The sequence below is a fragment of the Bidens hawaiensis genome, unplaced genomic scaffold (genome assembly GCF_021521415.1).
Source record: "Bidens hawaiensis isolate Kalapana, Puna unplaced genomic scaffold, B.hawaiensis_p1.1 tig00023350_1, whole genome shotgun sequence".
NCBI classification, from domain to species: Eukaryota; Viridiplantae; Streptophyta; class Magnoliopsida; order Asterales; family Asteraceae; genus Bidens; species Bidens hawaiensis.
In genome coordinates this window covers 1861-73949 of record NW_027493657.1, presented here as the reverse complement: position 1 = coordinate 73949, position 72089 = coordinate 1861, and the positions used below count along the sequence as shown (strand labels likewise).

The 72089-nt window shown below is 35.6% G+C and overlaps 1 protein-coding gene and 2 pseudogenes across 1 annotated transcript; 1 reads left to right on the top strand and 2 right to left on the bottom strand.

Annotated features, from left to right (window-relative positions):
• Positions 1–31499: 31499 nt before the first annotated feature.
• On the bottom strand, positions 31500–34596 carry LOC143567305 (uncharacterized). The gene is made up of 4 exons (XM_077053757.1): positions 34286–34596; positions 33469–34194; positions 33026–33356; positions 31500–32342 (listed from the first exon to the last, which is right to left on the bottom strand). The coding sequence occupies exons 1-4, from the start codon at positions 34594–34596 to the stop codon at positions 31500–31502; spliced, it is 2211 nt and encodes a 736-aa protein (XP_076909872.1).
• An 11676-nt stretch (positions 34597–46272) lies between these two features.
• Positions 46273–50252, top strand: LOC143567304 (pentatricopeptide repeat-containing protein At1g33350-like; annotated as a pseudogene).
• Positions 50253–61645: 11393 nt separating this feature from the next.
• On the bottom strand, positions 61646–62738 carry LOC143567302 (secreted RxLR effector protein 161 pseudogene; annotated as a pseudogene).
• Positions 62739–72089: the final 9351 nt, after the last annotated feature.

The following is a 72089-nucleotide window of genomic DNA, read 5'->3' as shown; positions in this document are numbered from 1 at the left end:
GAAACTATTTATTTTTAGGATAACCCTCCCCCTATATAAGACTGATTTTCTTTTGATAACTTTGAGTTTTAAGAACTCGAAAGAACTATGTAACATTTATTTTTTGAATTTTTTACATATATGTATTATACGTAGACTACATGTACGTAGAAAAATTACAACATTTTTACGTACCGAATCGACTTTTTACATGGGTGTAACGGACGTTTAAATTATTGTGATCACTGTACATCTTTATTATTTCTCCTACTTAATTTTTAATCAGATTTAATCTCAACCACATAATTTAACCTATTTAATTAAATGTGTGGTTAAGAATAAGGTTCTTAAAGTTCTTAAAACTCAACAAGGTTCTTAAATTATTCCTCCCCCCCCCCCACCCACACACATACTAGCTTTTATCCCCGTATTAGGTTGGTTGTTTTACGTTATGCGTTTCACAATATACTTTTGGATTTTATTTAATTTTATTCATATACTTTTTTGGATTTTAATTTTATTTATTGTAAGGTAATTAATAATATACTTAGGGTTTAATAATGAAAGGCTTTCACAAATAAATGAGATGTTATAACCCGGTTTAAAAGCTATCTGGGTTTGGTGAGACCCATGACCTGGTTATTTTTTTACTATAAAATTGTTTCTTAATTATAATAATATTTTTTTAAAAAATCATATATTAATTTTTAGTATATCTCTATTATATAGGATTTTCATATCAAATATTTAGCGTGATTAATTTTTATTTTAGTGAGTTGTTATAACCCGTTTAACGGTTATCTGGGTTTAGTGAGACCCATACCCGTGAATTCAGGTTAAATGCATGAGAAGCCTCCATTTACAAATACAATAATCTGGTGGCTTGAAAGAAATTAGGGAGCAACCAGAGAGCCTTTAACGGTTTCGTTTATATATATACTAGCTTTTAGCCCGCGTGTTATGCGGGTTTATTTAGATTTTTTTTTATATTACTGTGAATATATAATGTGTTTATGTTTCAATTTAAACATAAACTTTGAGTTGTAGATATTTTTATTAAATCAAAGGTTACACGAATGAGTAAATTATATTTTGTTTATAGTTGAAGTTTTAGTTTAGTATATGGATTTATAGTATGTTTGTATCATTGTATGGCTTGTTGTTGTGGGCTTGTTTTGAAGCTTGCATGAGTTTATATTTTGGTACGTTGGACTTATAGTATTGTTGTTATCATCTAAGAATTATGTAATAAGTTATACTTTTAACATGTTTAATGTTTGTTATTATTTTTAGACAATTAATTAAATTTTGTCCAGGATTATAATTTTTTTTTTGTTTTACTGTATTACATGGGTTTTTATGTTATTATTATTATTATTATGTATTTTTTGAATATAATGTAAGACGTGAATAATGTCGACTGGAAGGCCAATGTATTTTATCTGTCAAGTTTTCCAAAATCACCCAAAAGCCCAAACTATAGTTGATGTTCTTTTGCTTTTATTTATGCGTTTTTCATGTTACCTTTAGTCGATGTTCTTCATTTTTGATGACTTTTGATTCATTGATAATTTTTTATTTTCATAGAATTTTATGTGTTTAGATTTGAACTTCAACATAAACTTTAATATATTTAGTACAACTAAATAACGTGTTGTTTGGTTGTATTAAGTTTTTGAATTTTTTAAATGAAAGTTTTGAGATTGTACGTCATAAGATATGAATTTTTTAAATGAAAGTTTTGAGATTTGAGATTATACATCATAAGATATGAATTTTTTAAATGAAAGTTTTGAGATTATACGTCGACATAAAACTTTACTGTTTTAGAGGTAATTTATAAATTTATTATAACTAATGAAAAGCACTATGAATTGATACATCACATGTTCGAGTACTGCTTGAGATAAATCTAAGTGAATTCCCAGCATTGTTAAAGATTTCAAGATCTAAAGCAAAGCAACTTTCCTTCATTTGTAAACCAAACCTAAATGATATAATTATATGATCATTTTTAGTCAACAGTATATCAAACCATAATTTTGGCCAGTAAATAAGAAATCTAAACTTTGAAGTTATACACTTCCACCTTGTATTTTCATAGAAACTATGTCGTTCGAATTTGCAAACCAATTTCACATTGCGAGACCAGGCACTTGGGCCACATGCTTTTGTGGTGCCTAAATACAATCAAATAGTACATCATATTTAATCATTAAATTCAAAAAATGACTCATTTGGTGTTTGGGTGCGCGTTTTAACCTGAGTTGATGAAATCATGTGCACCTCATTACCACCATCCATGGTCCAAACAAAGGTTCTATGTGGCTCCATGTAGTAGTGTTCTTGACCTCCAATATGAACCTCACCCTCAATGATCTTCTGACATTTGTTTGACTGAAAACATGAGTCACATCCCCTTCACTGTAACACCGGTGAGAATTCGGATAATAACTTTTGAGCTTGACAACATCCTTTATGGATAATATTGCAGCAGAGTTTCATACTTAATGACCACTTTTGTTGTGGCAATCTTTGTGTTTTCGTTAGTGTCAGCAACAAGCATTCCTACAACCTGCAATACATAAGGATCATAAGGCATATATGATATATTATCAATGAACCCCGTTTAGACCTGTGAATTCTGAAAATAATTACCTCATCAACACAAATTGATCTCAGAAGCAAAAACTTGCTCATCTAAAACAACAGGGCCGATAAGATTATCACCCAGGATATCTTTGGCAAAAAAGCAGCAAATCTATGTGATGACCTGGCACCCGAGTCGAGCCATCGATAGAAAGTAAGCGTGCTATCCAAGTAGCATGTAAACCACATAGTTCATTGAACCTTCCAACTTGACTCCGTGGCTTGTGCTATCAAATGTTTAAATCACCACCTATGAAGAGTATAAAAATAGAAAGAATGAATGAATTAACAAAACTTAATGAACAAAAATAAAATTCAAGCAGCAAAAACCATTTACCTTTATGTTAAGTTGCAGTTCATCTAAGGCCTCTCAATATCAGCATCATCATAATCCAAGAGGAGCCAATTTTGACCAGGGGTCAAACGTCGCCTAAAGTAGGCTTCTAATGCGTCATAAACCTTCTAAATCATTTTGTTAAAAATAATAATTGGAGTTAATCTCTTTGAAATAATACAACTGACTAACTATTTGATGAAAATAAAAAAAAATTAGAAAAATATAACTTCATGGTTTCGGGTCAATTCGGTCCGTACACCAGCAACTATCGTCCCTCACAAACTTTACCGTCCTTTTAATTTGTGAAACCAACCATAACAAATATGTGCAGCTTTTGAACAAAAAAAAACAGATTATATATTGCTTTAATGTCCATTTCGTACCTCCTCATATGTGTTTTCAACCACAATTCTGTTTGAATCAGCTTTTTAGCCACCTCTTCTGCTACATGTTTAATGGATGAGCGTGTTATTTTAGAAGCAAGATCATTCATGTCCTCAGGGTCAGGGGCTGTAAAAGGGTGATAAATTGCATGAAAATTTTTATAATAATGAAAATTAATATTTAAGATAACACTTGAGTACTTGACCCAAACCCTACCAGAAGCACGGCATTTGTCGGTAGTACCGAATTACTGATTATAACTTACACTTAAAAATAATTGGTATATTGAAATTAAGGGTACACTGAAATGAAAGTTATTTGGGTTCGGTAGCATCATCCCTGTGAGAGTTATAATGAAGTCAAATGGTGAAGATAAACTTAAACATTAGACGTGAGAACTATGAACGTCTTGATTCGGGCCATGTTTAACGGCTCAAACTGGTAAACATGATTTAAAAGGTAGTGTATAACGAAACAGATCAAATGTTTAAAATCACAAAAATCATATTTGTCAAGATAAACCCTGTTAAAAATTACTAAATTTTGGATAAAGCTGTTTTCGGCCAACCCAACTAATCCGTTTTCTATTATGATTTTAAAAATGTTACAACAGAAAAATCTGGAAATGAACGAAGAATTTTTATATAAGGTATGATAAAAAAGAGCATACCCTTTGTGATGCCTGAGTTTAATTGTCTTTGCACTTCAGACTCGACCTAAAATTTTTAAATTGTAACATTATTTAAAAGCATGATACATTATAAAAATCTACAATTTTTGTGGAAATTTCATCCAAGAGGATGATAATATTATCTCTGATGAAGATTTTAAATAACATGTTATTTTTCTTGAATGCCAATTATAAAACTTCTAGAATGACTGGTGTTTTTGAACAGAACTACAACATAAACCCACACACAAAATTAAAGCATATCCGTCGTAACTATATATGAATATAGGAATTGATAGTAATTTCAACTAAACTCGTGCCTAGTTTGTACCCCAAATTTTGAACATCTAGATCTTTTACAGGTTGAAATATGATGCAGGCCCTTAAAATCCACAGCAATAAGGATCTCACTGAGATCTGCATCTATAAATGTAGCTGGAATATGAATAAACATACAAAGCGTATTGCTATAATTTCTATGAGAAATTAAAACCTATAGATCAGAAAAAAGAAAATAAAAAAAAATAAACTTTATGTTGCTTATCAGTACATGAAGCAAATATCTGAAGTATGCCACTCGAGTCCTGTGTGTACACACACACAAATGAAAGAAAAACAAACAAAATGGCAAGTAACCCTCTTTTCTATTCTACGATGAATTCTTAAAACCATATTACAACTTAAAATAGATTTGACTTACCTTTAGTTTTAAAGAATAGCCCCAACTCACAGACTGTATTTGAATGTCTGATGTAATTTCAATATTTTAAATTAAAATAAGGAAACAACTTATTCTATATCTGAAGCGTGACTCCTTTGTACACACACAAATGTTATAGAATTAAAAAGTAAACACTACCGAGATCCAAGTGCAGAATTTACCAAAGAATGTCAATACTCACATATATCTATCTTATAAGCGATATTGTTGCTCAATGCTCAAGAGTATCATAACCGAATGAACTTCACATCAGAATCCAATTTAATTAAATTGATTATTTGAAAAGATTAACAGAGACTTACCAAAATCACCAGAGATCTGAGACGGTTCAATCGAAATTCGCTTCAATTAAATTGAACCAAAAACCAACCGCCGATACCAGATTGCGTCATTGAAGAAACTAAATCACCAACTATGGGAGAGAGAGAAATAGACTGTGATGCGATTGATGAGGTGAATTGATTTAGGGTTCTGTATCCGAACGAGGGTGGTGGTGAAGGAATGAAAGAGTTAGGGTTTGAGTTTGACCCGATCCAAACCCGACCCAGGACCCGTGAATTTTAAAGTTTAAACGGGTCATTTACCAATGTAACAATCTGGTGGCTCCTATAAAAACGAGAACGACTACGTCGCGACACATAGAATTTTAGAGTTTTCTTTTATATATGTTATTATTATAGATATATATCTAGGGGAAGGATCAAGAAAGAAATCTTTGTTAGGAAGAGAACTAGATAACTCCTAAGTAGATGGTTATTTTTGTAAATTGCCCAAATAGATAACACCCTCTGTTGCTTCCCCTGTATGACCTTTTCTCTTTGTGATGGACTTTTCCCAAACACCTACTGACCTACACATCATGAATCAACTCAAGTTGATGATTATGAACCTTAAATCGTTGAATGTATTGTAAATCGATCCTTTGATCGTGCGCTGTTATGCATATACAGTCGCTAATTGTATCTCCGGCCTCGATTTCAACCATTGAACATTGCAATTCAAGGTATCTTTGATTTCAGACGTGTATCTTCCTTAATCGTGTGTTTTTTTTTACTAATTTTCATTGGTTTCCAATTAAATTGATTAGATATTGTTGTCTTTGCAAGTTTTGCAATCATTTATTATACTCTAATTCTATAATTTGGTGATTTTAGGTCAAAAATGGATAGTTATTGCATATTATAGTTCAAAAACGGCTATTACTCAAGGGAAAAAACATAATTTGTTTCTATCATGTATTGATTTGAAGTTTTAATTAATTAATCATGAATTAATAGATTATTAGGAGATACTTGAGTAGTAGAAATGAGTAATTAGGTGTCATACAAAGTATTGCGTATGTGTAATACTGTTAGTATTACATAACAAGTCTGTTTTGTTATGATATAATGCTTGTTTGTCGGTTACTTGGTATTTGTGTGTTTAAGCTTAATATGCTTGAATTATGTTTTAGGCATTTATCAATGGACCATAGGAGCCACACATGGCTGTTGAAACTTTGAAGTAAAGTTTTGGTGCTTCAATTGCATACTTTGTTAGATGGATAAGTTTCTAGGCTTCTTTAGCATTAATATACATATAAAAACTTACATAACTGAAAGAACCTTCATGTGCCAAAGCATTAACTCAATTAGACGATTGAACAAATCTTATATATTACTGTCCATTATACTATAAATGTAATTTTCCTAAATCACTTGCAGGTATAAGGAGCCATGATAGATAACCCCTCCAAGTCTCTATATCATCCAACCACTGTGACAAAAGAACCTGATGTGTCCATAGCTAAAGCAATGGAGCTGCTCAACAACTAGATCACGGTATGCACACAACATTTAATTACATTCACAACAGCCAGTTAATAAAGTGAACTACTTTGGATTCGCGTTAGACAAATAACCGACGTGACCCGTGATGTACCAGACCCGTTTCTAGTTTCCACCCATTGAAAAATGGTTTTTATATAGAGTGTTGATTTGGGTAGTTTGTTTCTTTTTTTTCAAGTTAAGTCAAATATAATCCACTTGTGAGTAATGTTAGAGTAAACTCAACGTTTTAACTAAATCATCAAACGAATTTTTCATTCTTAACTTTTACCTCAAATCACTCTGCATTTTATAGTATTTTGTTAAAATGATAGTAGTCTTTCAAATATTCATAGAATCAAATTTTTCAAGACTACTTGTGCTTTCAAAGAAATATGAAAGACATAATAAGCCAGGTGTATGAAATCGAGAAAACCAAACTAATACAATTAAACAATTCTGTCTAATTACAAGAACCATATCATAACCAACGTCACACACTTTCATTTTTATTTATGGTACAACGTGTCAATTGTTCTTGATTTATGGCTTTGATTCTAATCGTTAATATCATCATTTTGTTATTTGTTGTTTTTAACTATTATTAAGTGATAATGAATTTTAAAGGTGTTACTTTTGGTTCATTGATGCGCTGGAAAGATCTGGGTTTAAGTGTGTGGTTGTATATAATCTTAATAATCTTTTAATAGATTAGTTTAGCTTGTAGTATGTATTAACATATACTTTTGTGCAACTGTCAACTATCTAACCGCTCCTTTTAGCTTCCTTTTCTATTGTACCAATTTACGATAAACCACCAACTAAGTCTAATAATTCGTTGGTATTGAGTAAAATTTGTAGTCGTAAATATTTATATAATTCTTGTTAATCAGAGAGAAGATAAAAACATTTGAATTTTGGGCATTTTAGTAATAGTTAATATATAGTGTAATTTAGTATTGGCATATTCTTAAATTTAGGTTAGTTTTTAGTAAAATCAAAATGTATGCATGTTTTTTTGTTTGTAGATGCTATTTGAGAAAAAAAATAGCACTCATCGTTTAACTGATACAGAGATAACATGCCACCTGCATCGAAATAGAACAGAAGTAAATATGTTTGTATTTCATATATGTATTGTATGTTTGTATTAAGTGTATTGGTTGTTTTACTTGGAGTTTAAATACTATATACGTGCATTCCATAAATATACAACATTTGTTCAACATTATATATTTGTATTACAAATATGTAATGTATGTCTGTATCACATATGTGTTTTGTACGTTTGTATCACATACGTGTATTAGTTGTTTTACTTTCTTTTTAAACATCGTATAAGTGCACTCCATAATATACGAAATTCCTTCAACATTATTGCTTGTAATCCATATATGTAATGTATGGCTATATTGCATATATGCACTCTGTATTTGTATTAAATGCATTTAAAAAAATCTATATTGGCACGCCATAGACCATATTATATATAACATTTGTTTAACATTATATGTTTGTACTGTATGATTGTATTATATGTTTGCTTATATGTGATGTATGAATGCATTGCTTATATGCATCACTTGCATTTATGAAGATGTGATACAAGTTTTAACCATAACAGTCGGCTACAAAATTCATACATCAATTACAACATAAAGTAAGTATACTATAACATTCATATACAAATTCAATCACATGTTCTAACAACCGATTCAAAAATCTATCATACATAACAAAAATATAAACAATAAAAAGTACACCCTATTAACTAGTCCCACTGTTGGATTTTCAACTACAGTGTTTCTTGCATATCTATCACTCGTTGCTTGCATACGGTGACATCTGAAAGCAAAATACTCGCAACATACAATATTCTAAGAAGATTTAATTGTTCAGTCTTTCTAATATCTTATCAATGAAACAACACTCGTAAAATTCATTCTTACACTCGAAACATTCCATGAGCCTCATATCATACACACCTCATTATGTGAAAACGCCATTTACCTATAAAAATAAAGGTAATGCATATGTAATACATCGGACAATAGCATTGCATATATGTAATACAACAGTCTATATGTATTTAGTAGTTGATAACTGCATATATGCAATACAACTAGTTTTTTTACCCGGCGCAAAGTGCCGGGGCTGTTCAGTATTTGGTAAAACACAGGCGTTATTGCCACAAGTCGACGCGAATTCGATCGGCAACATACATGGAATCTTTTCCTTGATTCCACGTGCTAAGTGTTTACTAGCCTGCTATAACGTGTGAATATTTCTAATTAATAAACATATTATCAATGTAGCATTACCTAATTCATGATCCAAATAGGGGAAAACGTTTCATCTTTATCATAATCACAGTATTCACATCCATAAATTCAAGATTAATTTTTGAAGTGTAATTTCATATCTACCCAATGGAATAAAAACAAAATGCAAACATATAGAAGAATGCATGCAGCATGCAGGCTTGGCCAGAGAAACAACAGCAAATTATTTATTGAAAATAATCTCTCAACAAAAATGTTAACTAAAAACCAGCAGATTCCAGAATATTCAGTAACTACGTATCTTAAAGGGTAGGTCAGGATAACTAATAATGCAATACCTCACAATAATAGCTTATAGAAACACCAAAGATGAATTCCTGAATCTAATCCTTCGATAGTTCATCGACTGATTAACGATCAAATTAGCAATGCGAAGTTATTAATCAATCGATGCTCAACATTCATAAGCAATAACATCCTAACAAACCGTAGCCACAGTTTGTAAAAAAAGAAAAGAGTGATGGAAACGGCGTTGTGGTGGATGGTGGTGATTAAGAGTAAAAAATAATAAGGGCTCAAGTAAATATATTAGAAATACATCGGAACATTCCATATACCTCGTAGCAATCACACAACATTATGTGAAGGTATCATTTGCCTATTAAACAAAAGTAATGCATATATGTAATACATTAGACAATAGTGTTGCATTTATGTAATAGAACATAATTTATATGTATTTAATAGCTGATAAGTGCATATACGTAATATACTACCTTGAAACATTCCATATGCCTCTTAGCAAACACATCGCAATTTGTGAAGTTGTCAATTGCCTATTCAAATAAAAGTATAGATAGCTATTGCATGTATGTAATATAATAGACTACATATGCACGTAACAGAGAAGTGATGCATATATGTAATACAACATACCACATATAAATTTAATAGACACATACTATATACATGCATTACAATCGACTACATATGCATATAATATATAAGTGTTGCATATGTGTAATATAACCGACTATATATGTACTTGATAGATAAGTGACGAATCAATTATGCAATGTATATATGTAATACTTGAAAAATCATTTAAATATGATTAATCAATATTGATAATGCGTAAAATTTGATACGATCGGGTTCGTGTATATTGTCCAACGATGCACATTGAGGCCATGCATCAGTTCCAGAATCCGTTTCCGCTTTCTCACGAGAAATTCATCGAACACTTGGTGTGCAAACTTAAAAACATGAAAAACTTACTTAAACCAGGTTGTCCATAACCAGCCAACCCATTGTGTTTTGACAACATGTTAATAGTCATATTACTCAATAAATAGTTTTCATTTATAATCAGTGTACAAATTAATGTTCAACAATGCTATATTATTTTTTGATTAGAGAAAAGAAAACAGTAACAGAGCCTATCAAAGGTGATAGTCTCTATTGTGCTTTGATTGGTGTATAATACGACTAATCGACACTGTTAATATGCGAAATCAACAATTTTAATCACTTACCTTTTAGTGTTCTTCAGATTCGCGCATGATTTTGACTTGATTTGGATGAACTAGACGATCGATTGACGAAAAGTGAAACCCTAGATGAGTGATGAAAGACTGAGTGAACAAGGAGATGAAAGAATGAACGAATGTATTTCTTTTTCAATTCCAATATTACCCTTTCACATTAAAAAAACCCAGCATTTTTATTTTTTTATTGCTTTTTTTTTTAGCCTTTGATCTAATAGAGTATACTGTGTTAAAAGGAGTTTTCTAGTTCCCTATTAATCCCACCCCTATGTATCTATATATATATATATATATAAATAAGCGACCTTTCCCCTTCCACAACCTCTCTCCTTCCTTTAGCGCCTGAATATTCAATGCCCTCATTAATTCTCCGGCAAGTATCCAGCGTAATGTTGATCTCCATCGCATTCAAGACATTGTCGGTTACCAACAGGCGCATTCAAGCAAATTGGATTGCAATTGAAGATGGAAATTGAAGGGTTTTCAATTGCACGTAAGTGATAGGTTTTTGAATCACCCCTTATTCATTGCTAATCAATTATTGGAAACCCATCAATTAAATGTTGCAATAATTGGAAACTGATCAATTGAATTGTGGATCAATTACCCTTCAATGTTTGCAGTCATGGGTTTCAGCCTCCATCATCTCATCACGAACCAGGTACGCATGCATTCATCTTCTCTGGTTTTCTTTATGTATTCGGTGCTATTGGTTCTAGGGTTCAATTGATTCGGTACAAATGATTAGTATTTTCAATTAGACTGATAGAGATGTGATGTTCTTGAAATAAAAATTTCTTCCAGGTTTTGGTTATTGTTTTCAGAAACCCCGTTTAATTGATTTTCATTGTTCTATACTAAAAATATTGTTGAGTTACATTACCCCTCCTGATACTTGAGCTGCTTTGATTAGAAGAATCAGAGACATTATTCACATTCTATTGTTTATTAGTTAAATAGAGGTATTAGTGATCTAGGATTTTGGATTTTTTTTTTGCTATTTGGAGCTAAGCATCTGTGTTTTCTTTGATTTGCAAGTAAGTGTTAGTTTATAATGCACTCTTTTAAGTTTTTGTGAAAATGCCAAAATACATTAATCACGCAGTTGAAGATTTTTGAAGGCTAGAAAATTTGATATCAATAAGCCTGCCCAAATGTGGTAGATATGCTTAACTGGAGGAAAGAATATGGTGTGGATTCTATTTTAAAGGTATGACTATTTGGCTTTTATGTTAATAAGCAAATCTATCTGTGTTGTTAAGGTCTAATTCAAATGTTTCTAGAACATTAAATTTGCCATTGGAAAGATGTGAACATTATGTCTTTTGTAAAAAATATTACTTTTTCAAAGCCAACCTTGTTTCTTTAAATTTTTCACGGATTCCATTTCGGAACCTAGGAGGCGAGGGGTTGACATGTGGTGGTTTATTACTCTGGTGGCAGGAAAAATAAACGATGGCATGTGTCACTTCTTTCAACCTACTATTTGTCGCTTTGTTAACCGCGGTGTTACTTGATTACTGAAAGAATACGCTTTCTTTAATTTAGACCATATGCCCATTTTAAAAGTGGCTAATGTCTTGATGATTCATGCTTCGATGTAAAAATGCTTATCTAAAACATACATAAATTGCAACTTTGAAGATTGGTATCATTTTAAGATGGAATTAAAGTACTGAACCAATACAGTCACACTTTTTGATGTCATACGTTTAGTTTTAGTTTCATATTATTTGCTTTCTAATTGGTTATTTTTCAGTTGATGTGGCATTGTAGAATTTGCTGAGGTGGCGCCTGCCTATTGTCATCTGTGAATGTGTTCTATTGTTGGCCGGACGGTAATTGTTAATCGGTGTTTTGTCAGCGGCTCTACAGCCTCCTTTGAGTCGGTTTGGTTGATAAAGGTTATATGACCGTGTATCTGAGCTTATGATGATGATCGTTTATCATTCGGGTTCCGATTCGTGACCCTTGGTGGTGACTGAGTCGTATTGGCGTTTACCGAGTCTGATTCGGTGTTTTACCACCAACGAACAGGTCTACTTGGTTGATAACGGCTATGATGATCATGTACGTATATGAGTCGATGATTTGATACTAAAGGTACAGATGAAGAGTTCATAATTAGTGTAATGATGCAGATTTTTTTTTTGGTCCTTTTAATGGATTATGTTTGGTCAGTTAAATTGGCAGTTTACATGTTATCTTGTTTTTCTGCATGTTCATTCTTACAACAGGGTTGTCTTTTGTTCATGAATGTATGGAATTCAGAAATTATAAAATAAAACTGGCTGAATTACAAAAATAAATTAATTACTTACCTTAAATATTTATCTTATTTTAAAGACATTTGACCCACCTTAAATTATTATTTTAATAATACTATTAGAGAAGAAAAACGATTGTTAGTATCAAATACGAATGTTCTGTTATATAAGTAATGTTTAATGTCAACCCATTCCTATTTCTTAAGTAAACGGGCTGGAATTTTAACCTCGAGTTAAAACCTTTAAAAGTTTAAAATTTCCGTAGATTTTGGATTTTTTACTATTTGGAGCTAAACATCTGTGTTTTCTTTGATTTGCAACTAAGTGTAGTTTATAATGCACTCTTTTAAATGTTTGTGAGCATGGCAAAATTGATTATCTAGGCCAGTTGATGACTTTTCTTGCTTTTGTTCAGATGGAAAGATCAAGCAAAACTTCTGCACTGCCATCTACATTAATCACACGGTTGCAGATTTTTGAAGGCTAGAAAATTTGATATCGATAAGGCGGCCCAAATGTGGGTAGATATGCTTAACTGGAGGAAAGAATATGGTGTGGATTCTATTTTAAAGGTATTTGACTTTATTATGTTAACATGCAAATCTTTGTGTGTTGTTAAGGTCTAATTCAAATGTTTTTATAGCATTAAATTGACCATTGGAAAGATTTGAGCATTATGTCTTTTGTTAAAAAGATTACCTTTTCAAAGCCTACTTTGTTTCTTTAATTTTTTCATAAAAATTTGAAACCAAAGGTACAGATGAAGAATTCATAATTAGTGTAATGGTGCAGATTTTTTATTTTTTATTTTTTGGATCCATTTAATGGATTTATGTTTGGTCAGTTAAATTGGCAGTTTACATGTTATTTTATTTTTCTGCATGTTCATTCTTACAATAGGGTTGTCTTTTGTTCATGAATGTATGGAATTCAGAAATCATAAAATAAAACTGGCTGCATTAGAAAAATAAATTAATTATTTACCTTAAATATTTATCTTATTTTAAAGATATTTGACCCACCTTAAATTATTGTTTTAATAATACTATTAGGGAAGAAAAACAATTGTTAGTATCAAATGCTAATGTTCTATTATATCAGTAATGTTTAATGTCAACCCATTTCAATTTCTTAAGTAAACGGGCTGAAATTTTAACTCCGTGTTAAAACCTTTAAAAGTTTAAAATTTCCGTTGGTTCTTTTTTATGATTCAGCAGCGTATAACCTCAGTACATATATTTAGTTATAAAGGAAGCCTAATTAACATTTTCTTTAGAAGGTTTACAGCTTCATAATGCAACCATAGCCCTCAAGTAACCTTTTTAGTTATCTTTATTAATTATTAATATTTAATAAACACTTATTTTGTTTGTTATTTTGTGACTTAGGCATTGCAATTGGTAGACAAAAAACTTAATTCTAACTTCAGGGAATGCACATGATCTGATAGTTTATATTGGGTCTTCTCTCTTTTTTTTATGTGGGTATTAATATCATTGGTGTGTGGCCCGTATTCATACATGGTTCTGACCCGTATTTGCTCTAAATGTTGTGTTATTGTGACAGAGTTGCGATATGTAGTGATAATGTGTCACACCCCGACCAATGAAGGCGGAAACGTCGAGGCGCGACATGATTGCTCATTGCACAACGACACTATAAAGTTACAATATTTAAACAACTCATTTAAATCCATATCATCATAAATAACACAACAATTGTTCATACAAAATGCCAAATAGATAGATAAACAAATAACTTGTTCTTTCATTTTCTAATATCCTAAAGCCAAGATGATAAGTTTCTTCAAGTAATCCAATCAAGCTATCATCAAACCTGTAACATTGCATAAAATAGAGTTTGTCAACACAAAGGTTGGTGAGCAATTTTCATAGTTTTGGACAACAAGTATATAGTATGAAATCCACAACTAGTATATGAAAACAATAAATAATAGCAACAATTTAGATAATAAAACCGTCAATAAGAACACATTGACGAACCGTCAATAAGAATACATTGACGACAATAATGAAATCGTCAATAAGAATACATTGAAGACACCTTTCTATATGGGGATACCATATATACTCGGAATTAACGTATGATCATACTTTGATGAGGCTACCCGCCTTAGCATTCAAGAATTTGCACATAATCATGTAAAGCATTTAACACCAAATCGAGCATTTATTTAAGTAAATATATACAATAAGTGTTGTGGTTTAAGACTCAAGTATAAATCATTTGAATTTGAATAAGTATGCAATGCCACCCCTAAAACTAAAGATGGAAAACGGGGTATGAAAAAGTACTCACATTAACAAATAACTTGAAAGATAGTGTCGTGAATAATTGGAGAGATCGGTTTAACGAGCAAGACCTATGTTAAACGGGTCTTGTGTTAGTAGGTTATCACACCCCGACTAGCACAATGCGGAAGCGTAAAACAGGAATGTAACAGACACCTCTGGTATCAACACATTGTTTATAAAGAAACATTACAAACTAATTTACATTATATTACATTTCTTCGTTCTATCATTGTTTTACAGTCTAGGTGGTACAAACAAAACCAGTTCGTTAACTAAATGTTCTTACTACTAACGCCTTTGCTTCTATTCACATAGCATCAACCACACACTTCAGGCAAGTGACAGATCACCCAATCATTTCGATTTAGGTACACCTGAAAAGCAGTTTAAAACGGGTCAACTACTAGAGTTTGTGAGTTTCACGAGTTTCAAGAAAACAGTAATGAGTATTCACAAGTCAGCACTTGTAATCATGAGATAAGTATGTATGTATGTAAATGATGTATGTGATGTAATTATGCTAAGCTACAGTGAAGCCTGGACTGTTCGTGCTGCGTGCCTCCATTTCCCACACTCAATCAACCACTGTGGCCCCTTTCCGCCCACAACATGCCCCGGTAGCTATGCCTAACACTACATAGTTGGTTCGTAAAAAAAATTATGGACATGTGCAAACGGGATAATGTCTCAGCAACCGTGCTGGCCCCGCCTGGGTTTTTCAAACCAATAGTACTATTCACAAGCCACCGGCTCGAAGTTAATCACTGTGATCGTGGGGACTTTCGTGTGTTAGCACTTAGATAATTCACATCATCACATGTTTCAGATAAGTATATAGATATAATCAAACATGCTTTTCACCCCAAAAGTTCGTAAAACAGTTTAGAAGTGGGGTCATGAAACTCACGGTTTAGTAGATATTCAGTACTGTATCAGCTCGTGGTTTGATCGGTCTGCTATCAATAGTTTCTATAATCAATATTATAATAATATTAATATTTTAATATTATTATAATCTCAATACTAAACTGGGCTATATAACTAATCTGGGTGTAGCTGGAACGCCCAGAAAGTGGCAATAGGCTTAGGTTGTGATGTTGTTCAATGTCTAATACTCAAAACCGAACTTGGCTCAGATTCCCGTTTTCCCAGCTGGGCCAAGTTGCTCGTTTACGCGTTCAGAAAACAGTTATGGGAAAATAAGCTTGGGTAAATGTATCGGTTAACAAAATGATTAAGTTATAAAGAAGGATCACATACTGGGGTCCCGGATTAGCCACGAGGCCCGTTTCCGTTTATTCAGTTTGATTTAAGAAGAAACGGGCACAATCCATCCGGATTGTCCAGGTTTTTCATAGAAAAGTTTGTTTTTACTTAATTAGTTCAAAAATATGATTTTTGATCACTCTTGGTGTTTTGATATTCTCGTAGATTCGCTAGTCGCAAACTTGCCGGTTTTATAAAAACTGAATTTGTTTAATCTTCAATTTAGCATAATTAATTAACCGTTAATCATTAATTTATGAAAATTTAGCCACTTATAGTGCCTCCAGATCTTGAGTGCAAAAATAACCGCGCCTAGTTCCAAATCATGGGTGGTATAATTCTTCTAGTGCACCTTTAATCGTCGAGAAGCGTATGCTCTGACTTTGTTTCTTTGCATAAGTACGCACCCTAAACCTTTCCGGGACGCATCACAATAAACAACCAGATCATCAGTTCCCTCTGGAAGACTCAGTATCGGGGCTTGGCACAGTTTCTGTTTCAGCAATTGAAAAGCCGCTTCTTGTTCTTCTCCCCAAACGTAAGCACGATCTTTTTGAGTCGAAAGAGTTAAAGGTTGGGCTATGTTGGAAAAATTAGCAATAAAACGCCGATAATACCCAGCTAAACCCAAAAATTGACGAATTTCTTTTGGTGACTTTGGGGCTTGCCAATTTTTGATGTCTTCAATCTTACTCGGGTCTACATGGATACCGTGTCGGTTAACAACGTGTCCTAGAAATTGTACTTCTTGTAGCCAAAATTCACACTTTGACAGCTTGGCATACAACTTTTCCTGCCTCAATAGCTCCAAAATAGTTCGTAAATGCTGCTCGTGTTCCTCCTTGGTTTTCGAATATATCAGAATATCATCAATAAACACGATAACGAATCTGTCAAGGTACGGTTTACAAACTCGATTCATAAGATCCATGAAAACTGCGGGAGCATTAGTCAGTCCGAACGGCATAACTAGGAATTCGTAGTGGCCATAACGAGTTCGGAACGCCGTTTTAGACATATCTTCCTCTTGGATTTTAACTTAATGGTAACCTGATCGAAGGTCAATTTTCGAGAAATAATTTGCCCCTTGGAGTTGGTCAAACAAGTCATCTATTTGTGGAAGAGGGTATCGGTTCTTGATGGTAACTTTGTTTAATTCCCGGTAATCGATGCACATTCTAAAACTTCCATCTTTCTTCTTCACAAACAATACCGGTGCTCCACAAGGAGAATAACTGGGATGTATAAAACCCTTATCTAACAACTCCTGTAACTGGTTGGATAGTTCTTGCATTTCAGAGGGTGCCAGTCGATAAGGTGCCTTAGCAATAGGGGCTGATCCTGGGATTAAGTCAATACGGAATTCAACCTGTCGGCTCGGTGGTAATCCGGGTAAATCGTCAGGAAAGACATCAGGGTATTCACGTACAACGGGAATTTCTTCTATGCGTTTCTCATCAGGGTTCTTTATAGTTACGTTTGCCAATAATGCCATACAACCTTGGCGTAAACATTTCAACACTTTTAGATGAGACACGAGAGGTAACATCGAACCAGACTTCTCTCCTTGTACTACAATCAGTTCACCATTCGAAAAGGGAATTTTAACTGTCTTGTCGTTACACACAATCTCTGCCTTATATTTGGTTAGCCAGTCCATGCCGACAATAACATCAAAACTTCCTAACTTTTCGGGGAGTAGGTCAATAAGGAATGGATGGTCATTAAGAATAATGGAACAGTTTTAGATTATTTGGTTGACAGTTGTAGAGTTACCGTTAACGAGCTCTATAGTATAGGGATTTGTTAGTTCACTAACTGGCATATTACCCAGAGACATAAAACTAGTGGAAACAAAGCTTCTATCGGCACCAGTATCAAATAATACAGAAGCATATTGATCAGAAACAGCAAATGTACCTATTACTACATTCGGGTCTTGTCGTGCTTCTCCAGACCCGATAACATACGCGCGTCCCCGAGACGCACTTGAAGTCGATGCTTGGTTTCGACCGTTGACTGCTCCTCGATTCAGCTTGGGGCAGTCCCTTCTAAAGTGCTCCGTGCTTCCACATTCAAAACAAGCACGGCGATTCACTACAGTTGAGTTTTGCTGAGCTGGATGCTGACGAATTGGTTGTGGTCTTGGTAGTTGGGGATGACGGGGTTGGGTTGTCTGGGCTGGTCGGTTAACAATCTCCATACCGATTCGGCAATTAGGACCACCATTGTGTCCAGTCCTTCCACACCTTTGACATATTATCGGTCTACACTCGCCCACATGATGAAAACTACATTTATCACATTTTGGCCACGGTCCCTTGTACCTGTCTAGTTTCACCTCAGAACTACTCATGACATAATTTTGTATTGTTGGACGTGCACGTTTATTTGCTGGCCTTCCTTGTGATCCTGATCCATAATTGGTTCGCTTTATACCTGATGATTCCCCGGCCATTCTCAACACTCCGCTTCTTACCAAGTCGAAAGTTACGATGCCGGCCTGAGTCACGGCATTCTCGAACGAAGTGTGACCCACAGAGTTCACCAAACTCCTCACTTCCGGGGCTAAACCCCATATATAACATTCAACTCGTTTATTTTCAGGAGTTACTAACCATGGTACTATGCGTGATCAGTAAATGTAGAGGCAACATACTTCACAATGTTTTCGGGTGGACAATTGCTGATATTGAGGACAGATTCAGTCTTTTCGATCCATTTGATTAACCCGCTTGGCCCTTCAGTGCCCTTGAAATCAATCGGTTTACAGGCCATAAAGTTTTTGATCGAATATTCCCTTCGAGGGGGATTAGGGTTGTTATTGTTATTGTTTGGGTTCGGTGGGGGATTACTATTGTTGACATTATTTGCATCAGGTGGGGGATTATTTGCATTGGTAGGGGCATTTGTATTAGGTGGGGGATTGTTATTTGTAACTGTTTCATTGTTGGTTGGGGGAGCATTATTGATTCGATGCTGGTTTGTTTGCATATTTGCATTTACACCGGCAGTTACTTGTGTTACAATAAGCGGGATTACTGCCTGCATTTGCCGAGCAATCATCTCGGCTATTTCTGCCTCAGTCATAGGGTTTGCTTTCTTTGGGGCCATTCTATAATGATAAACAATATAAGCCCATTAATACTAATTTCACTATACGGCACTGTGTATTAATAATCACAATAAATGTTGTACAGGTAAACCAAATAACATACTGACATTTCACAAATTGTTCTGTACATTGATATCAAAAAGTACATAGACTTAGCCTGATAAAGGCCAGTGCTTGCATGTATACATCAAAATCTGTCACTAAGTGACTGTTAGACTTAACCCTATAAGGGTCAGTGCTTGTAATAATGTACAAAGTTGTGCTCCCCATTAACATAACATACTACTATATACATACATGGAGTATCAAAAGATCATTTATACATAATTGTAGTATTCTGCATCTATCCATACAGACGATAGGCTAACCACAAACATAAAAATAACAGCACCGTAATCACCCAGTGACAGTTCCACAGCCGAACTGTCACCCTATCTAAACAACAGTGGTGGTAGGCATCTGACTGCTGCAAGTTCAGTACTATCTGATGTAACGTCGATAAGTACTGGGTCACGTCCCTCCTCTCCTGGTTAATGTTAGCTATGGCTATCGAGTGGTCTATCACACGGTCAGTCAGGACAGCAATTCAAGAGTTGTTTCTTGCGTTTGGGAGGTCAGGGCGAGGGGTAGGTATACTCAATGAACGGGAAGATGAAGGATCTACCCTAGGGCGTGAAGGTCCTCCCCATTCGTGGGTAGATCTGAATGGAATCGAGGTAGGGTCAATCGGGGTTACCCGAATACAAGCAGTCTGCCGGACTTGAGCAGTAGCTGAAGTCGTCGGCGACAGGTGTATAGGTGGAGTGGGTAATTTGGCTACTCTAGCAGGTGAACGATACTGACTGTTAACTTCGTCTTGATCCCTGCGTGGTGACCTGGGTGGATAACTATCGCATCTGTAACCAGATAGATCAGGCACATTCCTGGGTAGCTCTCTACAGATAACTTCTTCTTCCACCTCTTCCTCTTCCTCTTCCTCCTCCGGCTCCTCTTCTGGGTCCTCTTCTTCTGGATCCTCCTCTGATTCTTCTTCGGGATCCTCCTCTACAGATATTACCAGTTCTTCTTCCGGTACGTAGTCGTTATTCCTTGACATGACTCTGCACAAAGGTTAGTTATAAGAATAATATCTATTGATATCGTTAACTATTGTCCAGGAGATTAATTAATTAAACCAATTTTAATATTAATTATATCAGAATATAATATTAGTTTTATTAAGATTTTAATTATTATTATTATTATTATTTAAATCAATATTGAATATAAATGAATATAATATTCATAGTAAAATTTACCGTCATCAACAGTATCGTACGTACACGTATTCATACACTTTGTTCCACGTAAGCACGTATGAGCGTTACATATATATATATACTTACACATTACCTTTTGTACACATATGTTGCCATTTTTACCTAACCACACGTTCCGCGACTTCTCCAGAATTCCCTCGTACAAGCAAGTCTGTTATTATGTTCCGGACCACAATAATTCACTTGCCCTACAAGTTCATCCTGACATCCATCAGTATATTATATTAATTTATTATTTAAATATTTCCCAGAGTTAATCGAGCCTACGGTTATATTTTAGGTACCCTAAGGGATAACCTAATCCTTTATAACCAATGGCTCTGATACCAACTTCTGTCACACGCCGACTAGCACAATGCGGAAGCGTAAAACGGGAATGTAACAGACACCTCTGGTATCAACACATTGTTTATAAAGAAACATTACAAACTAATTTACATTATATTACATTTCTTCGTTCTATCATTGTTTTACAGTCTAGGTGGTACAAACAAAACCAGTTCGTTAACTAAACGTTTTTACTACTAACGCATTTGCTTCTATTCACATAGCATCAACCACACACTTCAGGTAAGTGACAGATCACCCAATCATTCCGATTTAGGTACACCTGAAAAGCAGTTTAAAACGGGTCAAATACTAGAGTTGGTGAGTTTCACGAGTTTCAAGAAAACAGTAATGAGTATTCACAAGTCAGCACTTGTAATCATGAGATAAGTATGTATGTATGTAAATGATGTATGTGATGTAATTATGCTAAGCTACAGTGAAGCCTGGACTGTTCGTGCCGCGTGCCTCCATTTCCCACGCTCAATCAACCACTGTGGCCCCTTTCCGCCCACAACATGCCCCGGTAGCTATGCCTAACACTACATAGCAGGTTCGTAAAAAAAATTATGGACGTGTGCAAACGGGATAATGTCTCAGCAACCGTGCTGGCCCCGCCTGGGTTTGTCAAACCAATAGTACTATTCACAAGCCACCGGCTCGAAGTTAATCACTGTGATCGTGGGGACTTTCGTGTGTTAGCACTTAGATAATTCACATCATCACATGTTTCAGATAAGTATATAGATATAAGCAAACATGCTTTTCACCCCAAAAGTTCGTAAAACAGTTTAGAAGTGGGGTCATGAAACTCACGGTTTAGTAGATATTCAGTACTGTATCAGCTCGTGGTTTGACCGGTCTGCTATCAGTAGTTCCTATAATCAATATTATAATAATATTAATATTTTAATATTATTATAATCTCAATACTAAACTGGGCTATATAACTAATCTGGGTGTAGCTGGAACGCCCAGAAAGTGGCAATAGGCTTAGGTTGTGATGTTGTTCAATGTCTAATACTCAAAACCGAACTTGGCTCAGATTCCCGTTTTCCCAGCTGGGCCAAGTTGCTCGTTTACGCGTTCAGAAAACAGTTATGGGAAAATAAGCTTGGGTAAATGTATCGGTTAACAAAATGATTAAGTTATAAAGAAAGATCACATACTGGGGTCCCGGATTAGCCACGGGGCCAGTTTCCGTTTATTCAGTTTGATTTAAGAAGAAACGGGCACAATCCATCCGGATTGTCCAGGTTTTTCATACAAAAGTTTGTTTTTACTTAATTAGTTCAAAAATATGATTTTTGATCACTCTTGGTGTTTTGATATTCCCGCAGATTCGCTAGTCGCAAACTTGCCGGTTTTATAAAAACTGAATTTGTTTAATCTTCAATTTAGCATAATTAATTAACCGTTAATCATTAATTTATGAAAATTTAGCCACTTATCAATTAAAATATTTAGATTTTTAAAAAATATTTATGGAATTTATTTACTGATTTATTAATTTATAAAAATTCATTTTATCAGCTATATTTCGCCTGAAGATCGTCCGTTTACCCCAAACAATTTCCAAAAATTCCATAAAAATTCCTGAATGCTCAAATCATGTCCCAAAATAACCTGTATCAATTCCAGAATGTAAAATGCTCGTGCAATATTCTTTTCGGCCCAAATTCGGCTGTAAAAATTCACAAGAACGCAAATAAAAAAAACATCTTTAAACTTCTCCAAATGATTCCAAAATTCATATGTGATCAAAATACATCAAATCTGAGTTCCCAGAAAAATTTCATAATTTTTGAAGTATTGTAGTTATTTTTCCCAAACAAACGTCCTAATTCGGTAATAAATTTGCCAAATATTCTCGGATGGTCGAAAAATTACCAAATTTGAACAGGGACTCATTGACATGGTCCCTGATTTCCCTACAAAATTTAAAGTCCTAAAAATATGCACATCACAACCTTAACCTAAATAGCCCGTAAGCGAGTGTTTCGGCATTACATTAGCGGGTTTGGCTCGTTTCCGACTTTTTAATCAAGTTTTCAGGTTCTTGTGCTTCTAAGCAAGCTAGGTACAAGTCCTATATCACAAACCAAGCAATTTTTCATCAACATAACAGCCCTTAACTTAGGGTTTCGGCTAGCGCACAAAAACGAACTTTTGAACCGTAAAAACGCCGTTTCAACCCTTTAATCCGTGTTTATGGCCAAAAAAACTATCAAAACTGGTTCCTTACCATGTGTATGATCAAAACATGTTTATGGACCATTTTTAGGATTTTTACACGGTTAGGAATGATTTTTAGTAACCAAGACATGTTTTTATGTTATTAAACAAGTACAAAAGCTACTTATTTAAGCCCCTTACCTTAGGGTTTGAAGGTTTTCTGGCTGGAACAGAGCTTATGTCCAGAGTTTTCAAGAAATAATGTTGAAAATATCTTGGATCTAGTTTAAATGTGAAAGAATAAAAAGGGGGTGGGGGTGGCGGCTGCGACCGGAGCTTCATGGGCTCATTTTGGGCCCATTTTGGCCCAAGTTTCTGAATTCTCAAGCCCAAATACGAAAAGCCCAGACCAAATTTAATTCGGGTTCGGTTTTTGGCGCAAAAAACTTACCGGGTGCGTTAAACAGCGCGAAAACGAGTGTTTTTTTTGGCTAGTTTTGTGTAAAATTATAAAAACATACTATATGTTTGTAAAAATCAAAAATATTTTCACGGATCGCTTAAAACATTTCAAGTAAGTGTTTGGTAAGTCTTTTTCGGCTTAACGGATGATACAATGCTTGGTTTGTAACTATCTTTCGCGTTTAAATCTATAGCGGGTAGTTAAACGAGCATGTTTTCGTTTAACTTGTTTGCTATCAAACTAAGACCATATTTCTAATATTTTAGCTTGTTAGATCGTATATCACTTATAGATGCCCCCCCCGAGATATCTGGGTCATAACCCGACCCGTTCGGTTAATCGTTCGTTTGATACGCAAAAGGCGTTTATTTGCTTAATCGGTAAATACGTACTGAGGTGTACCTTGTTTTGGCTCAAATGTCACATAGGTAGTCTTGGAAGGGTTTAAAATAAAATACATGACAAATAAAGTAAATAAATAAAGTTTAGGATTTAAAATGTAAATATTTGAGAAATTAAAGAAACGAGTTTTGTAAAATAAGTTTACTCGAAACCGGGTCTCGATATTCTATTCATTAGTTTCTTTCTTTTTTTTTTTTAACTCAATCTATGTTAACTAATAATGTGGGTTAAAATGCAATATTGCAAAACCCTTGGTTATAAGAATACCAAAACGAGGTTTAAACGAGTGTTCGGGTTTGTCGGTTCGAGACTTGATAATTGACCAAGCTCAAAGTTAATTTCCCAAAACAATAAATGTTATGAGATAACTCCATAAAAATCAAAATAGACTTAACCAAGTTTGTAGTTCTATTGTGAAGAACCTTAACGTTCGTTAAGCGAATATACGACTTTATCGGTCCGAACTTGTTATAAGATCAAGTTGGTTACCGACATACCAAGTATGTTTAGAAATTAACTAAAATCTATTTAAAATATAATCTTGAAGAAAAATATGAGTTTTGGTAGCTAAAAACACACTCGTGTGTCTTAAGCGAATGAACTCGGTTTAGTTCGATTTTTTTGGTTCGGTCCTTGACTCGGAATAAGACCGAGGATGGTTACCACATACCCAATTACCATGGAACTTGTAAAATAACTTATAAATAATAATACTCAAGTTTTACATTAAAAAAGTTAACAATAAAGCTTTTAAACAAAAGTTCGGTTTTTGGTTCGGTTCTCAACTCGGGATGAAACCGAGGCTAGTCACCACATACCCAATACCATGAAACTTGACAAATATGAACAATAAACTAAAATATGCAGAAGTTAAGCAAGTATAACAAGTTATATGGTTAGATTTGTTAAATATATAAACAAGGACTACAAAGTCCTCCATGTAACCTTGCCTTACTAGCCCGATATTTCAACCGGCCGAGACCGGAGAAATGAAAGACCGATGGTAAACAAGGAGTGTATATTATATATATATGTTGTAACATCAAGTTTTAAGTATTGAGAAGTTAGTTAAAATGAAAGATTAGTTTATGAAGAACAAACTTAGAATTCAAGAATTTGAGAGAGAAATGAGAAAATGAGCAAGCACAAATGAAGAAGATGGGTGTGTATATATAGGGTAAGTTGAATGGGTCTTTCATAAAGGGTGTTGCATGAAAATAGGTTGGTTTTAGACCCAAGAAAGTACAAACTACAAATGGGTCATTTAAGTCTCCATTTTGGTAGTTTTAGTCCCTGGAGTTCGTTTTGAGCGTTTTCGGGGCATTTTAAGAACCGAAAAGGGTGTTTTTTTTAGATCCAACAACTATAAAACAAATATGTAACATAAAATTCATCATTTTGATAATATCGAAAGGTTCGGAATACAAAACAGCTCGAGTTTACATTAAGAATACAAGTATAAAATAACCCGAAATTGACAAATGTCATATAATGGAAGCCAGATTGCAACACGTGTTTGGTTATTACATTAAGGGACATACTTTTGCTCATTTTTAGAGATTTGTGTTAAACTTGGTTTTGTGTTATCAAAACAGTGAGTTTTTTTTTTAAGAAAAGTTGTGTTATTATTTTCAAGTTTATATTTTAAGAGCAATGGATTGAATGATTTGAGGCTGTAATTGCATTAAACGTTACGATATTTAATTTAATCATGTTGTCAATTTGGTAAAAAAATTAATTAATCTCCACTGTTCATATGTTCATATTATGGTTAACCTATGTTCAATAATATGCATTGCACTTTACTAACTTTTGTACTTGAAATCTTTTGTGTATAGAATGTTGTTAAACTTTGCTAGAATGGTCGCAACGTGCGGGATGGATTGATAAACCAGCGGAAAACAAGTATGAAAATGACATATGGTATATAAATCCATCTATACACCAAGTAACAAATGCATTCTCGCAAACAAATACATTCTTTCAAACACCCTCCTCCGACCTGCCGCGAAGCACGTGCGTTTACATTCAGAGATGAAACTAAACCTGGAAAATGATAGACAGTTAAATTGAAACCTGAACCTTAGAGATGTTGCATTGGTACCTGAATATTTATGGAGTTCCTCCCAAATCGGACGGGAATGGAAGGGTTGGAAGCGTTTAATTGAAGCCCGAATTTAAGATAGACGTAATTGAACGTGTCTTAATTTGAGATTACCCGTGCAGCTTGGTAATGGTTCGCTTCGTTATCGTACCAACCGAATCATCGCTTTGTTCCCACCGCAACGTGCGGGCTCTTCTACTAGCAAAGCCCATTAAGGTTTTATAAAACTTTACGAGTTTTAGACGGATATGGAGTTAGGTGATACATGTTTGATAACAACTGAACTGTTTACACGTATTAATTCAAAGTTTAAAACTGAATGTCATCTAAGCAATTTGATGATTGTTTTGAGTTCCTTAGAAGCTTGAAAGTGTAAGTGTAGTTAACTATTTTGTATTCAAGTTGGTTCGTTTTTAGGTGAGTTTTAAATCAACTTACGGATTTAAGAGTTCACATTGGCGATTTTCAAATGCAAAAGACAATATAAATGAGTACAAATGATGTGTGTATTTTATGCTCACAAACCCAGTTAGTAATATGTAACAGACACTTAAAAGGTTTGTGTTAGGTATGAGACTGGAGTATTAAAACTCATCTCGTGCTCGATCATTATCATTAGGGGCATGTGTAGTTACTAACCCAGTTAGTAATATGTTACAGACACTTAAAAGTTTAATTCGTTTTTTATCTTTTAATCATGTTTATAAATTTTTATTTTTATTTTTTGCTTTTCATTTTGTTGTCAATAATAATCCCACTATAAAAAGAAACTAACTACACATGCCCCTAACAAAGAATTGAGTTTTATTATTCTAATTCAGAATGTTGTGAATTTTTTGAAACAACATATACTAGTTATGGGAAACTGAGCTAATTTTCTTAAGTATATTAGTTTTTAATGATCTCAATACACAAGAAGCTACAAAAGATAAAAACCTAGTTTGTAACATCAGTTCAAATAATATAATGCTAAAGACATCAGTGAAAATAGTTGCTGAAGAGCCATCACACCCTTGCTCAGAAGCCGAGTGCTAACTGTTAAAATAGTTTTAAATATTTAAATTCTCCATTACATTTTATCAATTGACGATTAAGATTGCCAACGTAAGGGCTATGATTGTCATAATCACGGCATTCAATTCAGTGCGTTACCACCCTCTGTCTTTAAGTACCAGCTTCCATCCATAGGTTTCAGCCCTCCTCACGAGTCGGCCGATGTACGTAAGTATTACTCAGATTTCAAGGGTTTTGGTTACAATAATTATTTTAGATTGTTGTAATTCTTATTCCTGATGAATGTCCACCATTAGGGTTTCCAATTTGTATAAATTAGGTAACCTTTGCTGTCGTCGTCGGCTGCCACTGTCCGCTGCCGTCTGTATTTCATAATGGAAGGAGTTGCTCTATACTATTAATTTTGGTAAAGTTTATTTGTTTGATTTGCTCTGCCATCTTTGTATACCTGTGAATGTTGACTGAAATTATGTTTTTTTTTTATCTTTAGATTAGCAGGTATTATTGGTCATGTGCCTCATAACAGTTGTGGAACCAATATCTGGGGACTACATGTAATTCTTGGTCATGTGCTTGATAAACTATCATTAGTTTTGTTATAACACATCCGTAAAATATTATTTAAAAAAGGTTTTATATGTCGCATTTACATTATATAGGAGAAATATAAAGTCTAATTCTATACTATAAAATTTTCAATTGTGTGACCTAATTCTTGATTGTGCTAAGTCAAGATTAATTATTGGACCAATTTTTTTCCGGTTTACATCTTTAACCCTGAAAATTAATAGAGTTATCATACAAATTTTTTGTTTTCTTTTTTTTAATATTTTTCTTTATAGTTTTTATATGTTTAATTAACCTTTTAAATCCTTTTTTATTTAACTTATTATAACTAAAATATCGTTTATTTCTAAAAATATTTATTTAGTTAATAGTATGGTTTGCTTATTTGTACCGTTGATTAGGTTATATTAATTATCGATACACCATATCATAAATCCTTGAGAGCATCCTTCTGTAAGACGGGGTTCTATCACTAGTTTATTTTAAAGTAAAACGACATGATTATCCAACTTAACTTATTCTAGAACTAGCTAAATTTAAAAGAAAAAATCAAATTTAAACCGAGCAATCGAAAGATCTTCACCAAATATATTCCAAGCTTCTAGACTTCAAAAGTGTGTTCAAGTTGTTGGGGACCCAATTCCAGCGAATAATAAAGATGCAAAATATTCTAGAGAAATTTAGAAAAAATCAAAATATAATAACACAAGTTGTGTATACTTGTTTCGAGTCGTTAGGTAACGTGTCCAAACGAAGGTACGAATTATTCCGTACATCACTAGAATTTGTAGGACTTTTAATTATAAAATCAGTACGCTTTCGTTTTACAGAATGAAATGAAATTGGAATTGAAATTTGCATAGAATTTGGAATTGGATTTGGAATCTAAACATTCATATAGAATTGGAATCGGAAGGAATTGAAATCCAATTCCATTATTGATGTGTACGTTTGACAAATGAATTGTAATCTATCACCATAAATAAATTGGAATCGTTTTTTTAATGAGAATAACGGCGGAGACCCTTTAATTTTTTTTTATATTTTTTGTTATTTATTTATATTTTGAGTTATGATTTTTTTATGATTTGATTTTTTTTGAATTTTTTAGGAGCCTTCTATTAAGATAAAAAAACCCCTCAAAAAAATATTCAAAATAAATTAAAAAAAAAATTCATAACTCAAAATATCAATCAAAAACAAAAGAAGAAAAAAAAACTAAAATGTTTTACTCGTTGTCTTCGTTCAAAAAAAGGTAAAAAATAAAAAAAAAACTCGAGAAAAGATTCCAATGAATTTTCTTGAAATTGGAGGATTTGAAATCTTCCACATTTTGGAAGAGATTTGAAATCCCTTTATTTAAAGGAATTTGAAGGAATTAAATTCCAATTCCAATGCTTTGACAACCGAGCACACTAAAATGGAATTAAGATTCTAATTCTAACGAAACGAGCATGCTATGTCATGGGATTTTAATTCAAATTCCTTTGAATTCCCATAAATTCTGTGAAACAAACGCGCCCTCAATGTCTTCTAAGTAAATGAGTTACCCTACATAATTGTAGTTGGTGCTGAAAATAACTTCATTATCATTGTTCGAGTACCTATCGAGTTCCGGTTTTGCGACTCGGTTGAACCGGTTTCTACCCGACCCGGTTTTTTTACTTTGTTGATAAAACCCGAAATGAGTACCTATCAACTTCCGGCTTTGCGGAAATCCAGTTTGTGCACCTTTATCATTGTTCGTCTAAAAAGATTTGATAAATATCTTGTAATTTCTTGTGAAAAAACAGTTATTATATCTTTTGCATGTTTATATGCAATAGATTGGATTGTATGCCATTGAAATTCAATTTTCTATCTAACAACATATAGAAAAGATATTCTAATAATAAAAGATATTCAAATGCAATGGATTAACGAAACATGTTCTGAACCCGAGCCCCTTCCAACGCGAAACACGTTTTGACCTGAACTCGTCCCGACCTGACGCAATATCCATGCCGAGCCCAAACCCGACCGACTCGAAACCTGTTCCGAACCTGAATCTGTTACGAACTAAAACCCGTTCTGACCCGAAACCCGTTCCGACCCAAAAACCCGTCCTGACCTGAAATCCGTTTCGACCCAAAACTCATCCCGACCCAAAACCTACTCGTCTTGCCCGTTCCAACGCTAAACTCGTTCCCAACCTGAGACCTGTCTCGACCCGAATCCGTTCCGACCCCGACCCGTTCTGACATGATACCCGTCCTGGCCCGAAACCCATTCCGACAAAATGAGATCCATGCAAATCTTGAGAAACTTTCAGGGGTTCTAGGAGTATTAAATTGCTGTTAGATACTCTTTTCATTGTAAAATTTAAACATGACTTCATTTTTGAACTCAGTACCGTTATTACTTCTTATAACATTGACCTTTTTTTCTAGTTGGTTTTCAGTTCTTTAACTTCTTAAGTTAAATAATAATAATAATAATATGATTTGAAGAAAATTAGGAGAGATTGTTTTCTCTTTAAATCCATCCATTTTGACAAAAACTTTTGTGGAAAAATATTTAAAAGTTTCGTTTATTTACTTGACAGAGTAAATGATGACAAAACATAAAAGTTAAATGTAAAAACATAGTCTTAAATTTAACTAATAGATTCAAAACTGCAAACAATGTAAATTGCTAATCAAGGTACACTTCCAAATAGCCTACACAATATAATAAGTCTAATTCAGGTGAATCAATCCTGGCAAGCCCAAAGACTAGGGAAGGCCTATTAGGGTTTAGGGGTACCCAACACACTCCTATAAATAGATATTTTTCTCGGTTGGTTGTACTCTCTACACTCTCTCTCTATATGCTATTGCTGTCATACAACAACTGAACAAGGAATGATCTGATACTAACTTGAGCGTCAAAGGGTAGTCTAGAGACTTCGGTCTCTAACCAATTTTAGTGAGTTCGTCATATTTAAGACGACTTGGAGATGACTCGATGTTGTTTTCATCTTCCTAATCGTTGGAACATGTGCTCGATACTCTGATATCGGTTCATGTTTTTTCATAGGCGCCATTTGTGAGAGTCAAACCCACGACCATGGTTCATGTTCCACAACACGGGCGAAATGAACTTAAGGACACCATCCACCTAATTAAACAATCTAGAGAGGGTGTCAAGGCCCTAGAACTACATTCAATATCCTTAACCACGCCATACACCGGCAAACAAAAACTACTTATTTATGGCGAGGGCAACTTCTTTTTCGCCCGTAGTTTAGTTTAGTTTCGATCCTTGGAGATGTTTTAGAGATTACAACAACTTCATTCAGTTCAACCTAAACTACGCTACTGATGGATCCGACAATGCTACCGATGGCTCGATGTATCCTCGATTCAAAAATGCCCTTTATTACGCGATTGGATCCTAGATTCAGAATCCCAAATCATCAAGTAAGTTTATGTCTAATACAAAAAAAATTAGTTTGGAAAATGTAAGTGATCAGCGTAGCAAAAATTAGCAGGGGACATCTTGGTATGGATCCATTTACTGATGCTTTATGCTCAAAATGCTAGAAGCTACAGTTACTTGCTGGTTGAAACTTTGAGATACTAACACAGAAGCCATAGTGTATAGCAAGCTTGGGATAGTCGTCAAGAATCTGTTTACCTAGTATATAGTTAAGAAGCTAGGTCCAAGCTTGGCAGTTCATTAAGAAAGCAGTTTCTATAATCTGATAGTAAAACGTTCATATTACAAATGCATCACTTATGAAACATGTTACCCTGCTACTTAACTACTGACTAACAGCCCAACAAATTCCGAATTGCGCCAACATTCACTGGAACAACAATAGCCCAAAAACCAACAAAAAATCCAGACAAGATGCTAATTATCAATCCAAAATCCTCACCATGTGATTTATCACCTTCTAGTTGACTTATGTTATGCGCTACTCCACAAAGCTTAGTCAATGGAACTCCACAGAGTTTGTTGCCGAAGAAGCTGGATTCATTGAAGCTCTGAAGTTGAGTGCTTGATGGGATTCTTCCAGACAAATTGTTGAAAGATACATTGAAGCTACTCAAGAAACTCAAGCCTGACAAGCTCGTGGGAAGTTCCCCAGAAAGATGGTTCAGGGACACATCGAATGATTCAAGTAACTTCAAGTCTCCGATATTTTTTGGTATCACTCCCGTCAACTGATTGTTTGATAAATTTAACGATTGTAACGCGTGAAGGGCCATTAGCTCACCTAGAATGCTCCCTGAAAAATTGTTACTCGAAAGGTCCAAAACCATCACCATTCCAAGAATAGTGCTATACGTATACTCATGTCCCTTTATCATCAATGAAACACTACCTATGATGTCAATATTTTCAAATTGTAAGAACACAAATTGACCAATTGAGGAAGTTTCGTTCTGGGATAGGACACTGAAGTTGTTGACGCATCTTGGAATATTTCCGGTTAAATTATTATGAGCGAAGTCCAAGATCTGAATAGCTGTAAGATAACAGAGCTCTTGAGCTATATTTCCATCAAAGTTGTTTGATCGGAGGTTAAGAATCCTTAAATTCGAAAGTTCAGTCCCAATCCATGCTGGAATGCTTCCAACAAGTTCATTTGTAGCAAACTGAAGGATCTATAGTTTTGTCAAGTTCTTTAGAGAAGCAGTTAATCTTCCAGACAACTTGTTCTTGCACATATTCAATGATCCTAGAGAAGTTAGTGATCCCAAAGTTTTAGGAATTGCACCAGACAGATTGTTGTTCTCCAAGTTCAAGAATGACAAACTCGGCCACTTCACCCAACATTCAGGAATGACACTGGACAAATGATTATTTGCTAGATTAAGAGATTCTAGCCATTTGCCAACATAAGTACACAACAAATGATGTGATGACCCTATGAAGGAATTATTTGATAGATTTAGGATCATTAACGCCGAACTGTTGAAAAGTTTAGGTAATTTCCCACTAAACAAATTAGAACTCAAGTCAACTACAAGTGATCTTGCTGCGATATCAAACAAACTTCCTTGAATTTCATTTTAGAGATATCTAGATATTCTAGATTTGGGAATGACCTCCAAAATGATTTAGGCATGGTTGATGATATCTTTGTATTTTGTATCTCCAAAAGTTCTAAATCTTTTTGCATTAGTAGCCACAATGGAAATGCGAGCCCTAAATCCCAAGAACTTAGGAACAAGCTTTGTAGTATGAAAGAGGGAATCCAGTTGTCCTGTGGTCTTAGGGATAAGTTGTTGCCTATTCCATTTAGGTATTTCAATTATACTAGTTTGGAAAAATGGGAATCTGTCACATCGCCCGTCAATAGATTGTGAGAGAGATCTAAAGTGCTCAACTTAGAAAGTTGACCTAGGCTTTCAGGAAGGGTGCCAGTCAGTTGATTATTTGAAAGATCTAGCAATTCCAAAGATAATAGTCCTCCAATCGAGTATGGAATTGTACTAGAAATGAGATTCTCATCAAGATCCAATGATCTCAAACGTGAAAGTCTTCCTATTGAATATGGAATTGGTCCAACAATACGATTGTTTCCGAGTTGGAGGTCTACCAAGTTTATCAGTTGCCCAAGTTGATCAGGTAGAAAACTAGACAATTGTGAGGACTCGAGGGATAATGATTCAAGACTAGATAATTTGCAATCCAAAAAATCTTTCAAAAAGGCTTGTTAAACTAATATTTTGAAAATAATTTTCACCCATATCAGTATGTCTCAGATTACAAAGGTTACCCAGTGACCTGGGTAGTGTGCTTGTGAGTTGATTACTATAAAGGTCAAAACTAAGAAGAGAGGTCAAGTTGTGAAGGGAATCTAGAGCGACACTTGAAACACCACAAGAACTCATATCTAATGAAATCAAATTATCACCTATGCTAGATAATCCTTTTAATACTAATGAAGAACTCATGAAGTCATTCCCATATATGTGAAGAAACTTCAGAGAAGTCAAGTTATGAAAGCTACCGATGCTACTGGGAATCTGACCATCTAAACCACACCAACTTAAATCTAACGAAACAAGACTAGTTATACTGTATATCCATTGTGGCATATAACTCTTCTTAAAGTTGTTTCTAGAAAGATCAAGAAAGGAAAGGAATGTGAGATTAACACTAGCAACATCACAATGTATGTCAGGTTCAGGAACTCGACTATGAGAAAAATGTAGTTGGACTAACAAAGGGAGAGTGTTAATCACCTGAAACCAATCTGTTGCTTTTGTATGGTCTACACCACTCATATCCAGGTGACGCAATGAACGCAAACTTGATAACCATTTCACATTCACAATGTCAGTAAATTCGTATTCATCAGTATCATCATCATAAAAACTACCAAGACAGAGGATGCGTAATTCTGTCAGATTCCCCAATTGAGGAGAGATTGTTCCACCAAATCTTGAATGTGAGAGGTTAAGATATCTCAAGTTTCCAAGAGAACCGATAAACCTAGGAATTGGATTCCTCGAAAATCATTGCAACTCAAGTCTAAATACTCAAGTTGCTTTAGATACAAGATGGATGGACTTATATCCTCTCTTAACCTCTGCCTTACGGCTTTTTTGTACTCTTTGATTGTGTTGTAATTAAGAAAACCGCATTTACCAGGTAGATGAATCTTGTGAACATGACCTGTAATGTTATCACAAAGAATCCCAGCCCACTTGCAACACTTGTTTCAACATCCCAAGAAGCAAGTAGATCTGCTTCATCAACGAGGCCATTCTTGAACCGAAGAAGTGCGTGTCTCTCATCAGTCCGGCATAAGGTAGCATTATAACTTTTAGTAGATAAGGTTACCACTGCAAGTAAGGAAAATGTGAAGTAGAAGGAAGAGATATAAGAAAATATAAAAGCAGCACTCATGTTTCGGTGATGAGTTTAATTTATAGATGGTTTCAGCCTTCTTTGAAAAAAAATAATAAATCAAGGATATGATATATAGTCAGTTTAGCAGATGAAGAGTCCGTATCTCAACTTGCACTATTAGTTGATTATCAGTTATTGGCAAGTCAAAGTCAGTTGTGGATCCATCTAGTGTAAAAGCTTTCCTTCTTCAATAATCTTTATTAATGAAAATGAAAGATGTTGTGAAAGTCCAAGTCAACTGCTGGTGTTTTCATTGATTGCACATTTCGTGCACACTTTATATTCATATTAATTATTTATTGATGCACCAACATATGTTGATAAATCCATAGCTTTTTATTTATTTGATTATATGTTTCGAATTTGATTAATATAAAAGCTTGAAAATTGTTGCAATGAATTTAGCAACAATTTTCACAACTAACTAAATCAAAAAGTCAACCAAAGTTAGCCCAATATTCATATCTAGTAACTGAATCTTCAAGAGCAGAAAAAATAATAATTATCATTTGTGGTTGCTAACTTACACCTAATAACTATAATGTTATTTATGATACAACTTTGAGATTTAAAGTTCAACATAATTCTCATGATAAACACATATACTACTACTGCATAATTTTAAAATGTTGATGTGTTTTATGTAAGTAAGTAAATAGTTGAAGAAACAAAGAGATCAAACTTACTACATTCCATCCAAAAAGCTCAAGTAGTCCCCATTAAACGAACCAGATGCAACACTTAGCACCCGGTTTTTAGAATCTAACATAAATATTATTTAAAAAAAAGGGTGTAATGTTGGGTTTGTGAAGGCTTTAGGCTTGGGCTCAAATTGGTGACAAGGAGAAGAAGGACTTGGCCCGTTATTGTTTCTTGTTAATTAAGCCTTTAACCCTAGTTCATATCTTATAAATAACTCTGCTATGTAATTGTAATCTTTGCACCTAGTTGCAACCCGTGGATGTAGGTCCCTCGCTAGGACCGAACCGCGTAAAATTGTTCTGCTGCGCCGCCATCCCAACCAATGCCAAAACAACACTCATGGGTCGAATCTCCACTCGTACTTCCCTAGCGAAAACCTTCACCCAGTAACAGTACAAAAGATCCCCCTCAAATGTCAAACCACTGATCACCATTGAACAAGAATAACTTCACAGTTCCATACCAGCTAATAGGCAAACGATTATAACAGCGGTCAAGCTTTCAACAGAAAGCAAGCGGTACCAAGGGTTCTATGACCGTACACACGATCAGTTAACGCAAACCCTACGCGAAAGATCATCCTAACGAGCAATAGATCGCATGACTTGCCACTAACCTCTTTTTTCACTTATGCCGTCATCAGCGCACCCACTGGTTCAATTTTCTCTAGGTTTATTCATCACCGGTACCACATCCAAGTTTCCATGACAACCCAATCAACCGGAATCCAAACCATCGAGCATTCCGATCATAACTATCTCATCTTCAATTATAACAATAGCAAACAAGAACAAATCGGAAACAGGAAAAGACACAACAATGGCACGGGCATGAACTTGATGGTTGTTCTACTGAACACTATCAAATAAACTGATTTGCTCCTATAGTACCGATAAATCACATAACTGTAAATAAACTGTAAACAATTACCTCAGACTTCTCCTACAGACAAATCTAACCCGAATGCTGAATTTCGTCACATAATCGGGTCAAATAATCACGGCTGATAAAAAATAATTTAAATCCGAACTTAGATAACAAAACCCTACTTAGCCCGCAGCTCAAACTCGATCAATGGCGGCCAAGAAACATAGGACTTGGCGGCTAAAAAAGTAAAAACCCAACCCTAACATATGGCTACTCAATCGAATATTAACGGCGTCACAAGGATTTATAAATCGGTACTTACCTTCGATCAATCAAAACCCCAAACCCCGATCCAACAGCAAGGCATTGATCAAACACCTTGTCCCTAAAATCCTCGATCAAATAAAACACAAAAAATAATGATTTGTGTTACCTTCACGCATGTAAGTATGAAACTCCAAATGCAAATTCCTTTGCTTTCTGATGACGCAAGCAACAAAGAAAAAAGAATTTTGCTTTCTTTCATGCACGAACCCCAAAGACAAAATCACTTCCACCTTTTAGCCAACACCATACTCAAGAACAAAAGAAAGTAAACAAGTTTAAATAATAAATTCATGATGAAAATAATAAATTCAAACCGACTAATAAGAATTCTTGGATGAGTAGGTGTTGAACCCGAATGCTAACCGGTCGAACCAAAGTGCTTTTTCTCTCCTTGTTCTTTCGGCTGCTCCTTTTCGTAAACTGATGTTGAACCCTTTACCTTCTGTTCGTGTGTTGCTGCCTTCCTACGATTCATGCCCCCCACATTATATATCTTTTTGAAGTTGGTTAAAACAAAGTTTTTGTGGGCCTTTTTTCTGTTTAACTTTTATTGATGGGCTTGTGGACATGAAATATTTCCAAATAATAGATGATCCAATTAAATTAGTTACTAGCCATATATTGACTTATATTGACTTTTCCTTGCCCTCTTCGCGTTTTTCTTCTTTTCATTTGTAACAATGGGTCCCACCAATCTTTTCTAACTCCACACCTTGTACGTAAACCTTATGCAAAACCATAAAACACACTAAATTAATAAGTGTTTATAATTCATTTAAAAACCATCTTATATTTAATATTAGATCATGACACTTATACTAAATTATAATTAGTAATTCACATAAACATCAACATAAACTTAAATTTCAAATACAAGCTAACTAGTTATATAGTTTCATAAAAAGCAACCCAAAAATAATCAAAGTGTAGGAAATAGTTATATATTTATATATATATTTTTAGCACATATCAATTACATAGACAAAGTATTTATAGAGACTAATCTAGGATTAAAGGCTTGGTGAACAAGAAAACCAAACAAGCCTTCTAAACATCCATAATAATCAAGCCCATTAGAAATAAACCCAAGGACTTCACAAAACCCAACATGTAATGCCCTGATAAACTATCATTAGTTTTGAGGTGACAAAACACAAGCCCAAACTCTCCCATAAAATATTCACCGTAAATGCCGCACGGGTATGACATCGAATCATAGAATCGGGTTTCGGGTATTATCATGTTTATATCGGATACGGGTTTGGTGATATCACCTGGGCACTTATTAAACGAAAATCAGGTGCTGATGATAGCCGTAACAATGGGGTCAACCATTATGGTGGGCACAAACACCTAACATATCATCACCTTGTTTTGCCCTGCCACATGTTTCAATTATAATCGAATGTAGAAAAGCAGTTTAACCAACTTTTATGGGCAAAACATGTTAACATTATAATACATACAGGCAACCTTTTCATCTTCCACACCCTTAAGACGCCGGAATATTCAATGCCATCATTAATTCTTTGGCAAGTCTCCGGCGTAATGTTGATCTCCGGCGTGCATTCAAAACATCGTCAATTACCAACAGGCGTATTCAAGACATCGTCAGTTACCAACGACTCCATTCAAGGCATTGTATGTTACCAACATTAACAAGTCCGTTACCACCATTCCCCGGAGTTTCTTAAATCCTCCAAATATCAATCATTCTGATTCAAGCGTAGGGTTCATCTCGATCTATAGATTCAGGTATGTGATTCAATTATGCTTTGCTGTTTTGATAAATCAATTATGCGAAACAACACAACTTATTTCCGTTTCAATTGGGAATTTCATTCACAATCACCTTCGTCGTCTTTGTAATTCATATATATTCGTCTTCTATGGATTTTGATTCAGGTTCGAAATGACTTGATTAAGATTTATGTTTCGTTAATTACTGATCGTCATCTCATTGCGATTAATTATGACGTGTGATTGGTAGCCGACAGGTTAGTGTTTTTTCACCAAATCCCCTTCTGTCGCAATTCACTTCATTGGTATATTTTGAAACTAGAACTTGAATAAAGCTTATCCAATGTAGTTGTCCTTATGGAAGCAGGAGGAGTAACGATATTGACGTTGTGCAGTTCGTATTTGGAAAATGAGCGAAATAGGTAACAGTTTGTTACGTTTCCTGAATGAGGTGAGTACTATAACATTTACGTGGCAGGTTTTGTGCCTTTGTGAAGTATGAGACTAAATAGCAAGCGGTTTCAGTTACAGAGGGCTTTAACACAAGAGTTGGATCCAGTTAATTATTGGTAAGCTGACCTAATGACCCTATATTAATCTGTTTATGTATGAACTGTTCGAGTATTGAGGGATTATAATGATTCGGTTATTTTTAATTGAATTGATCAGGTACAGGCCTAACAAGCAATAGATATACATGAAGCTAAAAGTTACTCACATTTGATTGTTATGTCTTTACACAAACTTTTTGTTCATCTTTTGTTTGTGCTCCTATTATTTCTAAGTGGCATTAGATTTACAGGTTTTTTCAGCCTGTGAATGTTGGAAACCGGGAAGTAACGATGCTCATTGGTTGTTCATTTAGACTTGGCTTATGGTAGGAATTGCCGTTGGTGAAATAAAAATAGGGAAGTTAATGCAAATAATGTTTTATCGGACCGAATGCAATCATTGCTTTTCCAAGGTTTCAACATTTGTTCATTTTATTATTTTTGTTCCCTGCAATGATTTTGTTGCTTAATATTCTTTTTGTATTCTTTTTGTTGCAGTGTTGTGGATCGTTGAACCACTATTTATGTCTGCTCCAGTCATACTTATTATACCATCCAAAAAAGTGCAATTTTTAATATCTTTGTATTTTGTTTTGAAGAAGTCATTGTTCAATGTAGGTATGGCACAAGTTATACTGATTAATTGGCTTAATTTATGGAATAAAGAACATGGAAACCAATTGTAACAGTTAACCAAAGCACATGGAAGGTAGTTAATCCAAATTCCAAACTGAGGTAGGTTTTCTTTTATCTATATTCTGGTTTTATAATTATCACTAGGGATTAACTAAGTATGAAATGGGTGAAATAGGTTATTAATTCAAGTTCATAATAGCTTTTAACTTCTGGGTTGTCAACCATCTTCATTTTGGAAGCTTATTTCTGAAAAAGTTGTGCTTTGAAAGACAATTATAGGTCTGCTCATACATCACTTCATAGTCGACTGCATAAATTATTAAATTATTGAATGACCCGTTGCATACTTAACAATCAACATTTGACTTTTATTGAAAAAACTCAAGTATTGATTGTTGATATAAGTTATTTGAATCAACTTAAAAATATATGTACTCTTATGTGTTTTTTAACTGTCAAAAGTAATGAAACTTTTAATATGTTGTGTTGTCTTTAACTGGTACTTAAATTTAATGTTTTGGGTTTAATGTTTCAAAGTTGAAGATAACGGGTCGTATTTTAGACGGGTAGTTTGGAACGAATTTTGTAGCTACTGATTTGATAACTTTGTATACCAAATGATCAAGCGGATATATTTGAATCCGGATTGGCTGTAAACGAGTAAGCGTATTGGTTCGGTTGTTAAGATGTGGCACTGAGGAATTAGTCAAGGTTTTACAAATATCGTATACGACGAAAATTTATTAATTTGCCAATTATTAGTTACGTAACTTATGTGCGAAATTATTTGGTTTTTTTTTTTGGCTATTTTTTAATTATAAAATTGATCATTATTGTGTTGTGACACAGATATAGATGTCAAGCTCTAAAACTAATATGCAACGATGAAGAAGACGACATTACTACTCAGCGCGGCTCCTCTGCTGTGGAATCCGACTATAAAAGCAACCGCCCGCCTTCCCCTGGCAGTTGGTGGAACGCTGCAAGCAAGTCCCCAAATTTATTATTCGGTTATGGTAACGATTATCCATTTTTTACAATGGATTATAACTTAGCTTCCATGGCATCGGCGAGGCTTTCGTGGCTATTGTCGGGAATAGATCCGGCCCGCTTAAAACTGGTCAGGCTAAGTATGAGTTTAATAGATTGAAAGGGAGCATGAGTATGAACATGGTGAGGTTAGACACCACTCGAAGCTTTTTTGGAATGAAGGTTCGTTTTAGTGATTGTTTGGAAATGTACAGAGTCGGAAAGTCGGGTCGAGTTTTTCTTGGTAAGTTAGAATCAGGTCGGATTTGTGAATGAATAGATGTCCCTTATAAAAGGGACCAAAATGAAAACATGAATTTTTTATGGAAGTTGCATTTTTTGGTTTCTGAACATTGTCAATTGAAGTATTTGATTTTTAGACAAGAGTAGTATGATTAGTTTTTGGGTTAAAATGTTCGATTTATTATCGTGTTTAAAGAACAAAATTCGGTTTTTAGTTCTTTAATACAGGTTACAGGACCTGTTTGAAGCATCAAATTATCCCTTTCTTCTCGCAATCCATGAAAGAAATGAACTGGGATTTATAGGACCTGTCTTCATATCAAGTATGAATATTAATTAAGCGTATAATTATATTTTACTAAAAATTTATAGTGTTGGGCTTATTAGTTACGCAACTTTATCCTATATATGCATTCGGATTTCATGATAGTTTTGTGGCTGTTTATGTATTTGATGTGTCAGTTATAGTGTGAACTGTGAAGTGACTGTATACAACTTGTGATTTATCTTAAACTAATCTAAGCAAACTGTCAAAGATGTACCGATTGTGTGCTGCATTTAGTTGAAATTAGAGTACATAGTAACAAGAATTCTCGTTTTATCAGATGCATTTGATGGATCGTGATACGTTTTGCTGTTTGTAGAGGTGGACCCGGGTCATCAAATAACAAGGAATTTTACTTGGAGAATATACATAAATATGCTCAGTTTTCTTGATCATGAAATGTTCTTTCTTTGTTGAACTCTGAATTTTTATGACACTAGGATCCTTGTTATTTCACTTGTGTTTAGCAAATAATTTAAATTCAATACATTTTCATTCATATAGCTCAAGAGTAGAGTATTATAGTAACATGAGATTCTCCTTTTTCCCAAATGAATCTGATGGAACGTGAGGCAGGCCTTGTGTTAGGATCAGACGGGTCACACGAACACAACTCACACACACTCTCTTCTCACAATCAAGAACACAAAGATTTAACGTGGTTCGGTCCAACTCTGACCTACGTCCACGGTGGGTAACTAGAAATGTTTTATTTCTTTCTTCTGTGATACATTGATTTCAATACAGATGAATCTCTTATATAGAGATTAAACAAGATTTTGTCAAACAAAGAAATTAATGCAGCAGAAGAACTGGTTCAACTCATAGCTGACTTCCGCCACTTATCTTGCCAGGCTGCAAAACATGGTTGCAGGCTTCACACACATTTTCTGCTGCTACTTTTGACAAACCACAAGAGTGGCTTCACACTCAACAATCTCCCACTTGAAGCCACGGAACAATCTTCACCTGTGCTTCAACTGTGCATCTGTATTTTTGTAAGAAACTCTTGATCTTAGAGCATTCCTAGTTACCCGTCCTTCTCTTCAATTATCCTAAAGGCCAGTTGAAGCTTTGAAAAACTTCAACTTCTCTAAGGTGACAACCTTAGTTACATATCAGATGGATTTTCACTTCCTTTGATCTTCTTCAACTTTAGAGTGCCTTTACTAACTTGCTCTCTGATGAAGTGATATCTCAGCTATATGTGTTTCGTCTTCGAATGGAAGACAGGATTCTTTTCAAGATGAATTGCACTTTGATTGTCACAGAATAGCACACAATCATCTTGTTCTTTGCCAAGTTAGTTGAGAAAATTCTTCAACTATATAAGTTCTTTGCTTGCTTCAGCAACTGCCATATACTCTGCTTCTGTGGTTGAAAGGGCAACACTTTTCTGTAGTTTGGACATCCAACTTACTGCAGTGTCTCCCACTGTAAAGACATACCCTGTGGTGCTTTTGAATGACTCTTTACACCCACCAAGATCTGCATCTGCAACCATCTTTGAAGTTCCCTTCAAGTATCTCAGCAACCATTTAACTGCTTCCCAATGTTCTCTTCCCGGATTGGACATAAACCGACTAACAACTCCCATTGCATGAGCAATATCTGGTCTCGTGCATACCATTGCATACATGAGTCTACCAACTGCAGATGCATACGGAACTTTAGCCATTTCTTTCTTGTTTTCATCTGATTTGGGTGACTGATCTTTAGAAATCTTAAAGTGACTTCCCAAAGGTGCGCTTCTGATCTTGGCATCTTTAAGGCTGAATTTCTCTAACACTTTCTCAATGTACTTTTCCTGAGAGAGTGTCAAAGAGCCATCTTTGTTTCTGAGAATACTCTTCTCGAGTATTTGGTTTGCAGCTCCCAAATCTTTCATCTCAAATTCTTCAGACATTTGCTTCTTTAATTTCTTGATTTCTGGCATGTCTGAACCTGCAATTAACATATCATCTACATAGAGTAGTAGAATGACATAAGAACCCTTGAACTTCTTAATGTAACAACAAGGATCATTGTCACATCTCTTGTAACCAACTCTTCCCATGAAGTTATCAAACTTCAAGTACCATTGTCTTGGCGCTTGTTTCAGACCATACAAACTCTTCTTCAGTTTACACACCAGGTTTCCTTTACCTTTAACCTAAAAACCCTCTGGTTGTGTCATGTAAATGTCTTCTTCTAGGTCACCATGTAGAAAAGCTGTCTTGACATCTAGCTGCTCTAGATGCAAACCTTCTACGGCTACAATACTGAGAATGAGCCGGATGGTAGACATCTTCACTACTGGAGAGAATATTTCATTGAAACCTATTCCCTCTTTCTGTTGAAAACCCTTGACTACTAATCTTGCTTTGTACCGTTTAGTACCATCATGTTCTTCCTTGACCCTGAAAACCCATTTGTTGTGAAGAGCCTTCTTCCCAAATGGAAGTTTTGTCAAGTGCTAGGTCTTGTTCTTCTCAAGCGACTTCATTTCATCTTTCATTGCTAGCTCCCACGGCAATGAATCTTTCAACCCCATAGCTTCAGAGTAACACTGGGGTTCACCATTATCTGTTAAGAGTATGTAGTTGACTGATGGTGAGTACCTTTCTGGTGGTCTAGTGACTCTAGACGACCTCCTTGGTTGATTTTGAGGTGTTTCTGGAGTTTGAGGAGCAATTTCTTCTTCCTCAGAATCATTACTAGAATCATTCCCTAAGCTCACACTGTCGCTTGACTCATTCCCATTTTCTGGAATGTCGACTGAAGCTTCTTTTCTTTTTTCACCACTTTCAAACTCAACACTTTCTTTCTGAACTTCTTGTATCTTGGTGTTTCTGTCTTTGTACAATTCGTTTTCATTAAAGACGACATTCTTGCTTCTGATTAATTTTTTGCCTTCATTATCCCAAAGTCTGTAACCCATTTCTTTTGGCCCATACCCAATGAATGTACACTTCTTTTCCTTTGAGTCCAGCTTATCTTTGTCACTTCTTTCCAACAAGTCATAAGCACTACAACCAAAGACTTTAAGATGTTTAAGACTTACTTTCTTTCCTTGCCACATTTCTTCTGGCAGTTTGAAATCTAAGGGAACAGATGGGGAACGGTTAATCAAGTAGGCTGTAGTGTTAACCGCATCCGACCAAAATGTTTTAGGCATCCTGGCATTCAACCTCATGCTTTTAGCCCTCTCATTTAAAGTTATATTCATTCTCTCAGCTACACCATTCTGTTGAGGAGTTCCTGGAACTGTCTTGATCATCTTTATCCTTTCCCTGGCACAATAATCTACAAACATCTTGCTTGTGTATTCGCCACCATTATCCGACTTCAGGCACCTTACCTTCAAATTAGTTTCATTTTCAACAACAGATTTCCATATCTTAAAAGCATCAAATACATCAGATTTATGTTTAAGAAAATAGACCCATACCTTGCGCGTTGAATCGTCGATGAAGGTTACACAGTATCTTGAGCCTCCTAGAGATGAAACTAATGTTGGTCCATATACATCTGAATGAACAAGCTCCAACTTCTGGGCTTTTGGTGTCCTCCCTGTCTTCACAAAAGTAACCCTCTTTTGTTTTCCAAGAACACAAGATTCACAAAATTCAGTTTCCACTTTCTTAAAGTTTGGAACCTTTCCTTTCTGAGCCAACATCTTCAATCCCTTCTCGCTCATATGTCCGAGTCGGTTATGCCATAAATTTGATGGACTCGGACCGGTGGTCATTGCATGAACACCTTCAATAGAAACTTTTGTCATGTATAGAGTGCCTTTCTTCTTTCCTTTGGCAATCACTAAATTGCCTTTGATCACTTTTCATTGTCCACCCCAAAGTGAACATTAACCCTTCATAATCCAATTTTCCAACTGAACTCAACTTTCTCCTCAAGTTAGGAATAACCCTGACATTTTTCAATGTCCATATAGTTCCTATTGAGGTCTTCAAGTCTACATCTCCAATACCTATAATATCAAGCATTTTATCATCTACTAAATGGACTTTACCAAATTTACCCGTTCGTAGATTCTTGACTATATCTGGGCATGAGATAGCATGGAAAGAAGCACCCGAATCCATAATCCAAGATTCAACTGAATCTTCAACAAAACAGATGAGAGCATCACCTAATTCTTCCGAGGATACACTATTTACTTCTTTCTTTGCAGCTGGGTTTGTACATTGGCTTCTAAAGTGACATTTTTCTTTGCAGTTCCAACATTCAATGTCTTTTCTATTCTTTGACTGTCCCCTTTTTCTGGACTTAGACCTGCCTCGCCTACGTCCTCTTTCATTTCTTCTTCCTCTACTTTCTGTATGCAATAAAGAACTAGAATTAGAAGTCTCATCATTGCTTCTCCGTCTAATATCTTCATTCACTATCAAGTCACGAATACTCTCGAAAGTGAGTTTGGTAGTGCCGGATGCACTACTAACAGTTGTGACTATGCCTGACCAACTGTGCAACGAAGATAAAAGGAGTAGCGCTTGTACTTCATCTTCAAACTTTATTCCAACAGAGGCTAAACGAGAGATAATCGAATTGAACTCATTTATGTGAGCGGTAACCGACATGCCTTCCTTCATCTTGGTGTTAACCAATTGTCGGATGAGGAAGACTTTGTTTGAAGCGGATGGTTTTTCATACGTGTTGGACAAAGCTTTCAATACACCATATGTGGTTGTTTCATTGACAATGTTATATGCAACACTCTTTGCCAAAGAAAGCCTAACCACACCCAAAGCTTGTCTATCCAACAACTTCCATTCTTCATCATACATTTTATCCGGTTGTTCACCCAACATAGGCAAATGCAAACTTTTCTGATACAAAAAGTCTTCAATTTGTATTCTTCAAAATCAATAATCGCTTCCATCAAACTTATCAATCTTAATTTTACCGTCCTCTTCCATTAAAAAAAATTACCAAATTACTACTAACCAAATGGGTTCGTAGTGCTAAGTGGTAATTTATACGAGCAAAAGCAATAATCAGAAACAAAACAATAACTTTTGTTTCAAGCTTTAATTGGCATGGAACAATTTATGATGGATAATGAGACCTTGTTCAAACTTGAGGGGCCTTGTAGTAATTATAGGAATTAATATTTTTTTTCTTTTTAAACCCTTTCTTCTTCACATATTCCAAGAAAAAAAACTTTTTCTTTCTTCTTAAGCAGACAACAAAGAAGAAGCAGACAACAAAAAAAAGACTCCTTTTTCTGGCGATCTCCCAAGAAAAAGAGCGGCGATGGTGGCGTGCACAATTTCCGGCGAGGGTGCGGGCGACGGGTTCGTCGAAACCCTAAGTCGCGACGGCGACGGCGGTGCTGGCGGCAGCGATTGCTGGTTCAGAACCCTGGTTCCGAATCCCTCAGGTACATGTCCTTCTTCTTCACCTTCTCCTCCTACCTGGTTCGTGTGATTCAAAGAGCCTGCGCTCTGATACCAGTTGTTAGGATCAGACGGGTCACACGAACACAACTCACACACACTCTCTGCTCACAATCAAGAACACAAAGATTTAACGTGGTTCGGTCCAACTCTGACCCACGTCCACGGTGGGTAACTAGAAATGTTTTATTTCTTTCTTCTGTGATACATTGATTTCAATACAGATGAATCTCTAATATAGAGATTAAACAAGATTTTGTCAAACAAAGAAATTAATGCAGCAGAAGAAATGGTTCAACTCATAGCTGACTTCTGCCACTTATTTTGACAGGCTGCAAAACATGGTTGCAGGCTTCACACACATTTTCTGCTGCTACTTTTGACAAACCACAAGAGTGGCTTCACACTCAACAATCTCCCACTTGAAGCCACGGAACAATCTTCACCTGTGCTTCAACTGTGCTTCTGTATTTCTGTAAGAAACTCTTGATATAGTTCATTTCGTTTATTATTTTGAATTTAGTTAATGCGCCCGCCACATGACGGGGAGTCACTCACTACTTTTATAACATACTTCTACTATAATAATTATAATAAAATATGAAAGCATATCGAAACAAAAATTAGTTCCAACTCTTTTTCTCAAAACTTGCTAAACATAAAAACAAGTAAAATGCATTTATATAATGGCTAATTTAAAATACAATGCTTCAAATGTAAACCGATAAAATAAAGATTTGTTGCAGGCAGTCATTAAGCTTAAGCCCCAAAAAATGGAGCAAAAATCTATTCAATTTTTTTTTACCTTAAACCGAGTAATCCAACAAAAAAATTTTCTTGGGTGTGTTTGTAGTGACTGTTGTGATTAATGGTTATGGTTGAATGTTGTTAAGTTTCTATAATTAAAACTAATATTAAGTTGCAAAATCTTCCTTAGAGCAGCTCAAGTCGACACTATGGACTGCTTATTTGAATACATTTCATTAATATCTGCTAACTTAATTTACTTATTTACATATTTGAATTCACTAAATGCAGTCACCATACTCGGCATCCGAGTTATTGAGTTGATTTCTTGGACCTGACCCTGCTAGATTGAGTTTTGTCATAAGTGGCTGCAGCGACATCCATTTTATGGCGAATTTTACAATTTAACCAGAATAGCATCTAACATCGCGCGAGTTTCCTATTGTTAATTTTTTCTGGCGTATTGTTACGGTTTTGTGCTCGCTTTCGGCGTTTGGTCACACGGGGATGTTGCAGCTGGGGAAATCGACCCACGGGCACATTCTTAGAAGCGCGCTTGGTCCGAATTTTCGTATGGCTAACGGTTTAGTTGACATGTATGGAAAATGTGGGAGCTTGAAAGAAGCCCGAAAGGTGTTTGATGAAACGCCTAAGAGAAACTTAACTTCATGGAACTCAATTATTAACTCTTCTGCTCTCCATGGTCAAAGCGAGACCGCAATAGCAATATTCGAGGAAATGATTCAGCATGATGTAACACCCGATAATGTTACATTTGTAGGATTATTAAACGCGTGTGCCCATGGTGGATTAGTTGAAAAGGGTCGTTTCTTTTTTACATCTATGGCTAACAACTATGGAATCGAGCTTGATATTCATCATATCGGGTGTTTTATTGATCTTGGTCGAGCTGGTAAGTTTGAAGAAGCAATGGAAGTGATTAAAACAATGAAATTCCCACCCGATGAAGCTGTATGGGGCTCTTTATTGAATGGTTGCAAGATTATGGGCGAATGGATTTGGCTGAAATTGCAGTCAAGAAACTGATTGAAATTGATCCAAAAACGGTAGGTACGGGACAATGTTGGCTAATATTTATGGAGCAATAGGTGAATGGGATAAGGCAAGAGCAGTGAGGAAAACTGTAAAAACTCGGGTTTTTCAAGTACAACTTATATCCATAACCCGACCCGTCTTAGGTTCGGGATATCACTAAAAAGTATCACGTTTATCGATAAAATATTATACAATTTATGTTTATTTATTATATTTATTTAATATATATATATATAACTTTAGAGAATATACACTTTTAGCCCAAACTAAAACTTTAATCTTATAATGTTTCTATTTTTCAATCTATAAGGACTAAATTGCAAATTCACTATAATATGTTATAACCTAATTAACCCAAACCCGTAACCCATGGATAAAGACCCGTTTAACCCAAACCGTGAACCCGTTTAGTTGCTTGAACCTTAATCTTCGTTCTATAACCCAAATTGATCTTCTTATATCGTTTCTATGACCTAAACCGTCCTAATCCCTAATATAATTGGGTGAAAATATCATAAACTGATCTAATCCCAAATTAAACGAATATGTCATAATCTTTTCACGGAATTTGCTATCTAAACCTAATAATAATTCAATTAAACGCGTATGCACCATCTATATAACTCGAAGATCAAAACCCCTAAGTTTAATTTCATTAATTCTGGCCGCTACCTTTCTGTCTGGTTCTGTGCATACCGTCGGCAACGGATTCGCCATTACCCTTGGTTTCGTCATCAATTGAGGTAATAAAGCATATGGTTGGGTTCGTCGTGATGTTCTGCAGAATAACCCTAACCTTAATTGTATAATCGAATAACGTATTGATCAATTTCATATCTAGGGTTCTTAATCAAAAGTTTAGGTATTTCTGGTTCTGTATATATTTAAGTGGTTACGAGTTATATCCAACTGACATACCAGCGCAGACGGCTGGTGTGTGTGTGTTCAAGTTTCAGCAGTAGGACGCGGGTTATAGTCCCAGTTTTGTTGGTTTATGGTTTTTTCACTTGTTTTAATGGGTTTTAAATTAATTATAATATATTATAATTAATATTAATTATTAAATGAACAATATTTTATTTATATTGACATCATAAGTTAACGTTCGTATCAAATAGTTTCGATCCAGGTTTTCGTGTATATATATGTATATATACATATATATATATATATATGTATGTATTATAAGTATATATTTATTTATTAAACCATCATTATTTTATTAAAACCGATACCACTATTAATGTTTTCTCGTTGTTAAAAACGTCTTTATAAAATTTTTCATAATATATATATATATATGTATATATATATATATATATGATCATACGTCATTAGTATGATCATACGCTCGTCTTAGTAACCGGAGCCCGATTCGCTTGGCAAAGGTAAAACGACAACCTTAGTCATTGTAATCAATGCCCGATTCGCTTGGCAACGATTTCATTGGCACACACAATTTGGTTATATGCATGATTGTTATGATTCGATTGATTATTATCACATGGTTGGTTTGCCCATTTATCATTTATCATTTATCAACTATATATATATATATGCTATTATTTAATGATTCAAAATTGGTGATCATCTCACTCAACATGTATTGTTGACAAAACTTCATTTTCTACGCATATGCAGGTTGCTTAGATTGAAGTATGGATATTTAGTCAAGATCATAGGTTATATTGAAGGCAAACTTAAATTTAATTGATTGTATTTATGTATTTGAATTGTTTTGTTGTATTTGATTATTGTGTGTACATTTGAATTAAAATAATTAATTAGATATTGTCACATTTTATTTATGATAGTATCTTCGAGCTGTGAGCAATCGGATCACGCCCCGGCATTTCCGCCTTAGGTTGGGGTGTGACAAAAACATTGAAGGAGAAGAAGGCTCACAAGATACCGGGCTGCAGTTGGATTGAAGTTGATAATCAAGTTCATCAGTTTTATTCTGCTGATGATTCGCATTTCAAAATCGAAGATATACGTATGATATTGGAAAGTATATTTATTTGGATTATCTGATGAAAACATCTTCCATCAACATGATCATGATTATCAGTCGTTGTCGCATAGAGTTTGAGTTGAGTATGCATCTAAAAATGCGGTCTCAAGTAACATAAGTTAAGTTCTTTGATTGATATTGAACCAAAATACAAAGAGTAGATGCTAATTTTGAGCTAATAAACTTGAAGATATTGATCAACGGCTAAGTATCGCTATGTTCGTTTATTTATTTATCTATTTATTATATAAAGGAAGATTGATTCTACAAGATACTGTAAAAGTTGACTGTGAAATGAGAATTGATGTTACTTAGGTAAGAATTAGGAGTGTGAATGTGAGTCTGAAGCTGGAGCTGTAGCTTAACTTTGTAACTTCTGTTTCTGTTGTAGATTATCATAAGTATTGGATTGAATCAGAAACCAAAATAACTAAACTCAAATAACCGAAACGAAACGAATCCTAGGACAAATACGTTAAGGGATATACTGTAGCTTGGTTTAAATAAGTTATTAAACCAAGCACACCCTGACGAAACCAAACCGAAATAACCTGATTGATTAATATACTGTGTTTGGTTATATGTTATATATCTAAATATAATTAAATTGTGGATCTTTAACATGCTATGCATCAGCCTACTTAGAAACCAAATTCGTTACTCTCCCCTTTGGCGCTTCTCGCCTTCGCTATCCCCAGTCCTTTAAGGTCTTCACCACCTGGTATGACTTTGTTTTATTGCAAAATGTCGGTTTTTGAGTTTTGAAAATTGTGTTCCATTTCAGTTTTTCCTGTTTTTGGTTTGGGTTCGGTACTTCGGTTTTGATTTTTTTTAAATAAAATTTATATGGTAGAGACATCACTTTTTGAGTGAGATCCAACTAAGACAGTCCACCTGATCACCAAACTAACAGTTAGCAGCCAACGTTTTTCGGAAGATAAAATTTAGTTTCAAGTAGGATTGTAAACAAGTGAAGTCCAGCCCGAGCTTGAACTCGGCTTGTTTAGATTTACAAGAGCTTGAGCTTGGCTGGTTTCAAGTTCTTTTTCTAAAGCTTAATCTCAGCTCGTTTATTTGATACAATAATATTATAGATGAGATATACTTTAAATCCTTTTTTACTATGTCAACATTATTAATTTCACTTGCAAATATTGATATACATATATGGTTTTTTAATTGATTTTGGGGCCTTGAAATTGTTCCGGCTAATGTTTATTCCTTTATATTTGTATTTTTTTTTACCACTGGGCCCACAAGTACTATGACCGGGGCCTGGCTTATAGTTTCAAACTTTTATATCTATATATTTTAGTAAATTAGTTCTTACTTTCTGGAATATGTGTTTATTAGTGTATATGAGTAGTGTTATTATGTAAACACGACCTTATACGAGCTTCACTTTTAAAAATCCGTTTTTTGTAAATTTGAAAACATTTAACAAAATCAAATGCTTCATGGCAGCTACATCAATACTTCTTTTCTTATATTTTGTTAATCCATATACGCTTTTCATCATCAGACTCGTCTCCGAGATTTTAGACACCATAAATGTACTAAATATATAATCTTTATATATATGAAAAAAAATCCAAAGGTTGACAATAATTGTGATAACAATAAAGTAAACAAAGTTATTGTATCAAAATAACTGATTTTACACCGTTAATCTACATTAGGGGTGCTGTTTTTACCATGCATACCTGATTACCGAAACCCGATTAAACAAGACCCGACTTGCGCAAACCTGATTGTATGTAATCGGTTTGATATATGATTGGAAAACTTCCTGATCGTGTTAGAAAATCATGAAGTAATTCAGACATCCGGTTAAAATATATAAACTCTCACTTTCCTTAATGTAATAGTTTGCATTCCTTTTATCTGATGAAATACAACCACACAGAAGACCAGAATGAAGCCTCTCCATTTCTCAATGGTGGCCATCTTTTAGTTTGTCCCTGATTCTCTCTCTCTCTCTCTCTCTCTCTCTCTCTATATATATATATATATATATATATATATATATATATAATAGAGGAGAGGAGGGCAAATTAAGGCGCTTCACTTTAACGGATTTACAAGCAATATTGCATATGGTACAAACATGAACGAGGGCAAAAAAATCATTGTCATATTAAAACTCACGTGTTATTCAATTTTGTTTAATATAGTTATAATATTGACCCTTCAACTATAATTAACATTTGTAAATTTAAAGAATATTTACAATAATGACCCTTAATCTTTTACCTATATCTTATTTTAATTTTCACTTTTAACCCAATTACCTTCATGATTTTTAAATGTTAATAACTTTTTCATACTTTAATATTTTTTAAAAAAATTACACCATAAAAACGAGCATATTTTTATCTTTAATTTGAGTATGATATTGTTATAATTTTTTTTAAGTTAAAAAAATAACATTTTACGTGCGTAGGGGTGTTTGCGGTCTTGTTTGGATGGTTTTAAATTAAACCGTGGGCCAAACCGGTAGTAACGCTTTTTGTCGTCGTAAACCTAAACATAACCTTTGGAAATTGAAAACAACTGGCCAAAAGTTAAAGAAAAAAATTAACTGTGAAATCACGATTTTACGGTTTCAAACCGAACAATGAACACCCATAAACTTATTACATGATTACCAAGGTCTACGTTTCCCGCTGCATGGCGTGGGCACCCGCCTAGTGTGTGTGTGTATATATATATACTAAGAGAACCATTGGCAAATTGAGAACTATTTTGGACCACTAAAAAAACCTCTAAAAATATTTAAAAAATTATAAAACAAAAAAAAAACAAAATTTTAAAAAAGTAAAAAAACCAAAATTCTTATATTTCATTCCGGTTTCATAGAAAAAAACCGAATTTTTTTTTCTTTTTAATTCGTATTATACCTATACACATATGTATACTTTCATTTAATCTCTAGTTACATAATGTACACATATGTACATTATCATTTACCTTAAATTATACATATGTATATAAAAAAAACATGTGTGTACATATTATACATATATGTATAATAAAAAACCGATTTTTTTTCTTTTTAATTCTTATTATACCTATACACATATGTATATTTTCATTTAATCTCTAGTTACGTAATGTACACATATGTACATTATCATTTACCTTAAATTATACATATGTGTATAGGAAAAAACATGTGTGTACATATATGTATAATTTAGCTAAACCGAGAAATTTTTTTTACGTTTTTTTTAGAAACCGGGATGATAAATACGAACTTTGGTTTTTTTACTTTTATTTATTTTTGTGTTTTTTTTGTTTTATGATTTTTTTTTTTATTTTTGGGTTTTTTTGTTGTACAAAATGGTTTTCATAGTTCTCAATTCTCAAAAGGTTCTCACATGATCCTGATCCTATAAATATATATATATATATATATATATATATATAGGCTAAGTATAAAATAAAACCTCACTTGAGTTGTGAAAACTCTAGAAACCCATTCTCAACCACATGTTTTTAATTAATGTTTAAATCTTGTGGTCCACAATTAAAATGAATAAAAAATTTAAATATAAATATAACTTTTTCTCTCTCCTGAAAACATATATAAAAATTAGTAAAAAAATGTTGAAAAATAGCAAAACATTTTTTTTTGATGTTTCGATGTTTTGTATTAAATGTTACAACATATATTACATGTAACCAAAAAAAAAAACACGATGTTAAATAGGGTTTTCGCGGGTTTTGATAACTCAAGTGGGTTTTCATTTTGACCTTACCCTATATATATATATATATATATATATATATATATATATATATATATATATGGTAGGGATAAATTAAAAACCTTTTAAGCTAAGAGCATTCTCAACCGATCCCCTATCCCCATCTATCAGTGGCGGATCTAGAACATTTTTCTAGGGGTAGCATAGTTTTTCTTAACCGCTCAATAATAATTTTTTTACCCGCTTCACGAGTATGGGCGCCTGGTTTCGCATTTGTAATTTTGGGCTACAGAATTTTCTTATAAATATGGGTTGTGCTCTGTTTCTTTTAATATCATGGACAATGACGGAACTTAAATATTTAAACTACGGGAGCGAAAAATATATTCCTATAAATCTGTCTATAAATATAATATAAAACAATGACAAAACTTATATATCGAATAATATATGCTGATCAAATAACTAAACATATAAAATACAATGTAGAAGCATTTGTATTTCACAACCTAATTCGTAATGGTTCAATAAAATTATAACATTAGAAAAGAACAAACAAAACTATAAAAAGAAAATTACTTTAGGATAGAAAATGGTAATTAACTTTACGAAACTATGGAGTGGGTACAATGAATGTAGATGTTGGATGGGCATATGTGTATGTATTGTGAACTATATTACTATAGTTAGGGCAGAGAGTCAAACAATACGTTCTTGAGTAAATAAAAATATAAAATATAACAAAAAATTAGGGTTTAGTTTTTAAAGTTAGGCTAGGGTTGTTTTTTGAAAAGCCCACAACCCAATATATAACATATCAAATAACTAGCATTATTTTCTTCATTCTTCTCCTCTGTATTTTTAATATTAGAACACACCGGAAAGGTTAAAATCTAGCCAGAATAATCTCTAAAGGTATGCTTCTAAGCCCAAAAGTAGGGAGCCACTGCTCAGCGGTTGCCTAATATAATCTTAGGGGTAACATAACATATAAAACCTCAAAACGAGGTTTCACTTCGTCGGAAAAGTTGAGGGGTAGCGGGTGCTACCCCTGCTCTTAACTTGCATCCGCCCCTGCCATCTATATAAATACACTAAAAAATACTATATTTCTCTCTCTTAATCAATTAAATAATATTTTTTTATACATTTATTATTATAGTTTTCTCTCTCCACCCTGTAATTTACCAAAAAATCACTACATTTTCCCAAAATTTACAAAAAATCGCTATATTTTCTCTCTCCACCCTATAATTTACACTCACACCCACTCAGAGCATTCTCATCCAACCCCTTATTTTATGTGAGACATGTTTTTATAATTTAAAGAGTGATTCAAGGTGTTGTGAGTGAAGAGTTTTTATATTTTAGAAAAAGTAGTGATTTTTCTATATATTTGAAAAGCTACTGTTCATCCCCTATAATTTTTTAATATATTTTGAAAGTGGTTGTGAGTAACGGAAAGAGAAAAGGTAATGATAAAATGTAAAAAATATTATTTAATTGAAATGGAGAGAGAAAATGTAGTGAGTTTTAGTGTAATTTTTGGTTTAGAGATAGGGAATGGGATGAGAATGCTCTCACAACCCCACCCTATAATTTACAAACTCTCTTCACATAATTTTAAGGTAACACTGAAAACCCTACCTTAATCGTTGATTGGGTTTGATTAACATATCAGATTATCAACCAGAGTCCAGTTGAATAAAATATAATTATAGTTACTTTAAGTACATAAAATAGTATTTTGATCAAGCGTTTTATGCTTTTTCTTCCCCCTATAAAAATAGAAACAAGTGTCAACTCAAACTTATTTCTTCATGAGAGTTTGGTTCAAAATAATTTCATCTTTTATAAAACTTCACTTTCTTCTTCAAAGTTTTTAGACAGATTTGTCCAAAGAAGGCTAAAGAAGTAGAAAAAAAATGGTGATAGGAGGTTTACATGTTTGGTAACATTAAGTAACATTTCATTGTTCCATTACACCATAATTTGTTATTTTGTTTTCAATATAATATTCTTGTTAGGGCTTCTTCGTAAAATGTAATTTAGCGGCAGTTACAAGCAACCTCGACTCCAGGACATCTCCATTCTGAGACAAAGAGAGAAGCTTTGAGCCTTGGATGAGTATTCAATAATCTGAAAGTTTAAAGCTATAATGGTGGATATAATTTTAATGAAGAAGAAGTGAAAAAAAATAAAGTTTAAAACAAATAATATAGTAAACTTATTGAAACAAGGAAAAGTCAAAGTATGTCAGCCGAATTGATGTTAAAACATGAAAGTTACCTTTTCATATTAAACCATTTATTTTAAAAAGAGAAAATTACGTACGGTACATTCCTGTGGTTTTAGGACGGAGGCACTATGAGTCTTTGAAATTTTTTTGAATTAGTTGAGTCCCTATAGTTTAAAAGATAAACCATTTGAGTCTCTGTCTTTACTTAATTGTGTTAGTTTTAGGGGTAGATTTGACATTTTGCTTCTATATATATACATTGTCACTTTTAGTCCTTGAACTTTCATAATTGGTTACGTCGAGTCCCCGTCCACTTTTAACAAAAATAAATGAACCAGACTAGTTTTATTTAACAAAAATAAATAAACTGAACCACTTTTTTACCAAAATTAACGAACCGAACTACTTTTTAACAAAAAAAAATGAAAACTATTTTTTTTTATCAAACTAAACAAACCGAATCACTTTTTTTAACAAGTAGTTCATTTCGTTTAACAAAAATGAACGAATCAAACTACGTTTTTAACAAAAATAAACAAACCGAACGTATTTTTTAACAAAAATAAACGAATCAAACTACTTTTCTAACAAAATTGAACTACTTTTTTTAAACAAAAATAAACGAACCGAACGTATTTTTTAACAAAAATAAACGAATCAAACTACATTTCCAACAAAAATAAACGAACCGAACTTACATTTTAACAAAAATAAACAAACCAAACTTATCTTTAACAAAAATAGAAAAATCAAACTATTTTTTTTTACTAAACGAACTGAACCACTTTTTTTACAAGCAGTTTAGTTTATTTCGTTTAACAAAATTAAACGAATCCAACTACATTTTAACCAAAAAAGAAATAAAACAAACTTATTTTTTAACAAAAATAAACTAACCGAACTACTTTTTTGAGAAAAAAAAAATTAACCGAACTACTTTTTTGACAAAAATAAACTAACCGAACTACTTTTTTTTAACAAAAATAAAATACCAAAATACTTTTTCTTTAATAATAAATAAACCCGAACAACTTTTTTTTTACTAAACTAAATGAACTGAACAATTCGCTTTAACAAAAACAAGCGTATCGAACTACTTTTTTAAAAAAATAAATAAGCGAACCAGACTTATTTTTAACAACCAAAAAAAAAAAAAACAAACCAAACTAATTTTTTTTAACAAAAATAAATGAACCAAATTTATTTTAAACAAAAATAAGCTAACTGAACTTGTTTTTAACAAAAATAACGTCGTAGCTTGCACTAAGGTGGAGTTCGATTCTGTTACTTATTTTAGAAGTAGTTATGTTCGTTTAGTTTAGTAAAAAAGTAGTTTGGTCCGTTTATTTTTGTTAAAAAAGTTAGTTCGGTTCGTGTAACATTCGTTAATTTTTCAAACCCGAATATCCAACTCATTTTAAATTTTCAAATCCTCGTTATTTAACACAAATAATGAATCTTTATTATTAGTTTTTAAAGGAAGCTATAATAATATAATACAATTAAAAATGAGTTCACCAATGTTTAAACTTCTTTTATTTGTTTTAGTAACTGTCAGTAATCAAAATAGTGTTTGCAAATTTATAGGAAGTTTAATAGTGATAAAAGTTATTTAATAGAGAATGACAAATCTGTTAAATATTTTAATAACTCTTTTATTGTTTGAAGAAAAATGTTGATTTAAATAAATTTTGTAGTGATATGGAAATTGGTACAAATTTTAATATGGTCAACCCTCCAATTGGAATCTACGACCAATTCATTTTACGTTTCATTCTTTATAGCACAATTTTTATTTTTTTGCAATTTCACATTAATTCTCATTGATTGCCATTATGAATATTAATAAGATTTTAGAAGTTGATACACGTTTTTATAAGCATGTCTAATATATATATATAAATTTCATCTATTCATTTTGTTCAAGCCTCATGCCTCAACCACACCTTCAGTGTGTGTTCTACTATCTTGTTAGAGGCTCCCTATTTGTTAAATCAAGATTAGGATTTTTCTGATTGTATTTTTATCATAAGTTTAAAATTGGGGATTTTCAATACAAAACTCAATGTCTTTATTAATTAATATCATAACTAAAACTTACAATTAACATGTATGAGTGGGGACCGAACACTCAGGTTCAAGTCCTGTACTCACCCGTGTTAAACTCATTATTCATTCTTTTAACACATATGGATTTTCTATCAACCGTTTTCGAGCCAAATTAAAAATTGAGTGCGTTTATACGTATATTAAAGTTATAATTAATGTTTTTCTCCAAACACCCAAACTTGTCTTACAACTCGTTTAAATAAAACAAATATTATATTTAAATAGCTTACAAATATTGTAATTATAATAAATAAAACCTTCTTTATTCCAAACTCCTTTATTTTCCAAAGTCTCATTATTATTATTATTATTATTATTATTATTATTATTATTGTTATCCAAACTCCTTTATTTTCCAAAGTCTCATTTTTATTATTATTATTATTAAAATTATTATTATAAAAGATTTAAGATGGACAAAATTGTCATTTGTTAATTTTAAGATGCCGTTAACATTAATAGTGAGACGCCGTTAAAATTGAATACGCCTATTATCCGGCGTCCTTCCAGTGTCTCTCCGACCCCTTTCATTTGTATCTCCTGCGTCCGTTCTACTGCATCTACTCTAACCCCAAATAATCCAATTAAAACCCACTTTCAATTGCAATAACACATCCTTTAAACACCTAATTCAATCTCCAGATCCGTTGCAATCCTCTAATGAAACCTCCACATTCAATTGCAATTACACATATTTGTAACCCTTAATTCAATTGCAATGCTCTGTCTTTATAATCATCATCAGTTGTATAATTCCTGTACATGGTTAATTGAATGTAACATCCGTATTTTGAGATAAATAAATAAAAGAGAAGTTTATTATTAGCTGTGTGTCATTAGTTTAATTGTGTGCGTATTTATATTTGGATAAGGTTTGGTTGGAAAAGGGAGTGGGTGGTGGGGCCCTTGGACCCCTATATATACACCCCAACCTCTTCTCCATTCCATTTCTTTCCACTATCACACACACTCAAGAACACACACACACTTTCTCTCTATCACCCGAATCCAATCCCGAGCCAAAAGAAGGAAGAACCTCGTGTGTAAACGTCATCAAACACCAAGAAACACGTCCAGATCTGAACCCAACCGGAGCAAAAGGTAAGCTTCGGCCAAAGGGTTAAGTTTTATGGTTAGAATCGACATGCAAGTCGATATAATGATAGATCGGGTTGTGAAATATAAGAAAAACATAATCTTAATGAGTTTTAACCTCACGGGTGTGCTTTAGAACAAAAAGGTGTTATTCGGACCATGAAAAACATGGGTATACAAAGTTGGTACGACCCAAAACCCATAAAAAGAGTAAAATCGAGTCCTAAGGAAGAGTCTCAGAGAAAAATGGCCTTAAAATAGTAAAAACGAAGTAAAAAAGGGGTTTTTTCGCATGAAAAGGGCTTCGCATCGCATGCCATGCGAAATCCAAGAATTTCGCATCGCACGCCATGTGAAGCGAAATAAGCATGCGAAGCGAAATGGCCATGCGAAGCGAAACCTTCCCATGCGAAGCGAAACTTCCCATGCGAAGAAAAACCTTCCCATGCGAAGCGAAATTCCATGGAAATTTCAAGCGAAATTCCATGTAAAATTCCATGCGAAATGGCCATGAGAAATTTCATGAAATTCATTTTCTGATGCATTTTTGTTAAAGGACTGTTAATGAAAATAAAATTTTTCCGAGCTGACCCCGGCCAGGGGCTCTACCCCTTGGACCCTGCTAGGGGCTGCCGTCCCTAGACCCCGCTACCAGGGGCGCTGCCCCCGGATCCCTGTTAGCTGAGGGTTTCATTAACTTAGATGTAAGAAGTAGTAGTAATGGATAATTGACACACGTAATGTGTTGTACAGTTGCCGTGCACAGCTAAGGAAGGGCATACCGTTAAAAGCGAGAGAAACCGACTTCAGGTGAGTTCTAGCCCCATTTCTCTTTAAAATGTTTTCGGGGCTGTGTGCATACTTGTAAGACTAGTAATATATATACGTGTATGATTAATGTGAATGATTGTTGCTAGAATGAAAGAAAGTTGTAAGAACTTGTATGTGCCTAGTTGTTAACTTAACGTGATTGAAAGAGTCAAGTAAGAATGTGGTGTAAGAGTCGGGATGACAGGCTCTTATAATACCTGGGCAAGAATAGTAAGAGTCTAATGTAAGAGTCGGGGTGACAGGCCCCTATAATACCTGGGCAAGAATAGAGTGGCCGACTCTATGATATCGGTGCAAGAGGTCGGGTGGCAGACCCTTATAATATCTGTGCAAAAGGTCGGGTGGCAGACCCTTATAATATATGTGCAAGAGTGTAAGAATAACTGTATGTTTGTAAGAAAGTATAAAACTAATGTAAGGATAATGCAAAAAATGTTTGTTTGTAAATAAAAGAATGTGTAAGAATAATTAATTGTAAATGAAAGAATAACGTAATGTGAATGTAAGACGAACGGAAACAAGAACAGGACAATGGTAAGAACGGTACCTACGGGTACAAACGTGTAAGAATAATCCTGTAACTTGTTAAACTAGAACTCACTCAGCGTAGCTGACTTTTAGTATGCACACTGGTGAGTAGGATGAGGCAGGTTGCTTGAGGTGGGACACGTGGCAAATGGATGAAGACTGGCATCGAAGACAGAAGATTCACGTGTCGTTTATGTTATTGTTTAAGACTTAATGTATTTTGTTAAGACAAGTACTTATGTTATGTAAGAATGTTTAATATTAAGTATTTCGCGAAAATTTTTTAATTAACTCTGATTTTAGAATTGTGTTTATGAGTAAATCTAACACCAAAGTAGTGTTACCGGGGACGGGGCCTTAAATTGAATCTGCTTCATCCCACCTCCACAATTGCAAGACACCATGTATCAACCTAACCGCTTACTAGGTAAGATTTTGGTTTTTTATTGTTTTTAGTTTATATGCATTTAGTGGATTTCATGGATGGAATTCACCTATTCAATTCGTATTATATGTTTTCCTTGCGTATCATCAGTATGTTTGCACGCCACGTGTTTGCTTAAAGTCCTGTATGAATTCACGAAGCGAACCTTCAATTCCGGGCCTATTCCTTTCAATTCGGTTGCCTTTGCATTTAATTCGTTGGCATCGGCTTCTGTTCCCAGGTATGATTACTCCTTATTTGGGTTAATTTCTTATTTGTTGTTAATTTCATGAAATTGAATTTCAATAAATTATTATATTAGGGTTATTGCTTATTTGTTATTGTTGAGTTCATGAAATTGGATTTCACTTACTTTAAACTACTAACCAGTAAATAGGTATGCATACATTCTTTTACGCAGATGATTTTTACCACTACAGATAAATGAGTATGTGTTTTGATCATAATGATTATTTTCTACCCTTTTAACATCTATAATGATTGTTCAATAATTTAATTTGTTATTCTTAAATTATTTTGCTTGATATTGTTTTATCTTTATGTATGATTCAGATGTACTCTCTGTTGGAGAGAAAAAATTCGAGACAAGAAAACTTGAATTATTCGCTTGAATGCACAACACGTATGTAGGGTAAGATTGATAATGTTGATTGCTTAATGTTTATAAAAATGGTTTTTGTTTGTACAACTGGTTTTTTGATTGATTGTTAATGATTGTTGTAAAAGAACTGGTATTTGATTGATAACTTGATGATAATACAAGAAGAGAGCCACTTTATTTATAAGGATGGAGAGGGGGCTCTTAATAAATACAAATTACATGATAGGTGCCTAAAATATATGCAAGGACCTGCAGCTAAATACTAATTTACATGCAAGGACTAATAGTTATATATATTATTAACACTCCTCCTCAAGTTGGAGCATAGATGTTTATCATGCCCAACTTGTTACAAATGAACTCAATCAGGGCTTTCCGGAGCGGTTTGGTAAGGATATCTGCAAGCTGGAATTCTGTCTTAACATGAATAGGCTGAATGGATGGAGGATCCTTTTTTGTGCCAGTTATCCGATCTCTGATGAGATGACAATCAACCTCAATATGCTTTGTTCTTTCATGAAAGACTTGATTCTTTGCTATATGTATAGTCGATTGGTTGTCACAGTATAATCGCATCAAGTCATTAGAGATGACCCCGAGTTCTTTGAGAAGACGACGAACCCATGTCATCTCAGATGTGACATCAGCCATGGCTCTGTATTCTGACTCGGCGCTGGATCTGGATACGGTGTGTTGTTTCTTACTTTTCCATGACACATGATTGCCTCCGACAAATACACAATACCCGGTAGTAGATCGTCGTGAAATCGGACAACCTGCCCAATCTGCGTCTGAGAAACCTGATATCCGACCATGTCCTTCTTCCGTGAAAGCTCCTACTCGACAATGACCCTGATCAGAATATAGGATGCCAAGGCCTGGTGTAGCCTTGAGATATCTTAAGACACGAAGAGCAGCACCCCATCGACTAGTGTACGGTTCAGCCATGAATTGGCTCAGAACACTGACAGTAAAGGAAATATCCGGTCGCGTGACAGTTAAGTAATTAAGTTTCCCAACCAATTGTCCTTTGGAAGGAGCTTCCCAGTTAGAAGCATTGGGGTTTCAGCAGGCTTGCAACCTAGTAATCCACACTCAGTCAACATATCAAGAACATACTTCCGTTGTGAGAGAAGTATTCCTTGCGGAGAACGAGATACTTCTATGTCGAGGAAGTATCGAAGTCGACCTAAGTCGCTAATCTGAAAATGTGACTGAAAGAATTGTTTAAGTTCGGTAATCCCGACCTCATCATCTCCTGTAATGATAACGTCATCCACATAAACCACAACAATAATCCTTCGGCCGTTCTGGTGCCTAAAGAATACAGAGTGATCATATGCGCTACGGGCCATCCCAAACTCTCCCATAGCATTAGAAAAACAACCAAACCATGCCCTAGGAGACTGTTTAAGACCATATAAGGAACGGTGTAACCTGCAAACTTTCGAGGCCTCCTCCTCGACAATGAACCCATGTGGTTGCTCCATATACACCTCCTCCTCAAGAAGACCATTGAGAAAGGCGTTCTTGACATCAAGCTGATGGAGCGGCCGATGATTAATGGCGGCGAGGGCAATACAGATGCGCACAGACGACATTTTGGCAACTGGGGAGAAGATTTCTTCATAGTCAATGCCATAGGCTTGAGAATAACCCTTAGCAACCAATCGGGCTTTTAGACGATGTAACGAACCATCCGGGTGTAATTTAACTGTGAACACCCAACGGCAACCAACAGCACGTTTTCCATGAGGAATTGTTGCAAGATCCCATGTATGATTGGCTCTGAGAGCCCCGATCTCGTCTTCCATAGCCTATCTCCATCCTGGGTGAGTTAGGGCTTCCGTCACATTCCTAGGAATCGGGTAGGAATCAAGAGTGGTGGTATAGGCACGGGACTCAGAGGAAAAGTGAGAGTATGCAACGTAATCCTGAATCGGGTAACGGGTGCAACGACGTGGCTCTTTGTGAAAGGTGATAGGTATATCGAGAAAGGGGGCACCGGGAGGATCATAAAGATCAGGCGATGAAGTGGGTTCGGGAGTAGGGGATGGGGTGTTGGACTCAGAAGCGGGTGGTGGAACCGAGGATATATCAGGATCTGGATGGGAATCAGGAGGTTGCGACGAGTGATTGTGACGTTGACGACTATATGTGAAAAGTAAGGGTGAAGGTTCTATCGGTGGACTCATGGGAGTGGGGACCGGAGCTGTGGTTCCGGAAACCGGATGGGTAGAGGGAACTACAGATAGAGGAAATGTGGGGATAATGTGTGACTCGGGTATATCAGGATCAGGAAACAAATCATGAACTGAAGTGGAGGACTCGAGAAAGTAAGGACATGACTCATGAAAGGTGACGTCAGCACTAGTAAAGTATCATTGAAGAGAAGGGATATAACACCGATACCTTTTCTGGACATGTGAATAACCAAGGAAGACACAACGAATGGCTCGAGGAGCAAGTTTACTAATGCCTGGACGATGATCATGCACATATGCTACACAACCAAACGGAAAACGGAGTTTGACCGAGGACATATGAGGGCATACGATTTATGAGATAACAAGCCGTAAGAACAGCGTCACCCCAAAATCTATCAGGAACATGAGACTGAAACATGAGTGTGCGCGTGATATCCAACAAATGGCGATTTTTGCGTTCGGCAACGCCATTTTGTTGAGATGTATATGAGCAAGAAGACTCGTGAACAATGCCATGTGTTTTCAAATAGGTAGAAAGTTCATTGGAGAAATATTTAGGTGCATTATCAGTGCGTAGGGTTTTAATGGATGAGTTGAATTGAGTTTTGACGTAAGAATGAAACTCATGAAAAATTGAATTAATTTCACTACGAGTTTTTAAAAGATAAACCCAAGTAGCATGAGAATAATCATAAATGAAAGTGATGAAATACTGACAACCCAATGAGGATTTAACACGAAAAGGACCCCATACGTCAGAATGCACGAGTTCAAATATAAAATCGGTGCGTTTTGACACTTTTGGAGGATAAGAACGCCGTTTATGTTTACCAAGCTCACATGACTGACAATGAAAATCATTAGGAATAGAAATATCTGGTCTCATTTGCCTTAGAACTGTTACCGAGGGATGGCCTAACCGATAGTGAGTCTCCCTAACAGCGGAATCACATAAGTTTGCTGTAGGGTGTGATAGTGGTGACATATGGTAGAGGCCTCCTGATTCAAAACCGATACCAATTATCCGGTTTGTTCCTAGTTCCCGAAAGACACAGTGAGTTGGGTAAAAGGTTACAGAACAATTGTTTTGTTTGGTAATCTGACTAACGGAACAAAGGCTTGTAGGAAATTTAGGAACGAAAAGGATAGAAGACATGTTTAGGTTTTTTGAGTTACTGATGGATCCTATGCCATGAACGGGGCTTGAAGATTCATCGGCAAGTCAAACCGGTGCATGAGAAACATGATGCAAGCTAGATAAAATACCTCGATTCCTAGTCATGTGATGTGTGGCTCCAGAATCGATTACCCACGAAGAGTTGAGGCTTGAAAATTTACCCGAATGAGCCGAGTTGGTTTGAGCATGAAAAAATTGCGAGCCAAGAAACCGTTGAATCATATCATACTCTTCTTTGGTAAATGTATACATGTGTTTGTTATCTCCCATTGAATCTGAAAGTTAGTATACCGAGCGAGAACAAGCACACGAGCTGAGACAGAAAAATAACAGTGCCGAATCGGAAAACTAACAGCACAGGGAGGCCCGGAAGTAAAAAATGAGTGACTTGGAAAAAATCCGGTGACCGAGAATGGCTTCACGCGCTCTCACGCGGCGGCGCGTGGGAGACAGCGGCGGCGGGTTTTAAGGGAATGCAAATCGGGGCACCGTGGTTACAATGGTGGTGGTGGTGAGGGTAGGTGATGCCTGAAAAAAAGATTTCATTAACAAATCAGAAGGTACAACAAGACCGGAGCTCGTTTCAGATCTGGTGACGGCTGGACAGATTTGGGTTCGGATCAGATGGCGGCTAGGGTTTAGATCAAGAGCTGTAGCTCTGATACCATGTAAAAGAACTGGTATTTGATTGATAACTTGATGATAATACAAGAAGAGAGCCACTCTATTTATAAGGATGGAGAGGGGGCTCTTAATAAATACAAATTACATGATAGGTGCCTAAAATGCATGCAAGGACCTGTAGCTAAATACTAATTTACATGCAAGGACTAATAGGTAAATATATTATTAACAGATGTGATTAGATGGATGTCACTTGGTAATCAGTTTAACGGAGTTTGGTTAGCGGATAATGGTTTGAGGTTGAGGTTTAAAGAGACTTACCCTGAGGTTGAGGTGCAGCCTCTGTCTCCACTTAGGTGCTTTTACTTTATTTATTATTGACTGTTTTCCTATTTTGGTTTCAGGGATCCACATTTACCTTGCTTTCGTGTACGGATATTGCAACCAATTTGTTGCGTTGTTGTGTTTCATATTAGTACAGGTTTCTATGGGTGTGTATTTTTTAGTTTTACTGTATGCACATCGAGAATACTGAAGGGCATTCTTGACTACAGTTACTATTCTGTGGTAATAACTCTTATCGGTTAAAACTTTATTAAAGCAATTAGTTTTACTTTGCCAAAACTTCTTATTGGCAAAAAATGATTGCCACCTTTATTAAAGCAGTTGAGAAATACTTTTGTTTGTATTAATATTCATGCTTTGTCAGTTTGTCTATTGTGCTTAAATAGTTAAACAGAGTTCTCAACTATTTTCACATGCTTGCAGGTTGCAATACGAGAAGCATATGAAGAAGTTGTTTGGTTCGATTGATGCTGCCACGGCGTGTGTACTTGTTAGTTGTGATATTCGTCATAACCTAAGGTATAGCATCTAATCATCCTATGGTTGTGTTTCGGGTTTTTTGAATTTTTGCAATTGGATCATTGGTGGGATTTTGATTGTATCGAAGTTCTCGTATCAAAATCCCAACAATGTATCAAAGCCTCTTTTGCAAAGTTCTAGAACCGTGATCCAGTTACAAGTTAACCCGGATCAAAGATTTGATTTTTTATTGAAAATCAATTCTTGGATAAAAAAGATTCAAACTTTAATAATCGTAATTTCCCGGATCAACTTTGCATATAGATTGCGTTGTGTGATATTCTGTTTGAACTCCATGCTTGTGATTGATGGCCAAGAAATATGAAGTTTGTGTTTTGGATTTTGGTAATTTTTTTGAAAATTGAATATTTGAAACAATTGAATGTTTATTTGTTGTTTATGTTATGTATGGTTGGACTCAAATAAAATAGAACCTCTCGAGAGATTACATTGTTGTTCAGTTTTCCCATTCTTGCAGGTTCAGCGCAATTCATTACTGCTCTACACGTAACGCCCCAGGCGACATAATTATCAAATAGAACCACTCACCTCATCTTCTCTGATTCAACCAATCAGGTAACAAAATTAAACATTCTGTTAGTATGATTTTGTTCCATGTGAGATTACCAACAATTTACGCACTTGATACATTAAATCCAGTTAGATTTTGTTTCAAACGAGTTCTTCAGCCGGTTACAAACTGACGGTTTTGTGGGCTTTTGAAAACCAGTTTTTGGATGGGCTCGGTTTTGGTTTATTTGGATCCCAAACCAGTTTTGATGTGCACCTTAGTATAAAGAACCTAATTGCTTTGAGCCCAATAGACATTTTTAAATTGAGTATAAAATTAATTTTCTTAATTAGGATCTTTGTGAATTTAAACAAATAGTTGCTTTGTAATTGAAGAAACGTGGATCTACTCACTGGTAGCAGATCTGCTTTCCTCGGGTATGATTAAACTGTTTCACCGATGGTTCCTTTGAATCCGTGTTCTTCCACCTACAAAATGAACAGCGCCGTTACTTACCCCTCAGAAAGGGACAGAGGGGTCCTCTTTGGGGTAACCCTCCGGCGTGAGAATCAGTATCTTTGTGGAGAAGATAATAAAGTGTGAGTCAGTCAAAATCTCAAGAGTATCGCTGAATTGCTGAATACTCTTGATTATGTGACTGTGTGTTTTCTGTAACTGACTGTGAGTGAATACAATTCAATATGATTGAATGTGATATCACTGCTTGTAACTGTCAATGATTGAGTGTGAATGAATGTGTCATCAAAGTGGAGTTGATGCTGTATTTATAGTGCTAGGGTTTCCACTGGCTGGGCTCAGCCTCGTTGGCCTCCTCCAATCGCACTGCGCCACGTGTCCTCTGGGACACCTGGCGCTTTCTCGTTGGTTGAAATCATGTGGTAGCACATGTGTCATGCTGAGTTGTCGACCTTTCATTTGGCAGCTGTCAACATCAGCATATTCTTACTCCTTAAAAAGATGCCTTCTAGAAGAGTGTCTGACGTGCACAATCAAGGTTGCCCTGATCCTGATTTGGATAAGGACGAGGTTGATTATGTGTACGTGTGATATGCGCCCATCCTGAGAATGCGCGAAGTCTTCTTTTTATTCTCACGCGCAGATATTTCATGCGCAGGTGTGATATGCACGAGCGTGTGATATGCGCCGCGCGCTGGTGCGCCACGCGCATATGTGACGCGCGAGCATATGTGATGTGCAAGAGCATGCGATATGCGCCGCGCGCGTATGTGATGCGCGAGCATATGATGCCTGAGCATGTTTTGTATGCGCGATGCGCCTGGGTTTTGGCTTTGTGCCTTCATAATGTCTTTATCTTGTGGGTTGACCCGCCTTGCTTGGTGTTGAGGCGGGTACATACCTCTTCAAGCCCCCTCAGTCTAATGTGTGTCTTATCTTGCGCGAGCGTGGTAAGATAGATATTAGACTCACTGAATTGTCCTTTTATAGGGGGTTTTGTCGTTTTCTTGGTTGTTTCCATCGTCGCGCGAAGTTCTATCCATTTGGTTGAAAACGAAAGGTCCAAACACGTGGTTGGTTGGTGATGACGTGCGCCGTAAACGTGTCAGACGTTTCGTGTGCTCGAGGTGCTACAGTTGCCTTTCACGTCCCCTCACACAGCTGTCTTGAACACGTGTCGCACTCGCATTGGTTAGTACCTGCGAGTGGGGGCGCGTCTCTGTTCCGTGGCAGGTCGGTTACATCTTTTTGTCCCCTCACACAGCTGTTAGGGACACATGTCGCGCCTTCGTTGGGTTGCCCCTGCGAGTGGGGGCGCGTGAAACCCGATCAGCTGCCACAATTCTCTCTCCTGGGCCTATAAAAGCAGGCCCTTAGGAAATTTTTATCTTCATCTTCATTGTTGCTAAAATTCAAATTTCTGCTTTCACATTCTGATTTGAGTGTTTACATCGATTCGAATCCTCGATTATCGGCTATTACAGTTGTATGTCTGATAGTTCATACTCGTCTAGCCCTTCAATCACCTCCGTTGCCTCTCGAAGACGCCGTGTGAAATCTGTGGTGATGTCGACATTGAAGCAAAAGGGGAAGGGGAAGAAGGTTGTTGAGACCACATCGGAGGAAGTAGGGAGGACCAAGGCCACCAAAAGGTGGAATGAAATCCCCTGCAAATTGAAGCAGGCAGATCTCGACAACCTGATCACCTCTCAGGGCTTTCCCACCCTGTTTGGCTGCATGTTGCCTAGGTCCGGGCAAACGGCGGCGGACCCGCCTGCCGGCTATATATCCCTATATAGCCACTTTTTCTCCCACTGCAACCTTCGTCTCCCGATGACAAGGTTTGTGGGTGCACTGTTGAAGTTCTATGGGATTCACATATCCCAAGTCCATCCGTTTGGACTCGTGCGCGTGACTCACTTTGAGTTCATGTGCAAATCCCAGCGCGAGGAACCCACTCCTCGGCGCTTTCAATATTTTTATAAGGCCAAGATCCAAGACAATTGGATCTCTTTTATTCCTCGCAGTCAGAAAGTGAAGTGCTCCACTGTTTCATTCAAGAGCCTTCATGACTGGTCTGAGAGGTTTTTTTACATTAAGGCCGGTGTGATCCCCATCCGTATGACCATGCGCTCTATCACTTCTGCGCCTGCGGATGAGGGTGTCCTCAAGAACCCAACTGGCGCATGGGTTAAGAAACTGACCGCCGAACCATCCCCCGCGAAGAAAATTTGCGAGGAGGCGCTGGTTGGGGTCGGCATGAGCAGGCTCTGGGCCGACAGCGCGCTTGAGCCCGTTATCCAAGTCGACGGGTTGTGTAAGTTTTTTTTTTTTTTTTTTTTTTTTTTTTTTTTTTGTTTTTATATTTGCGCGAGCATCGTTCTTTTGCTGATATCATTTAACTTGGCTTTGCGCAGTCACCAAGGATTACATCCTTGCCGCTTATGATGAACATGTGGAGGGCGGCTCCGTCGAACTTGGCGCTGGGGAGGTTGGTTTCCCGGATCGCTTCGATGACCTGTTCATCCCAGTAGATCTGGATTTTGACTTTGACGGTGACGCGCCTGGTAAGTCTTCGCACTGCTGCTCATTCCTTTAGAATACCCAAGTTTATTAACATTTCTGTCGCTTGTTTTTGTAGATGCGCTTGAAAACTACGAGCTAGAGCTCGCGGAAGAGGAGGAGGAGGAAGAGGAGGCGCCTCTACTAAAGCGCAAAGCTAAGGGGAAATCTGGCGCAGGGGCCAGTAAGAAACAGAAGAAAGAGGACACCCCTGTCGCTCATCCCCATGCTCAAACGAAGGGACCTAAGGAAACCCAGGTGTTTACCACAAAGGTTTCTTTAGCTTCTCTGCCTGTGAGAGTGGGCAGACCTCCTGTCCACTTGAGGTATGGTGGCGTCGCCTCCTCCTTTCGCGCGGCTGAAGAGAGAAGCAGTGCCGCGCCTGCAACAGGTATACTTTATTTATCTTCATCTGGCTGAATTGTTATTAAACCTTTGCTCCTTTAAATGTTTTCAGAGGCAGCGACGGTAACAGATCAGCCGCAGGCGCCACAAGGTGCCACGGCTGCGCCGGGGACTCCATCGAAGTCCCCTGTTCTACCCTCTGAAAAGGGTAGAATGGATTTTATGGCGATGTTCGATGCGCGAACAGAATTGCGCCAAGGTAAGTTTTGCACATATGTCTTCTAAATTTTTCCCTTTGGAGTCAGTCATAAACAATTTTTCCTTGTTTATTTGTTCATAGGAGTTGTAGCTGGCGCAACAGTTGCTGGTGATACTCCCGGCGGCACTTCCGGCGCCGCTGGTTCTGGTCCTGCTCCTGCTAGTGCTGAATCTCCCCTTATTGGGATTACCAAGGAGCAGGAAACCGTATTGCGCGCCGAACTGGCGGCGTCGAGACCTCCCTCACCTCCTCCTGCACGCAGCCCTCCCCGCGAGGCTGGTTTGGAGCCTTCCAGGTCGCAGGAGAAGAGGCCTGTTGAAGAAGACGAGGAGGACGAGGGGGTTCAAGTTGAAGACTCCTTGGGAGACCGCGCCAGCCCTGCGATGCCGCAAGTGTTCGCAGCGCAGACCTCTGGTGGGGCTGGCGCTGACTTTCCTGCTTCATCCCCGCAGGTATGTATTGATTTGTTGGTCCGCTGCGCGTATCTCCATATAAGTATGTTTTATGACTTAGAACTTTTCTTGTGTTTTGCAGGAAGGTGTCCCCGTTTACCGCCCGAGATGGAATATTAATGAAGAGAGTTCCTTTCAATCCATGGGCGTATGCGAGGACTTCTGGGCTCATGCCGTGCCTCCTACTGAAAGGAGGTATCAGGAGGAGCGCACCCGCGCGGACTTGCTGAACGACCATGTTTTCGCTGGGTCGGCTTTCTTCGCTGCTTCCCAAGAGCTTCGTCGTGATTATGTTAAAGTACGCGACGCTCTTGTGGAAGCCCAGCGAGAGGCTAAGGTGGCCGCCTGGAACCTGTCTGATGCTCGCCGCGCGAGCTGAGAAACTCCAGGCGGAGCTCAGTGAAAACAGAGCAAGTGCCAACACCGCATACATCAAGCGCGGGCATGAGCTCCAAGCTGCGCGGGAGAAGCAGCAGTTGGCGGAGGCCGAAGTTGCCAAGTACGCGCGCAGAGTGCGTGTCTTGGAACAGCAGGCCGAGGCGCGTGACCAAGCTATCGTCCAGAGTATCACTGAGAAATCATCACTGGAGAGCGAGGTTGCGCGCCTGAAAAGGGATTTGGCGGCCGCGCAGGCCGATAGAGATGAGGCCTTAGCGACGGCGGCGTCTAGCCAGGAAGCACTTGGTGCTGCGCAGGCGGAGAAAGAAAAAATTTTGGCGGCAGCAGCGTCTGATAAGGAGGAACTAAAAAAGACTAAGGAAACTGTTGAGTTATTAAACTCTCAGGTTCCTGCCCTCGAGACGTCTGTTGCTGGCCTCGCG

Excerpts from the sequence above, each read along its gene's own strand:
- LOC143567305 (XM_077053757.1), bottom strand. The coding sequence starts at position 34,596 with ATGAGTGCTGCTTTTATATTTTCTTATATCTCTTCCTTCTACTTCACA. Across the intron at positions 34,195-34,285 it reads TCAAAGAGTACAAAAAAGCC|GAATCCAATTCCTAGGTTTA; the intron begins GTAAGGCAGAGG and ends ATGATTTTCGAG. Across the intron at positions 32,343-33,025 it reads ACAATCTATTGACGGGCGAT|ATCCTTCAGTTTGCTACAAA; the intron begins GTGACAGATTCC and ends ACAAAACTATAG.